General features: G+C 52.4%; 4 protein-coding genes, 1 long non-coding RNA gene and 7 other non-coding genes across 22 annotated transcripts; 6 read left to right on the top strand and 6 right to left on the bottom strand.

Annotated features, from left to right (window-relative positions):
- The first annotated feature begins 4,632 nt into the window (after positions 1 to 4,632).
- Positions 4,633 to 4,823, top strand: LOC114237114 (U2 spliceosomal RNA). The gene has a single exon (XR_009006460.1). It is a non-coding gene; the product is annotated as a U2 spliceosomal RNA (small nuclear RNA).
- Positions 4,824 to 7,199: 2,376 nt separating this feature from the next.
- Positions 7,200 to 11,735, bottom strand: LOC130705840 (uncharacterized). 6 transcript variants are annotated; one of them, XR_009006211.1, is made up of 3 exons: positions 10,350 to 11,735; positions 8,052 to 9,913; positions 7,200 to 7,927 (listed from the first exon to the last, which is right to left on the bottom strand). XR_009006211.1 is itself a non-coding variant. In XM_057535203.1 (3 exons), exon 2 carries the CDS (start codon positions 9,327 to 9,329, stop codon positions 8,322 to 8,324), a length of 1,008 nt encoding a protein of 335 aa, XP_057391186.1. In that variant the 5' UTR covers positions 9,330 to 9,913; positions 10,350 to 11,735; the 3' UTR covers positions 7,200 to 7,927; positions 8,303 to 8,321. The 6 variants fall into 6 exon arrangements, 2 of the variants coding, with proteins under 2 accessions (XP_057391186.1, XP_057391187.1); XR_009006214.1 differs by having other exon boundaries at positions 9,184 to 9,913; XR_009006212.1 differs by having other exon boundaries at positions 10,396 to 11,735.
- LOC114237118 (U2 spliceosomal RNA) lies at positions 8,732 to 8,922 on the top strand. The gene has a single exon (XR_009006458.1). It is a non-coding gene; the product is annotated as a U2 spliceosomal RNA (small nuclear RNA).
- On the bottom strand, positions 11,294 to 11,484 carry LOC114237117 (U2 spliceosomal RNA). The gene has a single exon (XR_009006457.1). It is a non-coding gene; the product is annotated as a U2 spliceosomal RNA (small nuclear RNA).
- Positions 11,736 to 18,514: 6,779 nt separating the features above from the next.
- Positions 18,515 to 23,050, top strand: LOC130705841 (uncharacterized). 5 transcript variants are annotated; one of them, XR_009006217.1, is made up of 3 exons: positions 18,515 to 19,732; positions 20,337 to 22,198; positions 22,323 to 23,050. XR_009006217.1 is itself a non-coding variant. In XM_057535207.1 (3 exons), exon 2 carries the CDS (start codon positions 20,921 to 20,923, stop codon positions 21,926 to 21,928), a length of 1,008 nt encoding a protein of 335 aa, XP_057391190.1. In that variant the 5' UTR covers positions 18,515 to 19,900; positions 20,337 to 20,920; the 3' UTR covers positions 21,929 to 21,932; positions 22,323 to 23,050. The 5 variants fall into 5 exon arrangements, 2 of the variants coding, with proteins under 2 accessions (XP_057391190.1, XP_057391189.1); XR_009006216.1 differs by having other exon boundaries at positions 18,515 to 19,854; XR_009006215.1 differs by having other exon boundaries at positions 18,515 to 19,900.
- On the top strand, positions 18,766 to 18,956 carry LOC114237119 (U2 spliceosomal RNA). The gene has a single exon (XR_003622891.2). It is a non-coding gene; the product is annotated as a U2 spliceosomal RNA (small nuclear RNA).
- Positions 21,328 to 21,518, bottom strand: LOC114237712 (U2 spliceosomal RNA). The gene has a single exon (XR_003623224.1). It is a non-coding gene; the product is annotated as a U2 spliceosomal RNA (small nuclear RNA).
- A 2,376-nt stretch (positions 23,051 to 25,426) lies between the features above and the next one.
- LOC114237713 (U2 spliceosomal RNA) lies at positions 25,427 to 25,617 on the bottom strand. The gene has a single exon (XR_003623225.1). It is a non-coding gene; the product is annotated as a U2 spliceosomal RNA (small nuclear RNA).
- A 5,910-nt stretch (positions 25,618 to 31,527) lies between these two features.
- Positions 31,528 to 31,719, bottom strand: LOC114237714 (U2 spliceosomal RNA). The gene has a single exon (XR_003623226.2). It is a non-coding gene; the product is annotated as a U2 spliceosomal RNA (small nuclear RNA).
- Positions 31,720 to 40,436: 8,717 nt separating this feature from the next.
- LOC103012978 (uncharacterized) lies at positions 40,437 to 43,709 on the top strand. Its single transcript, XR_009006331.1, has 3 exons — positions 40,437 to 40,744; positions 41,267 to 41,380; positions 42,107 to 43,709. It is a non-coding gene; the product is annotated as an uncharacterized LOC103012978 (long non-coding RNA).
- A 1,086-nt stretch (positions 43,710 to 44,795) lies between these two features.
- On the bottom strand, positions 44,796 to 52,256 carry LOC103017093 (transmembrane protein 106A). Its single transcript, XM_007180260.2, has 5 exons — positions 52,076 to 52,256; positions 46,660 to 46,913; positions 46,506 to 46,549; positions 45,943 to 45,996; positions 44,796 to 45,338 (listed from the first exon to the last, which is right to left on the bottom strand). The coding sequence occupies exons 1-5, from the start codon at positions 52,254 to 52,256 to the stop codon at positions 45,218 to 45,220; spliced, it is 654 nt and encodes a 217-aa protein (XP_007180322.1). The 3' UTR covers positions 44,796 to 45,217.
- On the top strand, positions 51,777 to 53,739 carry ARL4D (ADP ribosylation factor like GTPase 4D). 2 transcript variants are annotated; one of them, XM_007180247.3, is made up of 3 exons: positions 51,777 to 51,873; positions 52,110 to 52,202; positions 52,450 to 53,739. In XM_007180247.3, the coding sequence occupies exon 3, from the start codon at positions 52,545 to 52,547 to the stop codon at positions 53,145 to 53,147; it is 603 nt and encodes a 200-aa protein (XP_007180309.1). In that variant the 5' UTR covers positions 51,777 to 51,873; positions 52,110 to 52,202; positions 52,450 to 52,544; the 3' UTR covers positions 53,148 to 53,739. The 2 variants fall into 2 exon arrangements, with proteins under 2 accessions (XP_007180309.1, XP_007180310.1); XM_007180248.2 differs by lacking the exon at positions 52,110 to 52,202 and having other exon boundaries at positions 51,781 to 51,873.
- The last annotated feature ends 13,947 nt before the right edge of the window (positions 53,740 to 67,686 follow it).

The raw sequence follows: 67,686 nt of genomic DNA, 5'->3' as shown, positions 1-67,686 counted from the left end.
ACATTTCAGTTCTTTAAGCCACGAGCCTGTGGCATTTTGTTTTGGCAGCCCTGGCAGCCCCATCAAACTAAGACCGGAGGTCTGACTTGGTGCCTGCATCCTGCGTTTCTCACCAGCTCCTGGGCGATGTGGATGCTGCTGGTCACAGACCGCACTTTGAGCAGCAAGGGCCTAGAACCGATTACTAGAAAGTGACCCTAAAGGCTGTATATTCTCCCTGACGATGAGTACTTTCAATGTTCTCCTGTAAATCTACAACAGAGATCTGTTATTATAACCCCAAACTCTTAACAGCTCTGGCTTGTCAGAGGCACTCAGCAAATCATTGCCAGAGAGAAGAATGGATGAGCCAAGGGTTGTGCCTGACCGTTGGCTGCCTGGCCTCGGGGGGAGGCCTCTGCCCTTGGAAGACCTTTGGAAGCATCGTGGGTGAGTCAGGCAGCCTCTCTCCCCTCTGAGACTTGGGGGTGATAACGCTTCCTCAGGGTACTGTAAAGGTAAAAATGAGATTGTGACCAGGAATGTGCCATAAGCAGTGCCTGGCTCACACACAGAGGCACTAACAAACCGTCGGTGAGCAGATCTGAGCCCCACGAACGGTTTCTTGGCCTCTGGACTGGAACTCCTTGATGCAACGCTCATGTTGGCCTCCTGACCTGGAAGCTGACCAGACTGTCCCGGTCAGGGCAGCCAGCGGGCCCGGGCGGGAGGATAAGAATGGGGGGATGGGGGGATGGGGGGATGGGGGGATGGGGGGGTGGGCCGGGGGGGGGGAGATGAGGGAATTTATTTAGAGCCACTTTTTATTTTCTGTGACATGGAAAATACTTCTGTGCCTGGCCTTCACCCATTTTTTCCCTATTGAATGGTTGTTCTTTTATAATAACTTCTAGGAGCTCGTTATGTGTTAGAAAGATAAGTACTTTTTCTGTGATTGGGGTTGCAAATATTTATTCTTACTTGTTTTGTCATAAATCACCTGTAAGTGATGTGACACCCCGGGGCAGGTGCTGGGAGTAGACAGAGGCAGTCCAGAAGCCATTCCTGCCCTCAGGGCGCCTCCAACCCAGGATGGGGACTTAAGACACCGGCCCAGATGGCCAGAACACCAAGCAGGACAAGGAGGAGGCCAGTGAGAGATGAACAGATGGGTGGGGTGTTTGGACCACAGCCACCCCTTCTCAGGGAAGCCAAATGAGTTGAGCAGAAGGTGGTCTGATGCACACAGATCTGAACAGGGCTCATGGGATGGGGGGCGGGGGGGGGGGCCTGAAGAGCCTTGTCAAGCACATCACACATTGTCTCATTTGACCTTCATCCATTCGTGCAACAAATATTCACTGAGTGCCAAGTACATACGGAGCACTACCACAGGTGCTGAGGAAAGAGCAGCAAACAAAGCCTTTACCATCAAGGTGAAAAGCAGTACAGCACTCATATCTGTATATGCGTGAGTAGACCTACATACCTATGTGTCTGTGTGTCCGTATCTATGTGTATAACTATGCCACGTGACAATCATAGGTGTCAATAACGACTTGGCAGCCGGCAGAGAAATAAGACCAGGTGAAGTGGGATGTGAAACAGGAATAGCTCCGGGTGGGTAGGTGGAGATAGTTGACAGCACTGTAAAATGGAATTATTTCTGTTTTACAGGCAAGAAGTGACTTTCCCTAGAGTGTACTTATCAAGACATTCCCATGGGCTTGCATTTCCACGCGTAGCTTCACAAGTCCGCTAATCAGAGAAGCATTATCATTATCCCCAGTTAAAAAATCATGATCCCCAATTTAAAAAAAACCGAGGCCCCAGTGTTTAGTGAGATGCTTGAATGCAAATCCTGACTTTGTTTCACATTAGCTGTGTGACCTTAGGCAAGTTGCTTGGCCTCTCAGCAGCACTTCAGTCTTTAACAGCGCCGCGTGGCTTGCGGGATCCCAGTTCCCCGACCAGGGATGGAACCCGGGCCCCGCCCCCCCCCGCCCCCCTCCCGCAGTGAGAGCGCCGAGTCCTAACCACTGGGCCGCCAGGGAATTCCCTCACACACTTTAAATATTCTTAACTTTAAATATTCTTAGGCATGTTAAAAAATAAAGAGAAACGAGTGAAATTCAGTTTAATGTTTTCTTTAACTCAAGATACTTTGGCAATTCCCTGGCGGTCCAGTGGTTAGGAGTCGGGGTCGGGGGTGGGGGGTGGGGGTGGGGGGGCCGGGTTTGATTCCTGGTCGGGGTTACCGGGAGCTGCGGCGCGGCCACAAAAATAGAACAAAAAACAAAAACAGATATCTGAAATATCACTTCAACACGTAATTAATACGGAAATTACGGAGATATTTGATAGTTTTTAATACTAAGCCTTTGCAATCCCATGTGTATTTTACACTTAACAGCACATATGGATTAGGAGGAACCACCTTCCTAGCGCTCCCCAGCTGCGAGTGGCTAGTGGCTGTGACAGCTCAGGTCAACAGAATGGGGATGAGAGTGGAGGGAAACGAGTGAGGCGCTTGTCTTGGCCAAAAAACTTCAGGGAGCACCAAAAACCCAGTAATCAAAATAAATCTCTCGGGACTTCCCTGGTGGTCCGGTGGTTAAGAATCCGCCTGCCAATGCAGGGGACACGGGTTCGAGTCCTGGTCCGGGAAGATCCCACATGCCGCGGAGCAACTAGCCCGTGTGCCACAACTACTGAAGCCCACGCGCCTAGAGCCCATGCTCTGCAACAAGAGAAGCCACCGCAATGAGAAGCCCGCGCACCGCGCGAAGAGTAGCACCCGCTCGCCGCAACTAGACAAAGCCAGCACACAGCAATGAAGACCCAACACAGCCAAAAATAAATAAATAAATAATCAAAATAAATTAATTATTAAAAAATAAATAAATAAATAAATAAATCTCTCGATTATCTTAGAATCCAGGTAAGATGAATTGTATCAAAATAGTACTTATCTTGATTGCTGAAGAGCGTTTCGGGGCGGCACTCCCTTAAATGTCCCCCCACCTCCCCGCCCCGAAGGCTAGTTTCTCACTGGCCTCACCTAGTCTTGGCCCCGGATAATAATACTAATACCCACCCCGTGGAGTTATGGGGAGAATCAAATGAGTTAATACACACGGAGCGCTCGGCAGAGGGGCGGGCTCTGGGAAGGGCTCAGGCAGCCCCCGCCATCAGGCTTTCCCTGCGGCAGGGTGAAACGACCCACTGGGTTTCAGTCCTACATCAGTGATACCTTCTAGCTCTTCTGAGATCCAGTGAAAGAAATAGAAACTCCCCAACTAAAGTGAAGCTCTGTTAGGAAGGGGGATGGAAAAGGTTTACGCTGCCTGGGCAGCCTGCAGCCTTTGCCACAGAGAAGCGTTGCCGCTGCGAAACTTTATCCCCGCTTTGCCAGAGGCCTTAATTTATTTACGGTCCTTGATGCCCAGAGCGTCCCTGGCAGTCACTCTCCTCTCTGGTGTCCTGCCACCCCAGGCCAGATCTTCCCCTCTTCAGCCCTGGATCGGGCCAGGACCCTCCTAAGTGCTTCCCCGATTCAGTCTGTTTTGTACACCTTTTGTTCACTCAACAAACGTTTCCTGTGCACCTCCTACAGGCCGGGCACTGGGCTAGTGCTGGGATACAGAGGTTAAGTGCTGACGAGGGTCGCCGCCCTCAAGGATCTCAGATTTCAGTGGCGGAGATAAAGGACTGCCCCCAACGAGTGGTGAATGGTGGACTTGAAGTCCGGGGTGGGATGAAATACAAAGGAGGGCCGCAATCATCCTGGGGTGGGGTGCGGAAGAGCCCACGAGGAAGGCTTGCTGGGGCAGCTGAAGCCCAAGCGGAGCCCAGAGGCTCTGCGTTAAGAATTAGACAGGTGAGGAGGAGGTGTAGGGAAAGGAGGTCTCAGGCAGAGGAAGCTTTCTGTAGGAAGCCCGGCATCTGGGTTCATTCGTAGAAGCACCGACGGACGCAGGCGCTTGAGTTGGAGAGAATCCCCTCCAGCTGCTCAGCCCGGCCCTCCACATCCACACACCTCCTCCCTTCCCCACTGTGGGCCATCCGCCTTCCGCCTGGCAGGGAGATGAACCCACCGGCCCTGGGAAGCCCCCCTCTAGATCTTCCGCTCCCGGGACTCAGAATGAGTCCCCCACCCGACCCTACGAAGCGGAGGCCTATTTAACACATATGCAGTCTGGGCGTTTCTAGCGAATGTGTCTTGCGACCTCGTCTTCAGGAAAACTCTCAGCCGACGGCTCCTCCCACAGCCCCCTCTAGCCGCCCACCCGGAATCCCCTACGGTTCGGTCTTTTGTGTCCGCTTGCATTGATGCCAAAGAAGAGCTCCCCCGCAGCAGCCCAGAGGATAAGGTCAGCCCGCCGGAGCCACGCCCCCCTTGGGCGAGCGGGGGCGGGGCATGCAAATCAGAAATGGCGCTTCAGCCCGAGAACGACGAAGCTGCAACAGATCCAGAATTCCTCTTCTACAATGTAGAGAATAAAAAATCTGCACGAGAGTGTGGTGTAGTGCCACCCACAGTATTGTCACCGAAGCAAAGGAAGTGAGACCTCGAGTGAGCAGTGACAGGGGTCACACTGAGTCCAATATGGATGAGAGGAGGACGGTGACAGCGATGGCAGGTGGCTGGGTATCGCTTCTCGGCCTTTTGGCTAAGATCAAGTGTAGTATCTGTTCTTATCAGTTTAATATCTGATACGTTCTCTACCCGAGAACAACATATTAAATGGATTTTTGGAGCTGGGAGTTGGAGTAGGAGCTTGCTCCGTCCACTCTGCGCATCGACTTGGTATTGCAGTGTTTCCAGGCCCGGTGCATGCCCCTCCGGGGGTAATAACTGGTGTTTAAAAAGTAAGAGTTCTGTGGTGTCTCTCGCTATACGCTGCTTTAGCGAAGCTTTTTCTCTCTGAGTGGCTCAGTACCTTTTCCTTCTCAATAGTGTTATTAAATACGTGCGACTGTTTCTCTTGGAAGCTTGCTCCTATGAGATAGCTGGTATCTGCGAAAGAAAGAGCAGTTGGTCGGCTTGAGAGACGAACCGCAAGGACAGAGAGAACTCTCTCAGCCTTTCCTACTTTTCAGCGTTGGGAGGGTTCATCGTGCTGTTTGGCAGACAGACTAACGACCAGAAGAAACTGACTGCCCTACCATGTCTCTGTGTGCTGTGGCTGTTTCCGCATTCACCGTGCCGTTTCTTTCCGTTTCTTTTCCTCTTAGTAACTGAACGTCCCTTTCTCCATTTTTCTTTCATTTCCGCCATGTTTCAAACCCTGTTCTTGGGCTAAGAATTTCTTCTCTTTTCTGCCTTTTTTCTAAGTGGAGTTTTGTGCTTTTGCTCAAACTTGGCGTGCTCCGGAGGGCATAGTTTCTGCCCCACAGCCTTCTCACGGGGCCTCTCTCCCCCATTCCTCCGTCTGTAGAAACTAGGAAAGGAGCGGAGAGGGTATCCAAGCTTCCTCTTGCTGTTCCCAGACCGTTTCCACGCCACCCTCAAGGCACAAGGAAAACAGTAACTTGAGTCTTCTGTCTTCCGTCTCTACTTTCCTCGGCTTCTTTTGGTGTCTCCAGCATTACTCCTGTCCTCATGGTTCCTGATGTCAATATCCACAGGCAGAAAAGGATCGAGCGGGAGGGCAGCTCCCGCTGAGAGCCACGAAGATCCACCCGGAATGTAGGTTTAAATGATGGGCTTTCCGGGCTTCCCTGGTGGCTCAGTGGTTAACAATCCGCCTGCCAGTGCAGGGGACACGGGTTCGAGCCCTGGTCCAGGAAGATCCCACAGGCCCCGGAGCCACTAAGCCCGTGTGCCACAACTACTGAACCTGCGTGCTGCAGCTACTGCAGCCCGCACGCCTCGAGCCCGCAACAAGAGAAGCCACCGCAATGAGAAGCCCGCGCACCGCAACGACCAGTAACCCCCGCTCGCCGCGACGAGAGCAAGCCCCCGAGCAGCAACGAAGATCCAACGCAGCCAAAAATAAATAAATAAATACATTTATATTAAAAAAAAAAAAAAAAAGTGATGGGCTTTTCACTTAGGTGTGTGGGTTGGTTGTACTGTATACAGCTGACTGACTGACAAGGAGAGGTCAGTGCCACTGAAGGAGTTTTATTACTTACAGTTCCCAAGAGAAGAGGGCACGCCACACCCTGCAGCGAGCCACATGGGGGACTCGGCCTGGCCTGCTTGGTTGGGAGGCAGGAGAGGAGAGTATATGGCCTTTATCATCCTGGGGAGGGGAGGGGAGGGGAGGGGAGGGTGGGAAGAATGGGCAGAGGCAGCAGGGTAGGCAAGTTTGAGCAAGGTTCGGATTGGACCATTAGAATAGCATTCGGTGAGCTTTGGGCTACAGGGCTGTTCTCTAGTTGTGAGGTACCGGGCCCTGGGGTGAGAGAGGGCAGGGGAAATACTAGCTGGAGTGTGAGAGTAACTAGAGGAGGCAGTTGCAGATACGGGTGTTGGAAGATTGCTTTGCACGTGAACGGCAGGCTCCCAAAGCAAGCAGGTTGCATTTCTAGGAATTAGTTAGTCCTGGGAGGGGCAGTCTCTTCCAGGCCAGCAGGCCCTCAAGATGTCAAAGCATCGTAAATTATAGAAAAATTTAAAACATGATTAATCCAGTGGATGATCATTTTATTTGAACTTTCCAGTCTTGGGATTACCTAGGGGTAGAGTGTGGAAAGGCAAAGAGGGCGCTAGTAGAAGCATTCGACATACACCTCTCCTACCAAGGCATCCCCCCCCCGCAGCACGAGATCAGATTCCAATGAACAGTATACATTGGGGTTTATTCATTCAAGAAATATGGATTGAGGGACTTACTTCCCCGGTGGCGCCGTGGTTAAGAATCCGCCTGCCAATGCAGGGGACACGGGTTCGAGCCCTGGTCCGGGAAGATCCCACATGCCACGGAGCAACTAAGCCCGTGTGCCACAACTACTGAGCCTGCGCTCTACAGCCCGCGAGCCACAACTACTGAGCCCACGTGCCACAACTACTGAAGCCCGCACGCCTAGGGCCTGTGCTCCACAACAAGAGAAGCCACTGCAATGAGAAGCCTGCGCACCGCAACAAAGAGTAGCCCCCGCTCAATGCAACTAGAGAAAGCCCGCGCACAGCAACGAAGACGCAATGCAGCCAAAAAGTAAATAAATAAATAAATTTATTTTAAAAAAGAAGAAGAAGAAGAAAACCTAGAGGAAGATTTAGGAAATTATAAGTCCTTTCGACTCAAAATCTGAAAGATATGTTTTTAATTGATACATATGATGATATAAAAACAACTTTCCATGAAACCTTGAAGCAATGGAATCATCACCTTAAGTAAAGCCAAAGCCAGATATCCAACAGGAGAAAATGGTCACCGCTTCCATTACAGACAAAGGGCCAGTCCCCTGAATGTGTAAATTGCAGATCCACGCCCTTAGGATAAAGCCCATCCGAGAATCCAGGAGGAAAAGGGCCGAAGACCCCCAACAAGGAGTTAGCTCACAGAGAGAAAATAAAGGCGTCTCTGAAACAGGAGAGGACGCTCAACCTTATTTACCCAAGATTAGAAAACTGCAAATCCAAACTACGCCGAGGTACCATTTTCACCTATGAGATCGACCCCTCCCCCTTTCCCCACCCCGCACCAAAAAAGCATTCGCAGGTTTGATGCCACGTGGGGTTGTTGGCAAGGCTGGGGAAAGAGGCGCTGCCGGGGAACGCCTGCCCTGCTCTTCCGGTCACCGTTCGTGATCTCCCGAACTTCCAGGCTCCGTTGCAGTGAGGATGGCTGGGACCGCGACGGCCCTGCACCACCGTGAGGGCACAAGGGCACGCGACCGGCCTCCGCAGAGCGCCGTGCACGGGGGCCGGGCGCGATTCGCAGGCCCTTCAGTCCGTGCACGTCGATTTGAGCAAACTCCGCGGGAGTGAATCACGCTGCGAAAACGGAGATGCTAAGTTATTGATTTGCGACGGGCAGTGTTGCATTCCAACGACTGTCACCCAGGACATCCCTTCTCAGGACGCCCCCCCCGCCCCCCCCCCCCAAGGGGACCCGAACCGTCGGGCAGAAGACGGGCGGGAGAACACCGACGCGAGCAGAGCGGCCCCGAGCAAGGAGGGGCGAGGTGGGTGTGGTGGCGGTGGCGGCGGCGGCGGCGGCTGACGAGCCGCCGTAATCGTGGCGTGTGTCGGGCACTGGCTAAGCGTGGAGGAGGCGCTCTTAGTCATTGAACGGTTGTTGAATGTGCAGTGCGTGCGTGGGGGAAGAGCAGTGGGCAAAAGCAAGTTCTTGATTTCTGGGGCTCGAACCGTGACAGCTGCTACCGTGTCAGCGCTCCCCTCGCATTCTCCGGCTGCCGCCCCTGTCTCGGGTCTGCGGCAGGACGTGCACCGGCCAGGAGGCCAGGAGGCGGGCTCCGGGTCCGGCCTGGGTTCCGGGCGCGAGGAGCCGGTCCGGAGGGGGAGGGTGGAGTCCGCCCGCGGTAGCCGCGCGTCCTCGGGCGACAGAAGGCGGAGCATGCAGATTAGAAATGGCTGTTCGGCGCGGGAATGACGGGACAATCAAGTACACAGAATTTCTCCTCACAAAGGTAGAGAACAGAAAGTCTGCACAGGTCTCTAGTGATAGCACTGTGGACGACGCAAAAGAAGTCAGACGAGGCGTGAGGATGAGGGCGCTCACCGTGGCTTGAATAGGGATGAAGGGAGGACGGCAACGGCCAGAGGCAGAAAGGTGGTATCGCTTCTCGGCCTTTTGGCTAAGATCAAGTGTAGTATCTGTTCTTATCAGTTTAATATCTGATACGTCCTCTATCCGAGGACAATATATTAAATGGATTTTTGGAGCAGGGAGTTGGAATAGGAGCTTGCTCCGTCCACTCCGCGCATCGACCTGGTATTGCAGTACTTCCAGGAACGGTGCACCCCCTTTGGGGACCAGCAAGGTGTGCAAAGGGAGAGAAGTACGTGTATTTTTAGTAGGTATGTGGGGGGGATCACGAAGCTGCTTTTTATCCCTCCAGGTGGCGCCGACCGCTGATGTTGCAGTAGGCACTACTGCTGTGTTGGTGCTAGCGCTCTCCCCGTTTGAAGAGGTGCCAGTGACTTTTCTACGTGCCCCGCCTGCAGGGAAGTGAGCGGAGTCCTTGGCCGTGCCTGCACGCGCGGAAATTCCCCGCCCCTTCGCGTACCTCGTTATGGTGACAGCTGCTGCTTCGTGGTCACTTGTTTGGCTCCGGCAGGTAAGAGACAAACACTTCCGTGCTGGAGAAGGCTCCAGCCGTATGCGGGTGGGGGGCCTCGTAACGTGGGCTCGGCCCCCGTAACTCATGCCCATATTGGCATGCGTTCCTGCCCCGTCCGCAAGGCAGGCAGGCGCCCTGAAACCACTGTGTGAAAAGCAGATACCGGCTTCCACGTCGTGATTTTTAATTTTAGCATGGGTGCAGAGGCAGGTTTTTTAATTGGTTTCCCGCTTGTGGGAGCCTGGTGCCCGGGGAAGTTCTCTGATCTAGTTTTCGTGCTTCGTTTGAGGGGAAAACGCGGGTTGGCTCCTGGAGCCTGCAATCTTGACCAGAGGTGGCAAGCCAGGCAGTGCATACTGGTTTTCTCCACTGAAGCCCAAGAGCCCTAGAGCTTCCCGAGGCAGCGGGGTGGGGAAGAGGCAGAAGGAGGCTGTAGGAGCACCTTCTCCTCTTCCCGTTGCCAGCGTGCGGTAGGCTCTGTCGACCTACGCCCGACGTAGACTGAGAGACGCGTTCCTCTTTCCTGGCAGCAGTCTATTTCTTCCTCGACGCAGGCAGTGTGGGTTCAGTACTGTTGTTTTCTTTTGTTTTCTTCGTTGTGGAGAAGACTCAGCTCCTCCGCAGGGACCTCCGTCCACTTCCTCAGCGGGGGCAGACGTACCTTCTCATCAGAGTGCTACAGGAAGAGTGGAGAAAAAAAAAAAAAAAGGAAGTGGACCTAATAAGGCGCGAGAAATACAGGCCCCCCACCCCTCCCCCCGGCCTCTCTTCTCTTGTCTTTCTCCCCTGCCGCTGTGAAGCCCGATCTCAAAACCTACACCCCAGCGCTGCCACTGCGGTGGAGCGAGCGCGCCCGCTGAGGCCGCCCGGCGCCGCGCTAGCGCTAAGCGGCAGTGAGTTCCAACTCGACCTACACGCGGGCGCAGCGTGACGCTGGGCAGGTTAATTGCCCCCTCCCACAGAGGGTGGCAGCGGGCGCTGGCGTCACTTCCTTCCTGAGTTCCCTCCCGCCGCCGCCGGTACAGCTGCAGTCTCACCGCCCCTTGCTGCCCAGCACGTGCGTGAGCTGATGCTTCCACCGCAGCGGTAGAGACCTCTGCTGTGTCACTTACCCTCCGCTCTGCCGTCCGCAAGGTAGCTTACTGGCCCCTGTCCTACCTCAGGCATCCGAGGGCTGCCCTGCGTAGCTGTGCCACGTCGTTTCACACGCCCACTGCCTCCGCGCGTCCCTGGCACTGCGGGCGCGTGGGGGAACAGGAAGACACTACTTCCTCCCTCACCCGTCTGCGACCTCGGTCCTGTCCGCCGCTTGGGTCCACGGACCTCTGCGCTGCGCCGCCGCCGCACGGGATTGTGTCGGCAGCGCGCGTGCGTGCAGTACTGCCCGGAGCGGTTAACGGACGAAGCTCTACGTAGGGGCAGCCGCTGCTTCGAGGAAGGTGGGCTGTTTCGGTGGGAGCGACTGTAACCTCGAACGAGGGGCGCGCGTGGGGCTACCGGCTAATCGCTACCTGTCAAGAAAAAAAGTAGCGCGCCAGGGCGCCTGCTTGCCTTGTGGACGGGACAGGAACGCATGCCGCTGGGCATGAGTTACGGGAGCCGAGCGCCCCCCTTACGAGGCCCCCCACCCGCATGCGGCTAGAGCCTCCGCCAGCACGGAAGCGTTTGTCCTTTAGCTGCCGGAGCCGAACAAGTGACCACGAAGCACAGCAGCTGCCACCATGAGGCGGGTACGCGAAGGGGCGGGGAGTTTCCGCGCGTGCAGGCACGGCCGAACACTCCTCCCACTTCTGTGCAAGCGCGGCACGTAGAAAATCAGTAGCACTTTCTCAACGAAGAAAACGCCCGTCCAAACGCAGCAGTAGTGCCTACTGCATCACCAATCAACGCCAGCTGAAGCAGTAGTATGTATGTAATTGTGAAACAATAAAACGTACAGTAGTTCTGAAGGAGAAAGACACATCGTAATCCTGTAGTTCCGAAAAAGAAAACAAAACACATATAGTTACAAAAAACAGACATTTTTCTTCTTTTGCACCCTTATTCCGGCCCCCAGAGGGGGTGCACCGTTCCTGGAAGTACTGCAATACCAGGTCGATGCGCGGAGTGGACGGAGCAAGCTCCTATTCCAACTCCCTGCTCCAAAAATCCATTTAATATATTGTCCTCGGATAGAGGACGTATCAGATATTAAACTGATAAGAACAGATACTACACTTGATCTTAGCCAAAAGGCCGAGAAGCGATACCGAGGTCAGCCCCTTCGCCAGCACACCCCTCTTCTCCCACGCCTTTCAGCTCACGGTGAGGAAACTCATCCTCAAACGAATGCCCGCCCTCTTGCCTAGACTTCACAGTGCCCTATTGCCACAACTTGTAACACATACCTAGTTTGTCATATCCTTTAACTTATTGGGGGCTTTTAGGCTTTCTATTCTCCCATGCCTCCCCCAGACAAACAGCCAAGCAATTTGCATGCCCCGCCCACAAGCGCGCCCGTTTCCTGCTCCCCGTGTGCGCCCTCTCGCGGTGGAACCGAAACAAGCGCGTACCCGGAAAGCTCCTTCCGCCTGCTTTCCCGGGAAACGCCCAGAGCGAGAGAGACGCACAGAGTTCTACCAGGTTTTGCTTTCCAGCATTTCTTTTTCTTCTCAACTTTTTCCCCAAACATACAGGTACGTTGAAAGATTTTTACGAGTGGACACCCACCCACCACCTAACGTCATCTTACTGTTGTACGGACGCATACGCACATGAGTTGGCTATGTTTAAGTTCTAGGGTCAAATTTTAATAACGTCGTTTCCCACAGTCCTTTATTTTCCCTTCTATCAGTTATTCACAAAAAGACTTAAATATAAGGAAAAACAAGACGAAACAAAGCAGGTCCTTCTTGTGTCAGGGCCTACTGGGTCCCGGAGAGCAAATGTGCATGTCTAGTTTTCCCTGGATACTGAGAGATAAGGGGAGCCCCATCAGCCTGGCTGTGTTTTTTGCCCCCTACGGTCAGTTCAGTGGCACAGGTGCAGCCCAGAGTGGTTAGGAGGTGGAGGTTGGCCACGTGAGCCTGACAGCGCGGGCACGGGGCGAGGCAGCCGCGGTGGGGGGGCGGGGGGAGGAATCTACGTGCGGGGGAAATTGTCTGGATGAGGGGTGGGGGTGAAGGGACGCTGAAAGGTGTGCCGACAAAACAATGAATCAATAGTCAATCTAAGAAGGAAACGGGAAATTTTCTTCGAGCCCACCTGAGGGTTATAACCGGGGAGACGGTCTTTCCGAAACCTCTGAGGACTGTTGCGAAGAGGTAATGTACTTTCCTCCCCCGCCCCACCCCCGGGCCGCGTGGCTTGCGGGATTGTGGGATCTGGGATCTTAGTTCCCCCACCAGGGATTGAACCCGGGCCCTCCGCAGTGAGAGCGCCGACTCTTACCCACTGGACCGCCGGCAAGTCCCATGTGATACTTTTTGTTTTTAATTGAAGTATAGTTGACTTACAATGTTTCAGGTGTACAGCAAAGTGATTCAGATATATTTATTTGCTTTTTATTATATGTTCTTCAGATATATAATATATATTCCTTTTCAGATATATATACACGCTGTATATATTATACAGTATCATATAGTCTTTTCAGGTTCTTTTCCATTATAGGTTATTACAAGATATTGAATATAGTTCCCTGTGTTATACAGTAGGTCCTTGTTGTTTCACTCTTTTATGTATGGTAGTGTGTATCTCTTAATACCAAATTCCAAATTTCTCCCTCTCCTCCTCACTTTCCCCTTTGGTAGCCATAAGTATATGTGATTGTAGAGAAGGGGTAAGTGCAATCAAGCACACATCTTGGTAAAAGGTTACAGCTACTCAGAAGGAACAGATATCTTAGTTAAGGGTGTTAGTGCTTTTCTAAGTATGGGAAGCATGCAAGAAACTGGGTGCATAAAATTTTCTCTTGCAAATATCTAACTCTCTGAGGTCGGGTTCTGTCAGTTTCCTCCTCATCCTGATCTCCACCCTGAATCCCTTTCAGGGTGGGTGGTAGGTCAGCAACTATAGAGACTAATGACTTGATCCTTGTAGAACTGGATGGTGGGTAATTCTTTATTTTACAGTCCCTTCCCTTTCAGTCTTAATTTCCACCAAGGCTAAGGGGGCATGTCGTAACCAAACTGTGCCACTTGCTAAGAATGCTCACTCCCAGGTCAGGTGAGGATTTCGTTGATAGGCCACTCAATGTGCTATTACTGGGCTAGGCCCTGTTAACAATAGCCAAAAGCCTCTGGACTGCCTGTCTTACTAGTCTGTTATGGTCCAGGAAACAGTTCCCGCTTGTTGCTCCTTCCCTCCTCTAGAGGTACACTATTGCAATCATTGCTCTTATAGAACTGGATATTTGATCTATCATCGCAAGTCCCCAAGTCATCGTTATTTCTGATCTCAGATGGCCGCCAGGGAAGTCCCAAAACAAGAAAAGTTTAAACAAAACTTTTTTCCTCTGCCCATTTGTGCCTCCTCCCTCCCCTCTAGTGTGCATTATGCATCTATGTTATGCATAAACAGACCTCCCCAAGGGCAGAAATACCTGCTGGACCATAAAGATCCATTTTTTTGTCCTTCTGCCACCAGCCAGATAACTCATTAGAAGATAACATTCCTTTCTCTATCATGTCAGGGGTCAGGATAACCCACCACTCACCTTGTATATGCACACATCCTTGGTGAACTTTATGTAAAATGCCAATTAATCATTTCCCTTAAAGATAACAATTGCTGCAAGGACTTCCTTGTGGGTCAGTGGTTAAGGCTCCTGCTCCCAATGCAGGGGGCCTGGGTTCAATCCCTGGTCAGGGAATTAGATCCCACATGCATGCCACAACTAAGAAGTCCACATGCTGCAACAAATATCCTGAGTGCTGCAACTAAGGTCCAGTGCAGCCAAAATAAATAAATATTCAACATTTTTTTCTTGCCTTAAAATATGAATTTTATTTCATCAGGTGGCAGGTACCAAAGGGTAGCTAAGGGAGGGACGGAGGGTGGGAGGGAGGGAGAGGGAAGGAGGAAGGTGATTGGAGAGTGTGATGCTAGGAGCAGAGGGGTTAAAGCACTTGGTAAAGACTAGATCTAGGGGGCTTCCCTGGTGGTGCTAGTGGTTAAGAATCTGCCTGTCAATTCAGGGTGCATGGGTTCGAGCCCTAGTCCGGGAAGATCCCACATGCCGCGGAGCAACTAAGCCCTTGCGCAGCAACTACTCAGCCTTTGCTCTAGAGCCTGTGAGCCACAACTACTGAAGCCCGTGAGCCTAGAGCCCGTGCTCCGCAACAACTCACTGCAACTAGAGAAAGCCCGCACACAGCAACAAAGACCCAACGCAGGCTAAAATAAAATAAAATAATTTACAAAATTTTAAAAAGACTAGATTTAGGGTTAGACCAGGGGAGTGAGTGACTGGGGTTGGGGCTAAGTCAAGAAACTGGTGGGGCTGTTGACATCACCAGGAATGATGACAGGAGTGTGCTGGAGAGAGACAGGGAGCCAGGAGCTAAAACCTGCCAGGAAGTGACCTGCAGCTGGATGGTCGACAGTAGCAAGGAGACTTGGTCGTGGGTGGTATAGCCTGGTGGTGTGAGATTCAAGGTTGGCTGTGGCAGACAGGGAAGGGGGAGGGTGCTGTGTAAGTGACAACGTGGAGCAAGGACCAGCGAAATGAGGCGTGAAGAGAGATGGCCACCGCGGAGCAGCTGGGCCCGTGAGCCACAATTGCTGAGCCTGCGCGTCTGGAGCCTGTGCCCCGCGACGGGAGGGGCCGCGATAGAGAAAGGCCCGCGCACCGCGATGAAGAGCGGTCCCCGCACCACGATGAAGAGTGGCCCCCGCTTGCCGCAGCTGGAGAGAGCCCTCGCACGAACCGAAGACCCAACACAGCCAAAAATAAATAAATAAATAAATAAATAAATAAGAAAATCCTTTAAAAAAAAAAAAAAAAAGAGAGATGGCCACCACCTGAGTAGGCTGCAGGAATGCGTGTCCTCAGGGGAAGGTTAGAGGGACAGAGAAGGAAGGTTGAGAATGGGGGGTGGGGAGAGTCAGAAAACAAGGTTTCAGAAATCCGAGGGGGATTGGAGGAGGGGTCCAAGAGAATACAGAGAGTCTTAACGGGGTAAGAGACTGCAAACATGGAAGAGACAGGTCCGGGCTTCTCGTGACCACAGGCCTAGGGACAGGGCAAGATTGCAGTGCAGTGGCGACCCTGTTGAAGGCGTCAACACCTGCTGGTCAGGCAGGCTTGAAGTGGTGAAGAGCCTGGCAGCCGCCTTGGATGGAGCCTCGGGCCTGCCATCTACTTAACAACGTTACCTGGAGATGCCGCCTCCGCAAGGCTGGATAAAACTAGTTCCAGGATTTGGAGTCGCAACACGGAGAGCGCTACTTAAAAAGCCCTCCTGCAGGTAACAATTGTTGTCCTCCGGAGATAGCAATTGGTGTGGAACAGGTCGGATGACCTGGGGAGATACTGAACTGCATCTAATGGAATTCTTGGTTTAAATACTTACTTATGACCTTATTGATGTTACTAGCTATATTACTTGTATTCTGCCTATTTTACAAGATTACTGTTTCCTGCATTACTGAACGTGTGACTGAGCCGCTGATAGAAATGAGGCAGGAGCTAGATGGGCCCCAGGCCAAACAGCTGAACTTAGTCCCCTGTGGACAGAAACTCCATAATAGCAGAAACTCCAAAACCCAGGATGATGGAGGAGGCTGGACCCTGCTCAGATAAGAGATAAAAGACCACATATTCTTCATTCTCGAAGTCAAGGAGACCTCCCCAACTACACATGTGCAGAAAGGCTCCTTGGAGGTCAAAAAGGGAGGGGGGGGTCACCTCATAGTAAGTGATGTCAACTACCCATCGGCCTCTTCGCTAGAATCCATCTTGGCCAAGAGATGCACAGGCACACAGGGGGGGACCTTGACATATACCAAATACGGACTCAGAGCCAGGCAAAGCAAGATGATTGGTCAAAGGAAACCTGGAAGAAATGCCCCATAAATGTGATTCAAACTACCACGAGGGCACGACTCTCTCTCTGAGCCACCCGTGTGTCTATCCACACATACTGTACCCTTTTCCTCCTAATAAACACTTTACTTGTTTCACTACTTTCCGTCTTTGTGGGAATTCTTTTCTGCAAAGCCAAAGGACCAGGTCCTTGTCACTGACCGCTAATCTAGTGGCTAGGATTTGGTGCTCTCACTGCCTCGACCTGACCTCAATCTCTGGCCAGGAACCAAAATCTTGCTTCGAGCTGCCACAGGCCGAGGCCATCTGAGATCAGAAATAACGATGACTTGGGGACTTGCGATGATAGATCAAATATCCAGTTCTATAAGAGCAATGATTGCAATAGTGTACCTCTAGAGGAGGGAAGGAGCAACAAGCGGGAACTGTTTCCTGGACCATAACAGACTAGTAAGACAGGCAGTCCAGAGGCTTTTGGCTATTGTTAACAGGGCCTAGCCCAGTAATAGCACATTGAGTGGCCTATCAACGAAATCCTCACCTGACCTGGGAGTGAGCATTCTTAGCAAGTGGCACAGTTTGGTTACGACATGCCCCCTTAGCCTTGGTGGAAATTAAGACTGAAAGGGAAGGGACTGTAAAATAAAGAATTACCCACCATCCAGTTCTACAAGGATCAAGTCATTAGTCTCTATAGTTGCTGACCTACCACCCACCCTGAAAGGGATTCAGGGTGGAGATCAGGATGAGGAGGAAACTGACAGAACCCGACCTCAGAGAGTTAGATATTTGCAAGAGAAAATTTTATGCACCCAGTTTCTTGCATGCTTCCCATACTTAGAAAAGCACTAACACCCTTAACTAAGATATCTGTTCCTTCTGAGTAGCTGTAACCTTTTACCAAGATGTGTGCTTGATTGCACTTACCCCTTCTCTACAATCACATATACTTATGGCTACCAAAGGGGAAAGTGAGGAGGAGAGGGAGAAATTTGGAATTTGGTATTAAGAGATACACACTACCATACATAAAAGAGTGAAACAACAAGGACCTACTGTATAACACAGGGAACTATATTCAATATCTTGTAATAACCTATAATGGAAAAGAACCTGAAAAGACTATATGATACTGTATAATATATACAGCGTGTATATATATCTGAAAAGGAATATATATTATATATCTGAAGAACATATAATAAAAAGCAAATAAATATATCTGAATCACTTTGCTGTACACCTGAAACATTGTAAGTCAACTATACTTCAATTAAAAACAAAAAGTATCACATGGGACTTGCCGGCGGTCCAGTGGGTAAGAGTCGGCGCTCTCACTGCGGAGGGCCCGGGTTCAATCCCTGGTGGGGGAACTAAGATCCCAGATCCCACAATCCCGCAAGCCACGCGGCCCGGGGGTGGGGCGGGGGAGGAAAGTACATTACCTCTTCGCAACAGTCCTCAGAGGTTTCGGAAAGACCGTCTCCCCGGTTATAACCCTCAGGTGGGCTCGAAGAAAATTTCCCGTTTCCTTCTTAGATTGACTATTGATTCATTGTTTTGTCGGCACACCTTTCAGCGTCCCTTCACCCCCACCCCTCATCCAGACAATTTCCCCCGCACGTAGATTCCTCCCCCCGCCCCCCCCACCGCGGCTGCCTCGCCCCGTGCCCGCGCTGTCAGGCTCACGTGGCCAACCTCCACCTCCTAACCACTCTGGGCTGCACCTGTGCCACTGAACTGACCGTAGGGGGCAAAAAACACAGCCAGGCTGATGGGGCTCCCCTTATCTCTCAGTATCCAGGGAAAACTAGACATGCACATTTGCTCTCCGGGACCCAGTAGGCCCTGACACAAGAAGGACCTGCTTTGTTTCGTCTTGTTTTTCCTTATATTTAAGTCTTTTTGTGAATAACTGATAGAAGGGAAAATAAAGGACTGTGGGAAACGACGTTATTAAAATTTGACCCTAGAACTTAAACATAGCCAACTCATGTGCGTATGCGTCCGTACAACAGTAAGATGACGTTAGGTGGTGGGTGGGTGTCCACTCGTAAAAATCTTTCAACGTACCTGTATGTTTGGGGAAAAAGTTGAGAAGAAAAAGAAATGCTGGAAAGCAAAACCTGGTAGAACTCTGTGCGTCTCTCTCGCTCTGGGCGTTTCCCGGGAAAGCAGGCGGAAGGAGCTTTCCGGGTACGCGCTTGTTTCGGTTCCACCGCGAGAGGGCGCACACGGGGAGCAGGAAACGGGCGCGCTTGTGGGCGGGGCATGCAAATTGCTTGGCTGTTTGTCTGGGGGAGGCATGGGAGAATAGAAAGCCTAAAAGCCCCCAATAAGTTAAAGGATATGACAAACTAGGTATGTGTTACAAGTTGTGGCAATAGGGCACTGTGAAGTCTAGGCAAGAGGGCGGGCATTCGTTTGAGGATGAGTTTCCTCACCGTGAGCTGAAAGGCGTGGGAGAAGAGGGGTGTGCTGGCGAAGGGGCTGACCTCGGTATCGCTTCTCGGCCTTTTGGCTAAGATCAAGTGTAGTATCTGTTCTTATCAGTTTAATATCTGATACGTCCTCTATCCGAGGACAATATATTAAATGGATTTTTGGAGCAGGGAGTTGGAATAGGAGCTTGCTCCGTCCACTCCGCGCATCGACCTGGTATTGCAGTACTTCCAGGAACGGTGCACCCCCTCTGGGGGCCGGAATAAGGGTGCAAAAGAAGAAAAATGTCTGTTTTTTGTAACTATATGTGTTTTGTTTTCTTTTTCGGAACTACAGGATTACGATGTGTCTTTCTCCTTCAGAACTACTGTACGTTTTATTGTTTCACAATTACATACATACTACTGCTTCAGCTGGCGTTGATTGGTGATGCAGTAGGCACTACTGCTGCGTTTGGACGGGCGTTTTCTTCGTTGAGAAAGTGCTACTGATTTTCTACGTGCCGCGCTTGCACAGAAGTGGGAGGAGTGTTCGGCCGTGCCTGCACGCGCGGAAACTCCCCGCCCCTTCGCGTACCCGCCTCATGGTGGCAGCTGCTGTGCTTCGTGGTCACTTGTTCGGCTCCGGCAGCTAAAGGACAAACGCTTCCGTGCTGGCGGAGGCTCTAGCCGCATGCGGGTGGGGGGCCTCGTAAGGGGGGCGCTCGGCTCCCGTAACTCATGCCCAGCGGCATGCGTTCCTGTCCCGTCCACAAGGCAAGCAGGCGCCCTGGCGCGCTACTTTTTTTCTTGACAGGTAGCGATTAGCCGGTAGCCCCACGCGCGCCCCTCGTTCGAGGTTACAGTCGCTCCCACCGAAACAGCCCACCTTCCTCGAAGCAGCGGCTGCCCCTACGTAGAGCTTCGTCCGTTAACCGCTCCGGGCAGTACTGCACGCACGCGCGCTGCCGACACAATCCCGTGCGGCGGCGGCGCAGCGCAGAGGTCCGTGGACCCAAGCGGCGGACAGGACCGAGGTCGCAGACGGGTGAGGGAGGAAGTAGTGTCTTCCTGTTCCCCCACGCGCCCGCAGTGCCAGGGACGCGCGGAGGCAGTGGGCGTGTGAAACGACGTGGCACAGCTACGCAGGGCAGCCCTCGGATGCCTGAGGTAGGACAGGGGCCAGTAAGCTACCTTGCGGACGGCAGAGCGGAGGGTAAGTGACACAGCAGAGGTCTCTACCGCTGCGGTGGAAGCATCAGCTCACGCACGTGCTGGGCAGCAAGGGGCGGTGAGACTGCAGCTGTACCGGCGGCGGCGGGAGGGAACTCAGGAAGGAAGTGACGCCAGCGCCCGCTGCCACCCTCTGTGGGAGGGGGCAATTAACCTGCCCAGCGTCACGCTGCGCCCGCGTGTAGGTCGAGTTGGAACTCACTGCCGCTTAGCGCTAGCGCGGCGCCGGGCGGCCTCAGCGGGCGCGCTCGCTCCACCGCAGTGGCAGCGCTGGGGTGTAGGTTTTGAGATCGGGCTTCACAGCGGCAGGGGAGAAAGACAAGAGAAGAGAGGCCGGGGGGAGGGGTGGGGGGCCTGTATTTCTCGCGCCTTATTAGGTCCACTTCCTTTTTTTTTTTTTTTCTCCACTCTTCCTGTAGCACTCTGATGAGAAGGTACGTCTGCCCCCGCTGAGGAAGTGGACGGAGGTCCCTGCGGAGGAGCTGAGTCTTCTCCACAACGAAGAAAACAAAAGAAAACAACAGTACTGAACCCACACTGCCTGCGTCGAGGAAGAAATAGACTGCTGCCAGGAAAGAGGAACGCGTCTCTCAGTCTACGTCGGGCGTAGGTCGACAGAGCCTACCGCACGCTGGCAACGGGAAGAGGAGAAGGTGCTCCTACAGCCTCCTTCTGCCTCTTCCCCACCCCGCTGCCTCGGGAAGCTCTAGGGCTCTTGGGCTTCAGTGGAGAAAACCAGTATGCACTGCCTGGCTTGCCACCTCTGGTCAAGATTGCAGGCTCCAGGAGCCAACCCGCGTTTTCCCCTCAAACGAAGCACGAAAACTAGATCAGAGAACTTCCCCGGGCACCAGGCTCCCACAAGCGGGAAACCAATTAAAAAACCTGCCTCTGCACCCATGCTAAAATTAAAAATCACGACGTGGAAGCCGGTATCTGCTTTTCACACAGTGGTTTCAGGGCGCCTGCCTGCCTTGCGGACGGGGCAGGAACGCATGCCAATATGGGCATGAGTTACGGGGGCCGAGCCCACGTTACGAGGCCCCCCACCCGCATACGGCTGGAGCCTTCTCCAGCACGGAAGTGTTTGTCTCTTACCTGCCGGAGCCAAACAAGTGACCACGAAGCAGCAGCTGTCACCATAACGAGGTACGCGAAGGGGCGGGGAATTTCCGCGCGTGCAGGCACGGCCAAGGACTCCGCTCACTTCCCTGCAGGCGGGGCACGTAGAAAAGTCACTGGCACCTCTTCAAACGGGGAGAGCGCTAGCACCAACACAGCAGTAGTGCCTACTGCAACATCAGCGGTCGGCGCCACCTGGAGGGATAAAAAGCAGCTTCGTGATCCCCCCCACATACCTACTAAAAATACACGTACTTCTCTCCCTTTGCACACCTTGCTGGTCCCCAAAGGGGGTGCACCGTTCCTGGAAGTACTGCAATACCAGGTCGATGCGCGGAGTGGACGGAGCAAGCTCCTATTCCAACTCCCTGCTCCAAAAATCCATTTAATATATTGTCCTCGGATAGAGGACGTATCAGATATTAAACTGATAAGAACAGATACTACACTTGATCTTAGCCAAAAGGCCGAGAAGCGATACCACCTTTCTGCCTCTGGCCGTTGCCGTCCTCCCTTCATCCCTATTCAAGCCACGGTGAGCGCCCTCATCCTCACGCCTCGTCTGACTTCTTTTGCGTCGTCCACAGTGCTATCACTAGAGACCTGTGCAGACTTTCTGTTCTCTACCTTTGTGAGGAGAAATTCTGTGTACTTGATTGTCCCGTCATTCCCGCGCCGAACAGCCATTTCTAATCTGCATGCTCCGCCTTCTGTCGCCCGAGGACGCGCGGCTACCGCGGGCGGACTCCACCCTCCCCCTCCGGACCGGCTCCTCGCGCCCGGAACCCAGGCCGGACCCGGAGCCCGCCTCCTGGCCTCCTGGCCGGTGCACGTCCTGCCGCAGACCCGAGACAGGGGCGGCAGCCGGAGAATGCGAGGGGAGCGCTGACACGGTAGCAGCTGTCACGGTTCGAGCCCCAGAAATCAAGAACTTGCTTTTGCCCACTGCTCTTCCCCCACGCACGCACTGCACATTCAACAACCGTTCAATGACTAAGAGCGCCTCCTCCACGCTTAGCCAGTGCCCGACACACGCCACGATTACGGCGGCTCGTCAGCCGCCGCCGCCGCCGCCACCGCCACCACACCCACCTCGCCCCTCCTTGCTCGGGGCCGCTCTGCTCGCGTCGGTGTTCTCCCGCCCGTCTTCTGCCCGACGGTTCGGGTCCCCTTGGGGGGGGGGGGCGGGGGGGGCGTCCTGAGAAGGGATGTCCTGGGTGACAGTCGTTGGAATGCAACACTGCCCGTCGCAAATCAATAACTTAGCATCTCCGTTTTCGCAGCGTGATTCACTCCCGCGGAGTTTGCTCAAATCGACGTGCACGGACTGAAGGGCCTGCGAATCGCGCCCGGCCCCCGTGCACGGCGCTCTGCGGAGGCCGGTCGCGTGCCCTTGTGCCCTCACGGTGGTGCAGGGCCGTCGCGGTCCCAGCCATCCTCACTGCAACGGAGCCTGGAAGTTCGGGAGATCACGAACGGTGACCGGAAGAGCAGGGCAGGCGTTCCCCGGCAGCGCCTCTTTCCCCAGCCTTGCCAACAACCCCACGTGGCATCAAACCTGCGAATGCTTTTTTGGTGCGGGGTGGGGAAAGGGGGAGGGGTCGATCTCATAGGTGAAAATGGTACCTCGGCGTAGTTTGGATTTGCAGTTTTCTAATCTTGGGTAAATAAGGTTGAGCGTCCTCTCCTGTTTCAGAGACGCCTTTATTTTCTCTCTGTGAGCTAACTCCTTGTTGGGGGTCTTCGGCCCTTTTCCTCCTGGATTCTCGGATGGGCTTTATCCTAAGGGCGTGGATCTGCAATTTACACATTCAGGGGACTGGCCCTTTGTCTGTAATGGAAGCGGTGACCATTTTCTCCTGTTGGATATCTGGCTTTGGCTTTACTTAAGGTGATGATTCCATTGCTTCAAGGTTTCATGGAAAGTTGTTTTTATATCATCATATGTATCAATTAAAAACATATCTTTCAGATTTTGAGTCGAAAGGACTTATAATTTCCTAAATCTTCCTCTAGGTTTTCTTCTTCTTCTTCTTTTTTAAAATAAATTTATTTATTTATTTACTTTTTGGCTGCATTGCGTCTTCGTTGCTGTGCGCGGGCTTTCTCTAGTTGCATTGAGCGGGGGCTACTCTTTGTTGCGGTGCGCAGGCTTCTCATTGCAGTGGCTTCTCTTGTTGTGGAGCACAGGCCCTAGGCGTGCGGGCTTCAGTAGTTGTGGCACGTGGGCTCAGTAGTTGTGGCTCGCGGGCTGTAGAGCGCAGGCTCAGTAGTTGTGGCACACGGGCTTAGTTGCTCCGTGGCATGTGGGATCTTCCCGGACCAGGGCTCGAACCCGTGTCCCCTGCATTGGCAGGCGGATTCTTAACCACGGCGCCACCGGGGAAGTAAGTCCCTCAATCCATATTTCTTGAATGAATAAACCCCAATGTATACTGTTCATTGGAATCTGATCTCGTGCTGCGGGGGGGGGATGCCTTGGTAGGAGAGGTGTATGTCGAATGCTTCTACTAGCGCCCTCTTTGCCTTTCCACACTCTACCCCTAGGTAATCCCAAGACTGGAAAGTTCAAATAAAATGATCATCCACTGGATTAATCATGTTTTAAATTTTTCTATAATTTACGATGCTTTGACATCTTGAGGGCCTGCTGGCCTGGAAGAGACTGCCCCTCCCAGGACTAACTAATTCCTAGAAATGCAACCTGCTTGCTTTGGGAGCCTGCCGTTCACGTGCAAAGCAATCTTCCAACACCCGTATCTGCAACTGCCTCCTCTAGTTACTCTCACACTCCAGCTAGTATTTCCCCTGCCCTCTCTCACCCCAGGGCCCGGTACCTCACAACTAGAGAACAGCCCTGTAGCCCAAAGCTCACCGAATGCTATTCTAATGGTCCAATCCGAACCTTGCTCAAACTTGCCTACCCTGCTGCCTCTGCCCATTCTTCCCACCCTCCCCTCCCCTCCCCTCCCCTCCCCAGGATGATAAAGGCCATATACTCTCCTCTCCTGCCTCCCAACCAAGCAGGCCAGGCCGAGTCCCCCATGTGGCTCGCTGCAGGGTGTGGCGTGCCCTCTTCTCTTGGGAACTGTAAGTAATAAAACTCCTTCAGTGGCACTGACCTCTCCTTGTCAGTCAGTCAGCTGTATACAGTACAACCAACCCACACACCTAAGTGAAAAGCCCATCACTTTTTTTTTTTTTTTTTAATATAAATGTATTTATTTATTTATTTTTGGCTGCGTTGGATCTTCGTTGCTGCTCGGGGGCTTGCTCTCGTCGCGGCGAGCGGGGGTTACTGGTCGTTGCGGTGCGCGGGCTTCTCATTGCGGTGGCTTCTCTTGTTGCGGGCTCGAGGCGTGCGGGCTGCAGTAGCTGCAGCACGCAGGTTCAGTAGTTGTGGCACACGGGCTTAGTGGCTCCGGGGCCTGTGGGATCTTCCTGGACCAGGGCTCGAACCCGTGTCCCCTGCACTGGCAGGCGGATTGTTAACCACTGAGCCACCAGGGAAGCCCGGAAAGCCCATCATTTAAACCTACATTCCGGGTGGATCTTCGTGGCTCTCAGCGGGAGCTGCCCTCCCGCTCGATCCTTTTCTGCCTGTGGATATTGACATCAGGAACCATGAGGACAGGAGTAATGCTGGAGACACCAAAAGAAGCCGAGGAAAGTAGAGACGGAAGACAGAAGACTCAAGTTACTGTTTTCCTTGTGCCTTGAGGGTGGCGTGGAAACGGTCTGGGAACAGCAAGAGGAAGCTTGGATACCCTCTCCGCTCCTTTCCTAGTTTCTACAGACGGAGGAATGGGGGAGAGAGGCCCCGTGAGAAGGCTGTGGGGCAGAAACTATGCCCTCCGGAGCACGCCAAGTTTGAGCAAAAGCACAAAACTCCACTTAGAAAAAAGGCAGAAAAGAGAAGAAATTCTTAGCCCAAGAACAGGGTTTGAAACATGGCGGAAATGAAAGAAAAATGGAGAAAGGGACGTTCAGTTACTAAGAGGAAAAGAAACGGAAAGAAACGGCACGGTGAATGCGGAAACAGCCACAGCACACAGAGACATGGTAGGGCAGTCAGTTTCTTCTGGTCGTTAGTCTGTCTGCCAAACAGCACGATGAACCCTCCCAACGCTGAAAAGTAGGAAAGGCTGAGAGAGTTCTCTCTGTCCTTGCGGTTCGTCTCTCAAGCCGACCAACTGCTCTTTCTTTCGCAGATACCAGCTATCTCATAGGAGCAAGCTTCCAAGAGAAACAGTCGCACGTATTTAATAACACTATTGAGAAGGAAAAGGTACTGAGCCACTCAGAGAGAAAAAGCTTCGCTAAAGCAGCGTATAGCGAGAGACACCACAGAACTCTTACTTTTTAAACACCAGTTATTACCCCCGGAGGGGCATGCACCGGGCCTGGAAACACTGCAATACCAAGTCGATGCGCAGAGTGGACGGAGCAAGCTCCTACTCCAACTCCCAGCTCCAAAAATCCATTTAATATGTTGTTCTCGGGTAGAGAACGTATCAGATATTAAACTGATAAGAACAGATACTACACTTGATCTTAGCCAAAAGGCCGAGAAGCGATACCCAGCCACCTGCCATCGCTGTCACCGTCCTCCTCTCATCCATATTGGACTCAGTGTGACCCCTGTCACTGCTCACTCGAGGTCTCACTTCCTTTGCTTCGGTGACAATACTGTGGGTGGCACTACACCACACTCTCGTGCAGATTTTTTATTCTCTACATTGTAGAAGAGGAATTCTGGATCTGTTGCAGCTTCGTCGTTCTCGGGCTGAAGCGCCATTTCTGATTTGCATGCCCCGCCCCCGCTCGCCCAAGGGGGGCGTGGCTCCGGCGGGCTGACCTTATCCTCTGGGCTGCTGCGGGGGAGCTCTTCTTTGGCATCAATGCAAGCGGACACAAAAGACCGAACCGTAGGGGATTCCGGGTGGGCGGCTAGAGGGGGCTGTGGGAGGAGCCGTCGGCTGAGAGTTTTCCTGAAGACGAGGTCGCAAGACACATTCGCTAGAAACGCCCAGACTGCATATGTGTTAAATAGGCCTCCGCTTCGTAGGGTCGGGTGGGGGACTCATTCTGAGTCCCGGGAGCGGAAGATCTAGAGGGGGGCTTCCCAGGGCCGGTGGGTTCATCTCCCTGCCAGGCGGAAGGCGGATGGCCCACAGTGGGGAAGGGAGGAGGTGTGTGGATGTGGAGGGCCGGGCTGAGCAGCTGGAGGGGATTCTCTCCAACTCAAGCGCCTGCGTCCGTCGGTGCTTCTACGAATGAACCCAGATGCCGGGCTTCCTACAGAAAGCTTCCTCTGCCTGAGACCTCCTTTCCCTACACCTCCTCCTCACCTGTCTAATTCTTAACGCAGAGCCTCTGGGCTCCGCTTGGGCTTCAGCTGCCCCAGCAAGCCTTCCTCGTGGGCTCTTCCGCACCCCACCCCAGGATGATTGCGGCCCTCCTTTGTATTTCATCCCACCCCGGACTTCAAGTCCACCATTCACCACTCGTTGGGGGCAGTCCTTTATCTCCGCCACTGAAATCTGAGATCCTTGAGGGCGGCGACCCTCGTCAGCACTTAACCTCTGTATCCCAGCACTAGCCCAGTGCCCGGCCTGTAGGAGGTGCACAGGAAACGTTTGTTGAGTGAACAAAAGGTGTACAAAACAGACTGAATCGGGGAAGCACTTAGGAGGGTCCTGGCCCGATCCAGGGCTGAAGAGGGGAAGATCTGGCCTGGGGTGGCAGGACACCAGAGAGGAGAGTGACTGCCAGGGACGCTCTGGGCATCAAGGACCGTAAATAAATTAAGGCCTCTGGCAAAGCGGGGATAAAGTTTCGCAGCGGCAACGCTTCTCTGTGGCAAAGGCTGCAGGCTGCCCAGGCAGCGTAAACCTTTTCCATCCCCCTTCCTAACAGAGCTTCACTTTAGTTGGGGAGTTTCTATTTCTTTCACTGGATCTCAGAAGAGCTAGAAGGTATCACTGATGTAGGACTGAAACCCAGTGGGTCGTTTCACCCTGCCGCAGGGAAAGCCTGATGGCGGGGGCTGCCTGAGCCCTTCCCAGAGCCCGCCCCTCTGCCGAGCGCTCCGTGTGTATTAACTCATTTGATTCTCCCCATAACTCCACGGGGTGGGTATTAGTATTATTATCCGGGGCCAAGACTAGGTGAGGCCAGTGAGAAACTAGCCTTCGGGGCGGGGAGGTGGGGGGACATTTAAGGGAGTGCCGCCCCGAAACGCTCTTCAGCAATCAAGATAAGTACTATTTTGATACAATTCATCTTACCTGGATTCTAAGATAATCGAGAGATTTATTTATTTATTTATTTATTTTTTAATAATTAATTTATTTTGATTATTTATTTATTTATTTTTGGCTGTGTTGGGTCTTCATTGCTGTGTGCTGGCTTTGTCTAGTTGCGGCGAGCGGGTGCTACTCTTCGCGCGGTGCGCGGGCTTCTCATTGCGGTGGCTTCTCTTGTTGCAGAGCATGGGCTCTAGGCGCGTGGGCTTCAGTAGTTGTGGCACACGGGCTAGTTGCTCCGCGGCATGTGGGATCTTCCCGGACCAGGACTCGAACCCGTGTCCCCTGCATTGGCAGGCGGATTCTTAACCACCGGACCACCAGGGAAGTCCCGAGAGATTTATTTTGATTACTGGGTTTTTGGTGCTCCCTGAAGTTTTTTGGCCAAGACAAGCGCCTCACTCGTTTCCCTCCACTCTCATCCCCATTCTGTTGACCTGAGCTGTCACAGCCACTAGCCACTCGCAGCTGGGGAGCGCTAGGAAGGTGGTTCCTCCTAATCCATATGTGCTGTTAAGTGTAAAATACACATGGGATTGCAAAGGCTTAGTATTAAAAACTATCAAATATCTCCGTAATTTCCGTATTAATTACGTGTTGAAGTGATATTTCAGATATCTGTTTTTGTTTTTTGTTCTATTTTTGTGGCCGCGCCGCAGCTCCCGGTAACCCCGACCAGGAATCAAACCCGGCCCCCCCACCCCCACCCCCCACCCCCGACCCCGACTCCTAACCACTGGACCGCCAGGGAATTGCCAAAGTATCTTGAGTTAAAGAAAACATTAAACTGAATTTCACTCGTTTCTCTTTATTTTTTAACATGCCTAAGAATATTTAAAGTTAAGAATATTTAAAGTGTGTGAGGGAATTCCCTGGCGGCCCAGTGGTTAGGACTCGGCGCTCTCACTGCGGGAGGGGGGCGGGGGGGGGCGGGGCCCGGGTTCCATCCCTGGTCGGGGAACTGGGATCCCGCAAGCCACGCGGCGCTGTTAAAGACTGAAGTGCTGCTGAGAGGCCAAGCAACTTGCCTAAGGTCACACAGCTAATGTGAAACAAAGTCAGGATTTGCATTCAAGCATCTCACTAAACACTGGGGCCTCGGTTTTTTTTAAATTGGGGATCATGATTTTTTAACTGGGGATAATGATAATGCTTCTCTGATTAGCGGACTTGTGAAGCTACGCGTGGAAATGCAAGCCCATGGGAATGTCTTGATAAGTACACTCTAGGGAAAGTCACTTCTTGCCTGTAAAACAGAAATAATTCCATTTTACAGTGCTGTCAACTATCTCCACCTACCCACCCGGAGCTATTCCTGTTTCACATCCCACTTCACCTGGTCTTATTTCTCTGCCGGCTGCCAAGTCGTTATTGACACCTATGATTGTCACGTGGCATAGTTATACACATAGATACGGACACACAGACACATAGGTATGTAGGTCTACTCACGCATATACAGATATGAGTGCTGTACTGCTTTTCACCTTGATGGTAAAGGCTTTGTTTGCTGCTCTTTCCTCAGCACCTGTGGTAGTGCTCCGTATGTACTTGGCACTCAGTGAATATTTGTTGCACGAATGGATGAAGGTCAAATGAGACAATGTGTGATGTGCTTGACAAGGCTCTTCAGGCCCCCCCCCCCGCCCCCCATCCCATGAGCCCTGTTCAGATCTGTGTGCATCAGACCACCTTCTGCTCAACTCATTTGGCTTCCCTGAGAAGGGGTGGCTGTGGTCCAAACACCCCACCCATCTGTTCATCTCTCACTGGCCTCCTCCTTGTCCTGCTTGGTGTTCTGGCCATCTGGGCCGGTGTCTTAAGTCCCCATCCTGGGTTGGAGGCGCCCTGAGGGCAGGAATGGCTTCTGGACTGCCTCTGTCTACTCCCAGCACCTGCCCCGGGGTGTCACATCACTTACAGGTGATTTATGACAAAACAAGTAAGAATAAATATTTGCAACCCCAATCACAGAAAAAGTACTTATCTTTCTAACACATAACGAGCTCCTAGAAGTTATTATAAAAGAACAACCATTCAATAGGGAAAAAATGGGTGAAGGCCAGGCACAGAAGTATTTTCCATGTCACAGAAAATAAAAAGTGGCTCTAAATAAATTCCCTCATCTCCCCCCCCCCGGCCCACCCCCCCATCCCCCCATCCCCCCATCCCCCCATCCCCCCATTCTTATCCTCCCGCCCGGGCCCGCTGGCTGCCCTGACCGGGACAGTCTGGTCAGCTTCCAGGTCAGGAGGCCAACATGAGCGTTGCATCAAGGAGTTCCAGTCCAGAGGCCAAGAAACCGTTCGTGGGGCTCAGATCTGCTCACCGACGGTTTGTTAGTGCCTCTGTGTGTGAGCCAGGCACTGCTTATGGCACATTCCTGGTCACAATCTCATTTTTACCTTTACAGTACCCTGAGGAAGCGTTATCACCCCCAAGTCTCAGAGGGGAGAGAGGCTGCCTGACTCACCCACGATGCTTCCAAAGGTCTTCCAAGGGCAGAGGCCTCCCCCCGAGGCCAGGCAGCCAACGGTCAGGCACAACCCTTGGCTCATCCATTCTTCTCTCTGGCAATGATTTGCTGAGTGCCTCTGACAAGCCAGAGCTGTTAAGAGTTTGGGGTTATAATAACAGATCTCTGTTGTAGATTTACAGGAGAACATTGAAAGTACTCATCGTCAGGGAGAATATACAGCCTTTAGGGTCACTTTCTAGTAATCGGTTCTAGGCCCTTGCTGCTCAAAGTGCGGTCTGTGACCAGCAGCATCCACATCGCCCAGGAGCTGGTGAGAAACGCAGGATGCAGGCACCAAGTCAGACCTCCGGTCTTAGTTTGATGGGGCTGCCAGGGCTGCCAAAACAAAATGCCACAGGCTCGTGGCTTAAAGAACTGAAATGTATTTTCTCACCGTGCTGGAGAGACTGGAAGTCCCCGATCAGGGTGCCAGCGTGGCAGGGTTCTGGGGAGATCCCTCTCTTGGCTTGCAGATGGCGCACTTCCCTCCCTCTCCTCACGTGTTGGATAGAGAGAGAAAGAACAAGCGCGCTGGTGCCCCCACTCATTGGGGAGCTAATCCCAACAAGAGGGCCCCACCCCTCCTGACCTCTTCTTAACCTCATTGGCCCCAGAGGCCTCCCCTCCCACTAGGGCTTCAAGATACGAACTTTGGGGGCACAATTCAGTCTGTGACCCCTACTGAACAAGAATCTGCATTCCAGTAAGGGCCACAGGGGAGCCCTGTGCACATTAAAGATGGAGAAGCACTGACTTTGTAAGTCACACACACTGGAAAAGAAATGGCACTGGGTGGTCAATGTGTACATATTACTCTGTATGTTTTCTGGGGAAGACTACACTGGCTTCCTGGGCCACACTAACAGCTATGAGACATAGAGGACTGTGTGTGTGCCAGTCCCTTGGCTGAGCACTTCACACATTTCATCTTACTTAATTCTCATGATAACACCAGGAGATAAGTATCTCCATCCCCTTTTACAGAAAGAGACGTTGAAGCTGACAAGAGATGAGAGCAGTGTGCCCACGGCCTTACGGGGGTCTACGCTAAGGCCAGGTCTGCAACTCCTCTCCCACGTCAGTGATGGCGGTAAAGCGGTCCCCCGACCAGCAACATTCTCAGCCCCTGAGAACGTGTTAGAAAGACACATTCGTGGGCCTCAGAGCCCGAGACGCACTGAATCACAAACAAACTCCGGATACGGGATCTCAGCACTCGGTCTCATTTACGGTTGGCGTTGTGTCTGCACGGCTGTGCGCCGGTTTTTTCTGGGCACAGGCCACTCTTTCTCCTTCACCGTGGTGAACGAAAAAAAGAGCCAAACCACGCAGAGACAAAGCAGAGAGCACAGTCAGCTGCAGTTCGTTGGGCTTCCTCTCCAAACAAGAAAGCAGCCGCGCCCAACGCTGCCCAGTGGGGAAGTCGTGGAAAAGTTTCCAGTAAGAGTGTTTTCTCTCTCTAGAACGCGAACACCCGTAACCTATGCACTTCGATCTGCCAGAACGAATCCAACCGAAAGAACTGCGGAAACACTACTGAGAAACTAAAAAGCAAAAAAGACACTTCAACTCTCCAAACGTGGAAAATTTACTAACCAACCGGGCGACGAACAAGAAACAGAAACACGGATCTTCCTTTGTGAGTTCGAGATACTTCCCCCAGAGGGGTGCACCAGTCCTGGAAACACTGCAATACCAGGTCGATGCGTAGAGTGGACGGAGCAAGCTCCTACTCCAACTCCTAGGCTTCAAAAATCCGTTTAATACGTTGTTCTCAGATAGAGAACGTATCAGATATTAAACTGATAAGAACAGATACTACACTTGATCTTAGCCAAAAGGCCGAGAAGCGATACCCAGCCACCTGCCCTCACTGTCACCGTCTTCCTCTCATCCATATTGGACTCAGTGTGACCCCTGTCACTGCTCACTCGAGGTCTCACTTCCTTTGCTTCAGTGACAGTACTGTGGGTGGCACCACACCACACTCTCGTGAAGAGTTTCTATTCTCTACATCGTGGAAGAGGAATTCTGTACCTGCGGCAGCTTCGTCGTCCTCGGGCTGAAGCGCCATTTTCAATTTGCATGCCCCGCCCTTTCCGCGCGGGTAGGTGGAGCCGCGCGGGTTGATCGGCCCAGTCCCCGGCACCGCCTCTGCGCGCATGAGCGGAGGCTGGGCTGGGGCGGACCTCTTCTTTGGCACCAGCTCTCGCGTAAAGACAGAATTCAGGGGAATTGGGGTTGGGAGAATAGAGGAGGGCGTCTGTGGAATTGATGTGCAGCAGACTGGTCCGAGTACGAAAAACGTCATCTGGTCTTCACTGTGAAGACAATAGGGTCCCACGGGCTGGCTCTGTCCAGGCCGAAGACCCAGTCGAAGGCTGGGAGTCCAGGAGTGCCTGTCCGGTGTCGCCTGGCAGGGGCTGCAGAGAGAACTTGGGACCCGAGATCGCGCCCTGCGAGCACTGCTGCCCTGGTTGTCAGGACCCCCGCCCTGCCCCCGCTGCAGGCCACTAGGGCAAGCTCCTTCACCTCCAGAGCCTTAATTCCCCAGCTGAGAAGTGGAAACCTTAGTGCCTACCGTGTGGGGCTGAGGGAGTATAAAGGGAGCTAATGAGGCGACCTTGGTTTGGTAGTCTAGAATGTGGGCCCTAGGGTCCAACGAGGTTCCAGTGAAGGCGTCATGGCCGTGACACTGAAACAACTGAGCAACTGTATTGCCTGTAACAACACAATAGGGAACATTTATTGTTTGGGCCGGGCTTTGCGCTAAGTGCTTTCCTTATATCAGACTTTCAAAGTTTACCTACAGACGGAGCGGTTGACACAGAGAGGGTGAGCAACTTTGCCCCAGACTACACAGCTAGTTAGCGGAAGAGGTCGGATCCATCCATGAAGAGCACGGGACCTAGAAGAGGGCACCAAAAGAAAGAGAAGTTGTTCTTGTGTGTCCCGCCCGCTATGAGAGTAAGTGTTGCTGAGCCTGACACACAGGTCTGTCTGAAGAGAGACAGGAACGAGCTGTCTGGTGCAGCGGTTAAGAGCAGACACTGGGAACACCTCGTCTCTAACCCCTCTCTACCTGTTAATGATCATGTGACCTGGCGCGTGACTTGGCCTCCCCGCCTAACCGTGTGTCTTCCGTGTAGCCACATTACCCGTAAATTGGCGATAAGGAGATGAGAAATTATTAGACATAATCTTAAGAATTACGAGACATGCCTGGAATATGGTATTCCTGTAAGTACCAAACATAAGGGAAAATATCGCAGGCAAGTCACTTCTCTGTAGCTTACCCTCTTCATCTAGAAAATGAGAACATTAACATATAGTCCTGTGCTTACTCTTTCCTCATTCACCTGGCTTTATTTTACTCCATAGCACATATCACCTGACATCTTATACATGTATTTGTTTATTGCCTTCTAGCCTAATAGCATGTAAGCTCCAGAGCAGGGAACTTGGTCCGTTTTGTCCACATTTATCTCCTCAGTGTTTAGAATAGGGCCTGACATATACTAGACACATGAACACATGAATTTGATATTTCATTTCTTTTTTTTTTTTTTTAACTTCATACCATATTTTCTTTATTTATTTATTTTTGGCCGTGTTGGGTCTTCGTTTCTGTGCGAGGGCTCTCTCCAGTTGCGGCGAGCGGGGGCCACTCTTCATCGCGGTGCGCGGGCCTCTCACTATCGCGGCCTCTCTTGTTGCGGAGCACAGGCTCCAGACGCGCAGGCTCGGTAGTTGTGGCTCACGGACCCAGTTGCTCCGCGGCATGTGGGATCTTCCCAGACCAGGGCTCGAACCCGTGTCCCCTGCATTGGCAGGCAGACTCTCAACCACTGCGCCACCAGGGAAGCCCAACACATGAATTTGGTTGAACACATGAATGTGTAAATATTCAATAACGCAATTTGTCCATACAGAAAGAGATTAGCAGACCTCCTGGCTTGTGGTAATTATTACGACCCTCACTGTGTTTCACTACATTTCTGCTTGCTTCCATGTTCATCAGGTCATCCTGTGCTCACCAATTTAGCTTCCTAGGTATTTTGATCTTTAGAATGAGGGACCTGGGATCGCAGACACGCCTGTTGTGTCATTGCAAAGGAGTATCTCCCTTTGTCAATTAACGACTTAGCATTCTAATTCACGCACCAGCTTCCTGTGAGTTTGGTTAACGTGAGTCAGTGCCCCTCAGCCAGCTCACATCCATGTGTACAGACCAAAGTGCCCATAAAAGTTCAGGCAACACCAGGACGTGGCTGGCTGGTGAGCCTTTGTCCAAGTGTCCTACAATCTCACTATGGACCCAGTTATCATTGCTGCCAGGGAGTTGGAAAGGATAAGCCAGAGACAGAGACTGGAAGAGCACAGATAGCCTTCTCAACCAGTGCCTGTTTCCCACAGCCTTGCCCAACCATCATGTTATCTAACTTTTGCATAATATCCAATGTTATCTCTTACTATGAGCAAGGTTGTACCGCTTTTCATGTGCTTGAGATCCATTATTATTTTCTGTGAACTGCACGTTCCTATCCCCTGCCCGCCGTCTTTTGAACTGTTGATCTTTTTGTGTTTCCTTCTCTAACCTACTTCACATTTGTCCTAGTATTTGAGTTCAGGTATACATCTGACTTGATTTTGTCTGGATGGCTACCCAGTTGTCCCAATATCATATATGAAATAGTCCATCTTCTCATCAGTTTCAGATGCCAACTTTATCATATTAAAAAGTGTGTGTAAAAAAAAAAAAAAAAGTGTGTGTATACACACACACACACACATATATACATATATATATACACATACATATATATATATATGTATGTGTATATATATATGTATATATATATATTGGACTTCTCTTTTTTTTTTTTTTTTTTTAAGGATTTTCTTATTTATTTATTTATTTATTTATTTATTTATTTTTGGCTGTGTTGGGTCTTCGGTTCGTGCGAGGGCTTTCTCCAGTTGCGGCAAGCGGGGGCCACTCTTCATCGCGGTGCGGGGACCGCTCTTCATCGCGGTGCGCGGGCCTTTCTCTATCGCGGCCCCTCCCGTCGCGGGGCACAGGCTCCAGGCGCGCAGGCTCAGCAATTGTGGCTCACGGGCCCAGCTGCTCCGTGGCATGTGGGATCTTCCCAGACCAGGGCTCGAACCCGTGTCCCCTGCATTAGCAGGCAGACTCTCAACCACTGCGCCACCAGGGAAGCCCTGGACTTCTCTTTTTTTAAAAAAATCTTCTGATATCCTGTTTTTAAGAGTCTTGATTCAACTGATTCTCTGGTATCACCCCTTAACTCTGTGCCTGTCACTGTGTGGGTCCTGGGATCACACAGGTGAACATGACCTTGTCCCCGTGGTCAGCAAGGGGCATCTGCCGTGTTCTTCCATTCCTCTCCTCTGGCTGCCACTCAACCACATCCACGGCTCTTTGCTGCCGGGGAAGCCTTGCACACTCAGATAAGGTCTGCCCGCGCCAAGGCTGCCAACTCCAAGTGCTTCTACGTGTTCCATCCCTGGGCATCAGAGGTCTGCCGGGTGCCCTGCCGGCTGGGGAGGACAGCCTCTTCAAGTCCAGGCCTCACTGTATCTGTTTTTCCTGGCCCTGCAGCAGCCCTGCCCTCACCTCAAGTTTTACCCTGACCTCTTGGACAGCTCCCTCAGGTTCTTTTCCTCACTTGTCAGCTTTCCCTAGTTGGAGAGACAGGGAGGGAGACACCATTTTGTTTTCTCTGACCTCCTCTCCCTTCTCTCTGACCCCGCCCTCTCGCCCTCAATTCTCCCTTCTCCCGCCTTCTCCTTTTTCCCAGCCACAAAGCAAAAGCTTTCGCTTTTATGACTAGCAACAGAACTGGATCAGTCTGTCTGACTTTGCAGTCGGAAAGGGAGATCGTTTTCCCCAGCAACGTGATCAGGGGTGTGCGTGGACCAGCAGACCGTCGGCTCCTCGCCCCCCCCCCTGCCCCCACCCCGAACGTGCCCGGGGTCCTGGCGCTACAACAGAAGAGTCTGTGTGCTGGCGAGCAAGTTTCCTGTCCAGCTAGACTGGATCCATCAAACTCAGTTAGACTCAACCAAGAACTGGGCTTTTCAAAACTTGCCTGCCATTACGGAGGCCAGCAAATCCCCCACATTTTCTTTTTGGTCTTTCAACAGCCCCCAACAGAAGGCGTCACACTCCATAGTGATGCCTGATTTTGTCCATTCCAAGATGCCCATCTTTTTCGCACCTTTACATCTCAGAAACCAGGATGCGTCTTACATTCGAGGCCCGGAGGAGAAAGCACTGTCGCTGTTTCCATCGCAGCACGTCTTTCTTGGTTTCTTTTCGTCCTGTCTTTCTTAGGGCTAGGTAAAATAACGGTACCTCTCACAAAAGATGGCATCTTAAATTCGTGAACTACTACAATAATAAAAGCCTCTGTTTATTGAACCCGACGTGTGACATGGATTATTTCCTTCCATCATCACAACACCTCTAGGATGGAGGTATTATTACCCCTACCCTGCAGGGGAGGAAACTGATCAGAGTGGCAGAGCCGCTAGATCCTATTCGCACGCCTGATCAATAATGCAGCCGGTATTTCATAAGGTCTACCCGGCCCACGCTGCTTCTAACTCTACTCGCTGTTCTTTCCACAACAAAAGATTCTGGGTCTTGTATAATAACAAGCTCTATTAAAAATGCAATGTGCAAGTGGCTACAATCAGTTAACAGCACGGGAAGTTCCCTGAGGGCTGATATGAGTTAAAATCCAAATTGACAGGGGGTGGAGTGGGCTACGGAGTAGAATCTAGAGCTGGAAGGAGTTCTGAGGTCAGAGGCGGGGTTGGGAGAGGCAGCGTGCACAGGGAAGGCATGAGAGGGGCTCAGAAAGGGAGATGAGAATGGGGAGGGCGCAGTCTTGGCAGATTTGCCCTGAAAAATCCCTCCTCTCGCGCAGGAGGACTGGCTCGGAGGGTTGGAAACAGTTCCCCAGATTCAGCCCAGCCCACCTCCCCCACCCTGAGGGTCTCCACAGCTGAGCCCTGTTCTTTCTAAGGTAGGAGGACAGTAAGAGGGAAATCGAGGGAGGGAGAGATACCAACAGGAACCCGCTTCCCCTTTTGCCCATTTAATGACTGAGACAGTCAAGTGCCTTTCCCTTTCTCTTTCTCTTAAAATGGGAACTTTCCACCTAAATATTTGCAGAATTCGTTTAGAGGAAGATAAATGTGCTGTGAAAATAAATGTCCAGTGACAAGCCTCCATTTCTTTTTTTGTATCTGGAGACCCTTGCGTATCTGTTGTTGCAAATGACATCCCTGGGTGCCAGGACGACGAGAAGGGAGTAGCACCTCTTTGAAAAGGGAAGAAAGAGATCCAGCAAGGCTCAGGTCCCACTGGCCCCTCAGCAGAGCTGGGGCACCCCTAGCAGCTGGCCACAGCCAGATGCCCACTGTGACGGCGGGCACTTCCCAAGCATCCTATAGTGTCTTCCAACAACCTTCAGAGGAAAGGCTCAGAGACGCTGAGTGACCTGCCCAAGTTCCCCCAGGTAGTCGGTGACACAGGCAGGATTGAACCTGAGTCTGTTTGACTCCAGGGCCCTTAGATGACTCCACTAGACCGGCTGCCTGAATCGACAGACTCTCTGCTTGAGGTTCAAACTCTCTGTTTGAACCGGTTTTCAGGTTCAAGGGCTGCACCCTGCACCCTCCCTCCACCATCAACAGTGTTTGAGGCTGAGGCTGGGTTGAAGCCCCTTCTTCACCTATACCCTTCCCTCGCTTCCAGTAGGACTCAGCCTCTGCTGTTTCTAGAAAAATTTATATCTTTGGGGAAAGACCAACAGTCTACCCAGTCCCTGCCCCCAGAAGCCCTCCTGGGCTTCAGGAAACGACCCCCTCCCCTGGCCACTCCACCTCCTGGACACCCAAGGAGTTCAAAATGAGTCCCCCCAGAATGTGCCACTTCGGCCTGGGGTTATTTGAGTTGAAGGCAATGGAGGCCCCCAAAGACACAGGAAGAGCTTTTTACCTCCCCCTCAACTGCCTAAAAGAATTTAGATAGGGGGCCTGGCTCACAGAGAGTTATTATCAGAGACAACTTTTATCTGAGAGACCCGTCTGCATAGCAGGGCAAACATCCCGTTACCAAACGTCTGCCCTTCTTTCTGTCCGGTGACTCACCCTTCTCTGCTTTGAAGCCCTAGGCCCTTATCGCATTCCTTAGCTCGGGACGGCACATAAGCCTCCGCTGCCCTTGGGTCTCCTATCCTTATGGGATCCCTGAACATATGTAATTATACTTGTTCTTCTCCTATTAGTCCGTCTGATGTCAATTTGGTCATTAGACCAGCCAAAGAACCTAGAAGGCTAGAGGATGAATTTTTCCTTCCCAACAGGATGCAAATCAGGTAGGATAATAAATAATACCAACCTGTAGCTGAGCAATTTTATATTTCATTTCACATACTTCTCATCCATTGACCCATGTGGTCCTGTGTGAACCCACCCCCCCCCCCCACCCGTGAGGAAGGTAACAGAAGGCTACCCTTCTGGTTTTCCAGGCAAGGAAACTGAGGCCCAGAGAGGTAAGCTGAGTCCAGGGTCAGAGGAAGAGAGAGAGGGTAGGCTTGAGCCCAGCATATTAAATCCCCAGAACCAGGGTACTTTCTAATAAGCCACTCTGCCTTCACAGAGCTCAGACCCCCGTGAGAGCTGGCTGGATCTCGCATTTTCTCTTTCTTTTTTTCTTTCGTGGCCGCACCACGCGGCACGCGGGCTCTTAGTTCCCCAACCGGGGATCGAACCTGTGCCCCCTGCAGTGGAAGCGCGGAGTCCTAACCACTGGACCACCAGGGAAGTCCCTGTATGTTCTTGAGTCAGCACAGCGGGGGAGACGGAGGACTGAGGGAGGAGGGAAGGGAGGGGTCAGCAGAGGGCCGGATGAGGAGGCTGGAATCCTGGGAAGGGCAGGAGAAAGAAACCAGAGAGAAAAGCCAGACCACTTGGGAATTGTCCCCGGGGTCCACAGAAACTCAAGGCTGAGGTGGAAAGGTGTCTTCTACCTGCCCAGGGCCCTGGAGAGAAAGGTACTTTACAGATGCTCTCTAGGAGGCTTGGGAAGAACACCGCCCTCCTTCCCAAGGCAGGCGGGGGTTGGGTGGGGTGGGGGGTGGGGGGGCTGCCCAGTTGCCCCGGTAGTGGCCTCATTGTGAGGTGGTTCTGGTCACAGGCCAGGGGGTTGAGGTGGGAGGAGACGGAAGTGGTGGGGGCAGTGGCAGCCTCCTGGGCTCTGCCTGCCCCCAGCCCCTGCCTGGGGCCTTCTGTCACCGCCACCACCATGGGCAGTGCGTACCACTGGGAGGCCCGTCGCCGGCAGATGGCTTTGGACCGGAGGAGGTGGCTGATGGCCCGGCAGCAGCAGCAGCAGCAAGAGCAGGTGCATGAGAGGGGCCCCGTTCACCAGGGTCCTTCCGGGGACACGGAGGGGACGGGGAGGGAAGACGGACCCCAAGCAAGCCGTCTATTACCTGGTGAATGTTGTTTTGCTTGGGCTGGAGGAAAGCAAGGTCCTTCGATGTCTTGGATGGACCGTGTGTGTGTGTGTGTGTGTGTGTGTGTGTGTGTGTATTGGGGTGACTCAGCTTTGCTGTTGTACTAGGCTGAGGCCTCATGTGGGATTGAGGGGTCAGGCTCGGGAGGTTTTACAGCTGCGCTGTCCAATAGGGTGGCCACCAGCCTGTGTGCTATATAGCCCTTGAGACGTGGCTAGTGAGACCGACGAACTGAATTTTAAATGTTACATACACTTAATTTATTTAAATATACTCTTTAAAACAAATCTTCATTTTACGTACTGGAACATTTTTAAGTATGTTCGGAACAACGTGGATATGTGAATCTACTTTTTCGACTGTAAATTATCTGAACTCTAAATATAGATCAAATATTTTAAACCAAAACGTAGTGTCTAAATCAAGATGTGCCGTTGAGTATAAAATGCCCTCTGGGTTTTGAAGACTTGATACAAAAACAAAGACTATAAACTATCTCATTAATATTTTCATATTGGTTTTACGTTTTGGCTGTATTGGGTTGACCAAAATATATTATTACACTTAGTTGCACCTATTTCTTCTTACTTTGGTATGCGGCTAACAGCGCATTTCAAATTATATATGGCCCTCGTTATATTTCCATTGGACAGTGCTGTTTCAAAGCATGGGCAAGAGAGTATTCTTTACCCTCTGGCACTGCAAACGGTTTTCAGTGCGCGCGCAGCTCCCAAGCTAGGAGGTAGGTGGCCAGAGGCCGCTGTTTCCCGGGCAGGGGCTGTGCCGGGGGACACTGTTGCTATAGAAACGGTCCTTGGGTGTGGGTGGGTGAGGGGAGAGAGCTCAGGCTCCAGCCCCCAGCCTCCAACTCCAGGGAACAGAGACCCTCCAGCCACCTCCACCTCTGGATTCCCTTGCCTTGCTCCCCTCAGTGTCTCTGGCAGGGGGCGTGGGGTGACTGGGTAGGGAGGGAGGAGGATGCCACTTGCGGGCCGCTTCTTGACAGGAACTGAAGAAACTCCAAGAAGAGGAACGGCAATCTGAAAAAAAACCCCAGCCATCTCGGGAGTCGCCGCAGGAGTCGCAGCCACCGCCGGCGCCAGCACAGTCGCCACCCGCGCAGCCGCAGCCGCAGCCGCAGCCGCAGCCGCAGCCTCCGCAGGTACCCGAGCGGCCGCCGCCGCCGCCGCCGCCTCAGCCAAAGCCACAAAATGCCCAAGACCCTCTTACTCAGCGCACCTCCCGGTACATTCTCCAGGATTGCCAAAGGCCAGGACCCCACAAGGACCGATTCCAAGGAGGGGTGATGAACCCTCAAGGTCCAGGTAAGTGAGATGCCCGGGAGCGAGCGGGAGACAGTGAGGAGAGAGCCCCTGGCTATAGCCCACAATCCACATCTGTCACCCCACCCTTTGACCCTCCCCGGCACCCTTCACCTTTACTTGGGGGGGGGGGGTCACTCTCTGAGCGGATTTACACCAAGCGAGAGCTGCAGAGAAACCCGCTGACTTCCGCAGAGGGTGGCTCAGAAGTTGTCAGTCCCTTCTCCAGGGTGAGGGTGACAGACGGGGTCGGGGCGGCCAGAGGGTGGGATAGGAGGTGTGGGCTTAGCAACGGATATCCTGAGCCCTGGGGAAGCGGGGGGGGGGGGGGGGGGGGCGGGGGTCTGGAACAGGGAAGCACCGGTCGGCTTCCTAGTGCAGAATTCTCAGTGGGGGCTGGGACTTTGCCTTGCCCCAGCTAGGGGCCTTGGCCTGCCCCCAGACACGTGGTAAAGAGTCCAGCTGTGGCACGTGCCATCCTCAGGAACTGCCAGATGAGTAACGTGTGCTTCGTTTCATCATCAGGTTTCAGGAAATCTAGCCCAGATACACACACCAAGTACCCACGACTCACGGTGAGACGGCCTCAGAGTGTGAAAGGCAGCTAGAGCCTGGCTGCGTGTCTGAGCGTGCTTGCGTGTAAGTGCGGGTGGAGTCTAGAAAGGCTTCCTTGGCAGGAATCGGGAGAGGGGACTGAAGTTATTCAGTCACTTCTGGACGGCCCGTTCCTCCCTTCCACGCCCCCATAAAAATGTCTCTGTAGGCCCTGTTGCTCAGCACTCAGTATAAGTGAAGGAGCTGACGATCTAGTTGGTAAGACAGGACAGGTGCCAGAGAAGCAAAATCAAGGGGCCGTTTGAAATGCTGATGGGGGTAGAGCCAGCTGGAGCGGGAGGACGGTAAGACGTGAAGTCAGAGGTGGTGGTCTCCGTCAGGGGGTCTCCGATCACCACTCTCTGGGAGCACGACTCAGATCTCTGAGCCTCAGCTGCCCCACCCGTAAAATGAGACTGATAATACCGCCTCCTCAACAGAGGTGGCACGAGGGCTGAATTAAAAGGGAAAGCATCCAAAGCACTTAGCTTACAGCCTGGCTCACTGGGGACCGTCAAACCCAGGAAGACTCTTTTTTGAGAGTCTTGAGAATTACATAAAACAGGGTAAGCTTTGGAAAGAAGCTTTTCTTTCCTGACTCGGGTGCACAGGATGGGAGAACCTGATCCTGGCCCTTTAAGAGGAGGCCGGGGCTGCTACATTTCACTTCCATTACTCTGGCTTCAGAGGGCCTAAGACAATGTTCTGAAACCAGCAGGCCCGGGAGCTGCTAACTAACCCGTTTTGCCTCCTGTCTCTCCCTCTTCTCAGTCAACGAATTACATCCAGCAGTGGTGATTCAGAGACAGACCCCCCCCCCCCAAGACCCCACTGGCCATCAGCAAACATCAGATGAGCAGCCCCACCTTCTTACCTCCCAGCAACATCTCCACTTCAAAAGCCAACCCCTCCTGATCCACTCTGGCGGGGGAGGCTAGCTGGGAATAACACGTGATCTCTTCCCGGAAAGAATCAAGACCCTGGCTGGGCTCCCTGAGACCGAGATGAGGGGGAGGGGGCAGGAAGACCCACGAAGAGGATGGAGACGGTGCGAGAAGAAAGTGGAGGGCGATTCCATGCTTCTCCAGGCAAAGCCAATGGGAGAACTTGGCCTTGGGCGCCCCCCCCCGGGTCTACAGCTCCACCACTGGCCCTTATTTAGCAGCGAGAGGCCTGCTGGGGGCTCAGGTTTATGACTCTCACTGGAGCCACCAGCCCGTCCTCCTGGCCGACGCTTATTGAGATGCATCTGGGGAAGCGGGGGTTGCATCACACCAGAGCGGACCTGGGACCTGGGGCAGCATCAGGAAGAAGTGGCAGGCAGGGGCCTCCCCCAAGTCCGGTGTCACGCCTGGTCCACCGTGGGCACTCTGCTGTTGAACGGACGATGGTTGGAAGGGATGGAGAGAAAGAACTCAGAGGAAAGGAGGACTGCAGCCTCAGGCACAGGACACCGGACCTTGGGAAGAGGGGGACTCGCCCCCGCAAATCCACAGGCCTCTTCCTCCCTGGGTCTCAGCCTTTCCATGTAGCAGAGACAACCGAGAGGCTCTGGAGGCCCCAGGCATCCCCCTCACCACTTCCTGAAACTGACACCTGGGGTCCCCCAGCCCCGCTCCCTCTTCCACTCTTGACTGGTCAGGGGGGAGCCTGGGTCCTTTCACTGCTGCAGCATCGCCTTTGGGTGAGACTGAAGGCGCCTCTCAGCGCAGCGTTTCCTGAGAGGAGCAGTTGGGGGAGGCCGAAGGAGCGGGGGCGCACAGAACGGGAGCGTGAACGTTGGGAGGGACTCCGAGATACACAACGAGGGAAAGGGAGAGGGCGAGCTCCCCGGGAGCAGTCTCCCAGAAGGCACGGAGGCAGGGCGTGTTCCCGAGGGGCTCAGGGACCGGGGAAGAGACCCTGAGGCCCACTCGGATATTAAGAAACAGGCTGTGAGATGGGGAGCGTCCACCAGCTCCCTTCCCACTCACAGGAGCCTTTTATTTTCCTTTCTTAAACATCGTTAAGCACCGTTTATTGACTGCAATATAAGTCCATTACATTTGGCGAACTCCACCCAGCGTGAGCTCCAGCCTGGCCCTCGCGGACTTCCGTGCTCTTACCAGCGCCACCTCGACGCCAGTTACCCAGGCGTGGAAGCGCGCAGACAGCACCAACTCCTTCCTTCCCCTCATCCCCCCGGCCGGCTCCTCACCCGGTTCTGGCCCCACGTCCCCTTCTCCGGTCCTTCCTACTGCAAACTCAGCTTTCCCTGCTACTCAAGCTCACCTCTCTGCCTGTCTGAGTGATGGAAACCGTAACCGCCTTTAGTGAGCAAACACAATTCCTGCTCGCCTAAAGAACCCGGGGGTGGGGGTGGGGGGTGGGGTTGCCTGGGGCTTCGCGTCGTCCGAGTGACAGCAAAGAGGGGACAGCCTAGACCAGTCCCGACGGATACGCAGATACGCAGCTCCGGACTGTCAGTGCCCGAAGGAGAGCACAGGCCTCTGGGAGCAGAGGGTGCCCTGGGGCTAGGCTGGGGGTGCAGCGGAACCCAGCAGTTCGGCTTCACCTCTGCAGGTTTCCAGCGGGAGAGCAGCTGCACCCACCGTTTGACCTGCCTGTGTCCACTCACATGGGCTCAGGCTTGTGGCCTCCTTCGAGAAAAACCTTTTAAAATGACTCTGGCTTTGTCTCTGTTTTTCCTGTGCAGGCCCAGGGGGTGCCCGGTGCCTCCCTTCCTTCCCCTCCCCTCCTACTTTGCTTCCTGCTATGAAGAGAATAATAAAACTGCCTTCTGGAGAGGAGAAGCTTTAGCTGCAGAACACCTCTGACTTCCTGGGGACCCAGACAGTCTTGAACCAGGAAGGCTGCAGAGCCAAAGGGCCTTGGCCAATCTTGCTGTCAGATGGGTGGGTGGGTGGGGGACAAGTTACCAGGCGAGAAGCAGGCCATCACCATCACTCTGTCACACGACCAAAGCAGGGCGGCCTAGGAGAGCACCTACGGTTCCCTAAAAGGCCCTGGGGACAACACTGGCCGTCCCCCACGTCACTTTCTCATTACCAGGTGGAGAACTTGGAAAGGATCCATGTATTAAAAGCCAGACAAGGGCTTCCTTGGTGGCGCAGTGGTTGAGAATCTGCCTGCTAATGCAGGGGACACGGGTTCGAGCCCTGGTCTGGGAAGATCCCACATGCCAAGGAGCAACTAGGCCCATGAGCCACAATTACTGAGCCTGCGCGTCTGGAGCCTGTGCTCCGCAACAAGAGAGGCCGCGATAGTGAGAGGCCCGCGCACCGCGATGAAGAGTGGCCCCCGCTTGCCTCAACTGGAGAAAGCCCTAGCACAGAAACGAAGACCCAACATAGCAATCAATCAGCTAATCAATAAATAAATCTTTAAAAAAAAAAAAAAGAAAAAAAAAATTACAAAAAGTCTTGAAAATGTTTATAAAAAAAAAAAAAAAAAAAAAAGCCAGACAAAACGAAAGCTTTCTCCACATTCAGGCAGGAGGAAGGGCTTCCCTGGACGAGCTGGGCAACCAAGGTGCTCAGCACAGAAAGTGTGGGGGCCCCTCCATGCCTCTGAGGCAGCTCTGAGGAAATGTCAGGTCAGACTTTCCTCAGGACCAAGGGGAATATCTGGTGCTGGCCTCGAGAAGAACCAGGCTTCCGTTCCTGTGGAAATCAGAGAGGGTGTGAGGCTGTGTGTGTGTGTGTGTGTGTATGAAGTTAACGTCCACAGAAAGCTTCCTCTGCTGGGGGTGAACAGGGGGAGGGTATGATAAAGCAGGGCTTTTCCTCTGGCAAAGTCACTCTCGTCCCGTTGGGTGCCACGGAGTGGTGGGAGATACAGACCAGGCCGGCAGGTGCCCGGAGCTCGACGACAGCAGACAGGTCACGGCGGGCGAGGGACCAGCAAGTGGGGCTTGGATGTGTTTCCCCGGCAGTCCACATATTCGTAGCTCTGGAAGACCAGCTGCTCTGAATGGCTCAGGTAGGAACAGGTCAGGGTGCCCCTGGAGAGGAAACAGGGCTTTTTTTTTTTTTTCTTTCCAAAAAACAAAACAAACCAGTTTTATTTTGAAGATTACAGAACTTGAGCCTTGACCCCACCCAGCTTCCAATTCCACCCATCTAAGGATCTGCAGTTGGGGTAGGAGTGAGACAAGGAAGTAGGGAGGGGAGGGGAGAGACCTGGCGGCGGCAGTAAGATGGCGGCTGAAGTGCTCATGCCACCCGAGGTCTGGGCTTCACCGTCTTTACTCCTCCACACCACAAGGGTCTGGGAGGAAGAGGAAAGCCCCGGCCCTGCTCTGCTCTCTGGGGAGGGCTGGCTTCCTCAGACCAAACCCGGCCCTTCCTGCTGCTCCCCACTCCGCCGCCGAAGCACCTGGGACAGCTGCCCCCCACCCCCACCCCCCACCCCCACCCCCGCCCAGGGTTCCGGGCAGATCTGTGGCTGTCACGTCAGTAGCTCACAAGCAAGGTGGGCCTCAGGGGAGGGGCTGGACCTGCTACGGCCAAGAACCGACACAGACTCACGGGATTCGCTGCGATGACTCTCCTCCCACGGGGGGGCAGAAGTGGGAGAGGGGTACCAGGGCTCCAAGCCCTACTTACTGGATGTGCAGAAGCACGTGGTGGACTTTGATTTTCAGCCAGGTACAGATCTTGCTGAGAGAGACAGAGAGAGAGAGAGAACCCGGGCCCACGTTTCACACACTGAGCAGCCTGTCAGACAGCTCGGAGGAGACCTGCAGTCCCAGCCCCCCTTGCCTCCTCTCCAGCAGGGGCCCCACAGGCCACCCCCACCCCTTCCCTCTCCCTCTGCCCAAGGTGAGCGTGTCGCCCCTGCTGCAATATCACTCCTCCAGCCCCCACTGGTTTGGCCCAGGCACGGGCTGGCCTCTCCCTTAGTAGGAAACGGGTGAGTCGGGCTGAAGAGCCCGAGGTCATATATCGTAAGCATTAACCAGATTCTAGCCTGGCTTTCATTCCAGTCCAGGTCCGAACAGGCAGAGGCTGGGGACCCTGAATGCCTGTACGTTGCAGTCTTGGCCACAAGAGTGCGGGCCACCTGCTGACTGCAGGGCTGGCTAAGCAATCAGAACGTCTGGTGGGAATTCAAACCGGGTTCCCAGCCGGGAAAGAGGCTGAGGGAGAAGGGATCAAGGGCTACTCACTATGTGTTCTCGTCCCATATCCTGTTGGCCACCGTATACAACATCTGTCAACCAAACGGGTGTAGGGTTAGCCCCGACTCCAGCCACCCCATTCCTCCCGCCACCCGCGTCCACACACAGCCGTGGGCAGGGCTGGCCAGCAAGAGGGAGTCACCTGCTCACTGGCCAAAGGGCCGATGCGGAGGAGAAGGCGGTTGGAGACCTGCCCCACCACGAGGGACAGGTGCAGAACCTCAATGGTCAGCTGGGTCACAGCGACGGGGTAGTAGTTGTTATTGGAGACGCTCAAGATATTCTGGGGAGGGAGACAGGGAAAGGAAGGGGCTAGGGTAGCACCGTCCTTGGCAAGAAGGAGTCCAACGGTTTCAAAACCCCGCAGCCTGATTGAGCCCCACCCCCAACATGGGCCTCAGCCGCTCGGGCCCCAGGGCCAGGAGCCCCTCCGCGGGGCTCCTAATGGCGAGGGGTCACCTTTAACTGAGACAGTAAGCTTAAGACGTTAAGACATTAAGACATTAAGCTAAGACGTTCAGCTTAAGACATTAAGACATCAAAATCCAGTCTCGCCCTGCAAGGCTCTCTCTCTTCAGTCCTGCCCACCCAGGGAGTCTCAGGCACACCACCCCGACTGCGCCCAGGGACACCTGTCCCAGTGTGGATCTGTCTCCTGAGACACCAAAACATGGCTGTGACTGCCTCTTCATGAATTTCTCTGCCCTGCCGCCTCCTCCTGCCTCAGCAATCCTGGCATCAGCTTTTAGGCCCTCAGTAAAGGCATGGGAAATATGACTGAAATTAGATTTTCTGCTCAAATAATGTTCATTTACGCCTGATCTCACCTCCACACACACACACACACACACACACACACACACACACACACACAACTTGAAAAGAGGACTTCCCTGGCGGCGCAGTGGTTAAGAATCCGTCAATGCAGGGGACACGGGTTCGAGCCCTGGTCCGGGAAGATCCCATATGCCGCAGAGCAACTAAGCCCGTGCGCCACAACTACTGAAGCCTTCGCGCCTAGAGCCCATGCGCTGCAACATGAGAAGCCACCACAATGAGAAGCCCGCGCACTGCAACAAAGAGTAGCTCCCGCTCGCTCGCTGCAACTAGAGAAAGCCCACGTGCAGCAACGAAGACCCAACACAGCCAAAAATAAATAATAAATACATTTACAAAACTCGAGGAGAGTGGATCTTCCATTCCCAACCTCAAACTGTAGGAAAGGTCCTGTCTGAAAGGAAGACTGCAGGGGAATTCCCTGGTGGTCAGTGGTTCGGACTCAGCGCTCTCACTGCCGATGGCGAGGGTTCAATCCCTGGTGGGGGAACTAAGATCCCACAAGCCGTGAATCGTGGCCAGAAAAAAAAAAACCTCCAGAAGGAGGCAAAGGAGTGAAGTGTACAACTTCACTCCTCCACTTTTCTTCAGGACGCAGGCAGTGACAGACACGTCCACCAGAGGGCAGCATCTGCCACTTTCCAGCCCTTGCCTTGGCCCTGGGTGGTTTTGGGTGAGTTGACTCTGAAAGGGCCCCTGGCATGGGAAAAGGGTACCTAAAGGCCCCTTTCCCACATTTTTTCTTTTCACACTCATTCTAAGTAGTAGGCTGTGTTTCCTCCATTTGATTCTTGAGGAAGCAAAGCTGGGATTTGAAATACGGGTCTTTGTGATTCCCAGGCCGAAGCCGTTCCTGGGCATCCACTCCCCCAGCCCATCCCTACTCCTGCAGACTCCTCTCCTCCCTTCATTTGTGCACTCAGACAGGTACTTGGTTGGGATGCTGTGGAGACAAGGATGTCCTCAGCTGCTTTCTAGGTGAGCTCCATCCATCCTGTACCCTCCCCTACTCTAGAGCATGGGCTGTCCTGGGGAAAGGGACTTGGAATCATCTAAGTCCCTAGTTACATGCTGAGGAAACTGAGGCTCCCGGGGGAAAGTGGCTTTTCCAAGCCAGTCTACTTGGGAGGACAGGACTCATGATGACTCTCAGCCCAGGGTTTCAGCCCACCAGGCCTTGAGGGGGGGCTCTCTCTCCAGTGTCATCTGTCCCATGGCCTCTGTTTTTCTCCTCCAAGAAATTCCTCTTCCCCAATAAAGGCTGAGGGTTGAGTACTGCCCAGACCTTGCCTAGAAGTGCAGGGTTTTACAGGCATCTCTGCCAACCCCCAAGGACCCCAGACCAGGAAACTCCCAGCTAAGGCTGGATGCTTGGTTCCCATACTCAGGGAACCCCCTTGAGTACATTTAATCATTCCATCATGCAGTCATGAATCATGCAAGATTTCCTGATTGCCTACTTTGTGGCAGGCACGGTGCTGGGCACTGCAGAGCTGTGGATGAGAAGAACCAGCTCCTGGGCTCAGCATTTAGTCTGGTGGGGAGATAGCTCTGAGGAAAAATAATCATTCAGCAGCTGCAATCTGACCCAGGTCAGGGAGCCAATGGGAGGAAGCAGGTAGGTCCCAGCTAGTTTATCCTTCTGTCTGGAATGCTTACTTGACTCTTTGCCACTTAAACCTTGGCTTTAATGTCACAATGGAAAGGCCTTCATGAGCATTCTCCCTCCCCCAGGTAAAGCAGCTCTCTCCCCAGTCACTCTCTAGCACATTTCCGTGTTTTATTTTCCTTGATGGCATGTATCACCATCTGACATTAACCTCTTTAGCCATTCCCTGTCTCTCCCCACTCCTCATTATAATGTCCACTCCACAAGGGCAGGTCCTAAGCCATTTCACTCAGGCCTTCAACCTAGCAGGCACTCCATAAATGAATGCTCAAAGCAAGAATGTTCCAGTGTTCTCCGTAGGGAATCCTCCAATGCACTAGGTCCTGGGCTGTGATCTTGTGGAGAGAAAGGGCTGCAGAAGTGAGGCTGCCAGGAAACAAAATGGTCATTAATGGAGGAAGGCTCCCTGGGCCCCAGGCTGGGTGTGGAGGTGGGGTTCCCATTTAAAGGAGACTGGATTGGGGTAGGCCCACAGCCTGGTGCTGCCCTGACAAACTGGGCCCCTTCCTTCACCCTCACCTTGTCCCACCTCCTCCTTCCCATCTGTTCATCAACACCTTTCCTGGCAAAGGCAAAAAATGAAGGGTGGGGAGATTGCCAGTTTCATCTCCCTTATCAGGTGATCAAGTGACAATTTCCCTCTTGGGTGTGAGGCCCAGGAGATGTAGGAGAAATGTTAAAGAAATTTCAAAGACCGTGGAAGAAACACATAACAATGTGCGTCTGTTTTCAGTTTCCATGTGTTCTCCGTTTCTCTGTGTTTTCGGTTTCACAGCCATTGTAGCATGTGATCAAAGCCAAGTTTGGCCAATTTCTAGCTGGGTGACCTTGGACAAGTTACTTACCCTTTCTGGCTTTGGTGTCTTCTTTTTGGAATAACTATACTTACTACATGGTTTGAGTTGTGTATTAAAAAAAGGAAAAGTGTTGGGAATTCCCTGGCAGTCCAGTGGTTAGGACTCTGTGCTTTTACTGCAAGCGCGTGGGTTCTGTCCCTGGTCATAGAACTAATATCTCGCAAGCCGCGAGGCACAGCCAAAAATAAAAATTAAAAAAAAAAAAAAAAAGAAGGAAAAGTATGCAAAGTCCCTTGACCACAGCTTAGCATGCATTGGCCACTCAATGAGCTAGTGGTTCCCAACCTCTAGGCTTGCTCTGACATCCCCTCTCCTAACTCAGTTCCACCCTTGTGCCTTAGCTCCTGCTGCATTCTGCCACCCCCCAACATGGGGTGTAACGAACTAATTACCTAAGGTTTTGATCTCTTCAGGGATTTGGGGAAGCTCCCTGCATTGCTGGGGAAAACCAGGTGGCTGGTTTTGTTGCGGGGAGGGGACGAGGAGGGTGCAAGGCAGGCTGGTGCTAAACAGATGGGAAGCTAGTGGGCAGGAAGGGCTAGACCCTCCTGTCTGGCAATGGCTTCCTCCCCTACCCCCCCTCCTCTTTACAATTCCCCTCATAGACAGCCTTTTAAAAAGGTAACACTGAATTATATAATAAATGCAAGCATCCAGCTTCCTTGTAAAAATGGAAAGAGTAGAGTTAACATTTCATTCTCCTTTGAACCCCTTCCCCACCTTCAGTTTTACCTTCCTCCCTGCAGGTAATCACTGTTACCCTTTGGTCACACTGCCCGTTTGTGACATCTCCTCCTCTTCAGTGCTGCCCAGACTGTATCAGGCTGTAATGACTGGGGAGATGCCACTCAGTCCTGTCCACCTCCCAACCAATCCTATGCAGGACTGACTAACTTCTGGAAACCTTTCCAGAAGCTTCTAGTTGACATGTTCTCTCCCTCCTCTGAAGTCCTATAAGTGCTTATCTCACGATTTACAAAGTCCCACTGTTCCCTGTCAGTGGCTAGTCTTGTCTCTCTCACTAGAGTAGAAGCTGTTGGAGGCCAGGCCCCGTGGTCTGCTCATCCTCTATGTCTCCACAGTCTCTTTGGCTCATGCAGAGCAGACAGTATTAATGAGGTCAGTAAACACCCTGTGAAGTGAAGGATTCTGTCTTTATCGATTTGAACAAGGGAGGCCCTCGGGGGTCTGCTGCTGGCGGGTGCTCTGACCAACAACGGGGGGGGGGACTTCTGCTGAGAATCGCCCTGACGGGAGAGATTGGATAGGTAAGTGGTGAGGGGCCAAGGCACTGGATTCAGACGCATCCTTGCTCAGCCACTTACTAGTTATATGTGACCCTAGACAAGTCATTGAGCCCTTCAGAGCTTTCTTCACCTATATAATGCAGACGACACCAGTCCCTACCTCACGGGCTGTTACGAAGATCAATAGGGGTAATGGCTTTAGGCTGTTTTACGGGGTTCCATGTTCACACAGGTTAAAACATTGAATTAGGAAGGATAAAGGAGGAAGACTTGTCAGCACCTCTCGAGTGGACCCGGCGAAGGGAGCGTATACGTGGGGTGGATATCTCTGCCTGGGTGAGGGGGATGTGGTGGTATTGAGAGTATTACGCTCTTCACCTCTCCTCCCTGGTCAAACGCTGCCACGCGTGTTCCTTTTGCCCCTCCCACCTTCCATCCCGGATTTATCCCGAGTTTAATTCCAAATATTAGATTATGGTAGAAAAGATCAAATAAAACGGTCACCAATTGATCAGACGTCCATCACAGTGTGGCCCGGGTTCCAGTCCGCTGATCTCCACGCCCCGCCCCGCCCCGCCCCGCCTCGCTGCCGCGGGGCCGCTGATTGGCCCGCGCCACGTGACGTCACACGTGGGTTTTAAGGCAGAGTGCCCCGGGCCGCCCCGCAGTGCCAGCGGGCTGGAGGCCGGCGAGGAGCCTCGCGGGGCTGGCCCGGAGGGGAGCGGGGAGAGCGCGGCTGTCGGAAGGTAAAGGGGCTGTTCAGGCCAAGCCGAGGCGATCCGGGTGCGGGGCCTGGGGAGCTGGAGTCGGCGATCGCAGGAAGGCGGGCAGTGGAGTGTCGCGGGGCAGTGGGGAGGGGGTCTCTGTGTAAGGAGGGGTGTGTCAACCGCCTAGGGATGTGGAAGGCGGGTGGGAGTGGGCCGCACTCTCTGGTCTCAGCGCCCGTACCCTGATTCTTAATTTGGGCCCTCTGCCCCCCCAGGTGCACGTTTCCCCGAGGATTCTCTCCTGGGGAACGGGTCGCGGTGCCTGCTACCTCGCCACAAGCGCGGAAGCTGACTGTCCGGCGATCGAGGTCTCTCCCCCCAACCTCAGTGTCCCGGGACCTGGGGGTTTCTCTAGGTCTCATCGCCCTTGTCAGGGCCCGCAGGGAGGGGGGAGAGCCTCTGTTATACCTGCAGCTGCTTTAAAAAAAAAAAAAAAAAAAAAAAGGGAATTAAAAAAATGAGCAGCTGATTTAGGAAATGATCAAGAAGTTGCAAATTTCATGTTTATTATTAAACATCTCCTCCTCTTTTCTCCCATGACCTTTCCCTGTTCAGATAACCCAGCTGTGGTCTCCAGAGCCTGCAGTTTCAAGGCCTCCTCCCTGCCTCTCCTGTGAGCCCCAGGACCTGCACCTTAGCCAGAGTTCATCATGGGGAACCACTTGACAGAGATGGCGCCCACCGCCTCCTTCTTGCCTCACTTCCAGGCCCTGCACGTTGTGGTCATTGGGCTGGACTCGGCTGGAAAGACCTCCCTTCTTTACCGCCTCAAGTTCAAAGAGTTTGTCCAGAGCGTCCCCACCAAAGGCTTCAACACCGAGAAGATCCGGGTGCCCCTGGGGGGGTCCCGTGGCATCACCTTCCAAGTGTGGGACGTGGGGGGGCAGGAGAAGCTTCGACCACTGTGGCGCTCCTACACACGCCGGACAGACGGGCTGGTGTTTGTGGTGGATGCTGCTGAGGCTGAGCGGCTGGAGGAGGCCAAGGTGGAGCTACACCGGATCAGCCGGGCCTCGGACAACCAGGGCGTGCCTGTCCTGGTGCTGGCCAACAAGCAGGATCAGCCTGGGGCACTGAGCGCAGCCGAGGTGGAGAAGAGGCTGGCAGTCCGTGAGCTGGCTGCGGCCCCACTCACCCACGTGCAGGGCTGCAGTGCTGTGGACGGGCTGGGCCTGCAGCCAGGCCTGGAGCGCCTGTATGAGATGATCCTCAAGAGAAAGAAGGCTGCCCGGACAGGCAAGAAGAGACGGTGACCTGAGGCTGCCCGCTCCTCACCAGTAGGGGTCTGCACACTTGGACAGCCAAGTGGAGGCTGTGGCCCCTCACTTAGCCCCAGGGTGCAAGGACCTGTTCACCTCAATGAAGGACCAAGGAGGACACCGGGGGTCCTGTTTTGGGGCAGCACTGGGGTGGGCGATGGGAGATGGGATGTCTTCTCACATCTCTCCCTCATCCTCACTTCTGGAGAAGTGGAGGCTGCAGGACTGTGGAGGCTTAAATGTAAACTGACTCTACCTCGACCCTGTTTCCTGTTTTTCTTCTCTGGCTTTTTGATTAGATGTGTTTGGGGGTGAAGGAGAGTTTCTTGGAGGATGCATTTGGAATAAAGGAGAACTAGCTCTTGCCCCTCCCCCCAACTGAGGGGTCTCCCCCCGGTTGCTTTTCTAGGGGTGCCAGTCGTAATAGTCAATATTTTTCTCTTTGTATGAAAGTGCCAAGAACTCCTCCCCACCTTTGTAGACTCACAACCATTTTTATAAGCCACGTGTGTCCTCTGTATTATTATTAACTATTTTTTAGCATTTGCCTATAAGTTATTAAAGACTGATGACGTTGTAGCTCTAACCTTGGTCTGGCATTTTCCTCTCCTTACCTAGCCTCAGGGTTAGTCCAAGATTTCTATATGGGCAGGCAGGGGTGGGGAGGAGGGACTTATCTTGAAGCTGAATTTGCAAAGCAAGCACTTTTCTAAAAAATTAGATTGTGTGTTTATGGGCTGGTGGGGATTATAGAGAGTTGAAATAACCCCATGCTATTGCCTGATCTCTGCCAGGGTTTTTTGGGTCCCTTCTTTCTTCCACTTTCCTCCCCTCCCCTCCTCCTCTGGCTCTGACTTGCCCCCGATCCCAGCTGGTCCTTGCAGATTTAACTTCAAGTTTTGCTGGTGTGAGCTGCTCCTAGGTCCTTGCCCTTGGGGACACCTCTTAGGTCTATGTAGGTAGGTCTGCCCCGTCTGCAACACTCAGGTGGTTAGTCTGATTTCCTCTCCCAACCCCAATACACAACTTGGGGGATGTGGAGAGAATGGAAAGTAATTTCCTCCTGGCCTTAAGCCACCTCTGTGTGCTCAGTCCTGCTGACTGCAGCTCACTGGCAGCAGTGGCAGTGATGGGTGCTGGGGAGGCCTGAGCTGGATTGAACCAGCCAGGCACCTGTGACTAAGCCATGAGTCGTCCAGCTCTGAGAATGGTAGCTATTCCCAAGAGAGGGGAAGTCTAGTAGCTGTTTGAGCCTGGTGTGAGTGAGGACGGCTGGATATCCACGTAGACCACCAATGTTAGCATTGATCGTAAGAATAAAATGCTAGTGTCGTGAGAGCCTGAATACCCCTGTCCAGACTTTCAGGGCCACGCCTACCTCACCAGCATGAGGGCCAGCTGTGTCTGAGGACAATTAGATCTTCCTAATCTGAGTGGGAGTCGTAAGCAAAAACCAAGCACAAATCTTTCCAGCCCCCCCAGTCCCATGCCCACCCTTTGTGCAAACATGGGATCCCCAGAGCATTTTCAGAGTCCCTGCTCCAGAATCAGATGAAAGGACCTGGGGAGGGAGGGGAGGTGCTGGCAACCGCATCCTGGGGGAGCCTTCCTAAGGAACTCGTTTCTTCCTAGCCAGCTGGCAGAAGCTGAGTTTGCTGAGTCTGGGCCAGGTCAGATTGGCTAACACCCATGCACGCCCCTTCTCCCGGCCCTCAAGGTGGCTGGCAGGACAGGGGTGGATGTGCATCCATCCGGAAGGGTGCCCAAGTCTGCGTCAGGGCTGGGGCGTGCTCGACAGAGCTGCTGGGCTGGTTCTGCTGGGGACACGTGCTACCTGGCCGCCCTCTACCCACACCTGTGACTCAGCTCTCCCAGTCCTCAGGGTAGAGTCCTCTTCTGCAGCCCAGGAACAGGCTGGGGAGGACCTGGCTGGAAGGACCCTAGGTCTTGCTGGGAGATCTTTCTTCCCCATTCCACCCCAGTTTTGCTCTTTTGTCTCAAAATCTCCAAGGACACGTTCTCTCCATTTTTGGTCACCTGGGGGGACTGAGGTCTCTGGATTTGGGGGACTATGTATGCAGAGGTGCTCCCGCATCCCTAGCAGAGAGGCATTCATGGTGCCAGCTCTATGGTTCTGCAATCAGCCTCCCTCCCTATCTTATTAGAACTGTTTTCTGCTCCCCTCTTCTCCCCCAACCCCTCTCCAGCCCTGGGTGGGGGCCATGGTCCACAGGAGACCTGTGAATGTCCTGGCTCGTGCCCTGACCCCCTGGGGGGTGGAGGAAGGGGCGTGCTGGCGGCAAGTGAGATGGAGAAGCCAGTTGCTCTGAAGGGTTGCGGGGAGAGGGGAGCACGGGGGCATTCTGATTAGAAAGCTACATTCTGGCTGGGTAAGGGTCCGGAGCTTTGTAATAATCCTCCTGCCTTAGTCCATCAAAGGGATGGAGGGCTGGGAGGGAGGGGACCACCTCAGGGGTTCTGCGTGTTGAACTCTGGGCCAGTTGCTTGGGACGGGGGTGGGATCAGGATTGCAGGTAGGCTGTAGTTTCTTTGTCTCAGCTTCTTTATTTAGGAGAATTTCTTTGAGACCCTGAGGTGGGTGCTGAGGAAGAAGAGGCTCCTTAGGGCTGAGGGTGTCTAGGGGCTAAGAGTGGGGGCAGGGGCTGGTTGCCTGTGAGGTGAAGTTGAAGGAAACCAGTGGTCCCGGAGTTGGGGCTCCCTTCTGAGCTGCACCCCCCAGTCACCCCCACCCAGCCACCGCCCCCCACACCCCCCTCCCCGCCCCAGCCACCTCTTCTTCTTGCACAGGTTGGATGGTAAAATCCAGATGGAGTGCACTTTTCCTGGGTGCCCTGTGCTTCCCCAAAGCGCTCATGAGGGCAAAGATGGCAGTGGTCCCTCACCTTCCCACGCCCCCTCCTCCAGTCCTCCCATGCTGCATGTGCTCAAGGAGGAGAAAAAGTAGCAAAAAGGGAGGAAAGAAGTCCCTAAGGGGGCAGCGACTTGCCCGAGGACACGGCTACTTAGTGGTGCGTCCAGATCCTTCCTCCCAGGCCAGCTCTTTGGACTCTCTTGGGCAGACAACAGGAGGTTGGAGACAGGGAGCAAGTCCAGGACCTCAGAGCTCTGACCTCCCCCTCCTTCCCTCCCTCCCTGCCTTGATTAGATTAGGGACCAGCTTTCCACTCCCCCACTCCCCTTCCTGAGGCGCGCGGGGGCTTTATCTTCAAAGCCCAGCAGAGCTCTGGCCTCAAATCTGGCCAGAAGTCCCCACCCTCCTTTCACACTGACCATGTGTCATACCAAGTCTTTCTGGAGATGGACACCTCCACCAGGGCCTGGGAAGCACTGAGTTCCACTGAAGCGCTAGGAGCACACAGGACAGCCTGTTCTCCAACATGGGCATTTTCTGAACGGAGGCCAGTGGGCGGGGAGGGAGCAAAGGCAGTAAGGAAAGCCCAGGCCAGCACAGGGCTGTAAGGAATGGGCAGTCTGTAGCCACACGTCATTTCCAAGGCCAAGGCCATCTGCAGGACCACGGCTGGGGGGTTTGTGGGTGGGTGTCATGGAACCTCTTCCTCTGGCTAAGACAGAGCAGGGTGTTTGTTCTTCCCTCCTTCCTTTAAAAATTGTTTTTAAAAACAGTTCCCCCCTTCCTCACTTGATTATAAAAGTAATAGGTCTTTGTTGTAAAAGAAACTTAGAAACTTAGAAAATGGAGAGCCCTATAGTCTAAACTTCAGAGCTAGCTAAACATTGTGAACAGGTTTTTACATATAATCTTTCAGATATTTTTTCTCTGCATATATTAAAAAAAGTATATATATATGTATATATATATATGAATGACACATGGGGTTATCTCAGGCATATCGTGTACAGTTTTGCTTTTCTCATTTATATCTTGGGCATAATTCAATGTCAGGACATATGGATTTTCTCATTCTTTTTGATGACTACATGAGATTCCATTGTATGAATGGACCCTCATTTATTAATTAAATCCACAGCATGTCCCCAGCAATGAACTTCCTTGTACATATTTCTTTGTACACTGGGGGGAGATTTCCTGTAATATGATTCCTAGAAGTGTAATTGTTGTGTCAAAGGGTACACTTATTTTTAATTTTTCTAGATAGTGCCGAAGTGTGTGTGTGTGTGTGTGTGTGTGTGTGTGTGTGTGTGTGTATAGAGAGTGGGTTTGGGTGTGTGTGCTGCGGGGAATTTAATTCAGCCTCCTCATCCTCCATCCTCAGGTTCCAAGGCCTCTTCAAGCCGAAGGGTGTGTGTGTGGGTCGGGTGCGGGAGTAGACATCACAGGGCTCCTGCTTTATGTCAGGTAAGAAAAAAAATCACCAGAGATACGGTAGAGGATTTTCAGGCCTGGGGATTGAGCCCCACCCGGGGCTGCCTGGTTGATGGCGGAGGTGGGCAGATGGTGAGGACTCCCTAAGCACCCAGCTTCTCACAGATGGCAGGAGGAGTGGGCGAAACAGCTCCTGAAATAAATCCCCGGGACTTGGCTCAGGGAGGGAGTGCGGCTGAGATTAGGAGCGTAGGCTGTGAAGGGAACGTGGAGAACAGATCTGAGCCTGAAGGAGGGCGGCTGGGGACCTGGACCTCCCCCACTCCCCTAGTGGGGCCCCCCACCAGCCACTAGAGCTCATGGACTCCTGGAACAGGAAGCAGAAGTGTGAAGTATCATATCCCTCGGCCACTCTGGGTTGTTTGGGGCTCCATCTCTGTTGAGTTCATTCAGGCCTCTGGGCTAATCCTGGGTCTATGCTCCGCCTGGGTGGATCGGGATGGTGGGGAGTGAGGTAGGCAGGAGAGTGTATCTCTTTAGTACCTCCCATCCCCGCCTATTAAATCTGGTGGAGATTGGTGGAGGAGGGTGCGGCTGACAGCTGGCTTTTAAAGATTGCTGAAAGTAAGGTTTTGCGATTTTGATTGTGTTTGTTTTTGTAAGATCACTCACTGCTTTCCATTCCAGATGCTGACTCTTCTCCTTCGGGAGAGAGAAGGCAGAAGTGCTTGCTCATTCCCTGGAACGCTCCCAGTCTATAATGGGGGAGGAACAGAGCCACCACTCTGGCCAGGCAGCACCGCAGAAAGTAACCTCAGAGTAAGACGTGGCCCTGCCACCAACTTCTGTGACCTTGACCAAGCCCTTCCTTGTCCCCTGGCCTCAGTTTACCCATCTGTAAAGTGAGGGGGTTGAGTACACAATATCAGATCTTTTCTGGTTCACTTTCCATGGTCCTCAGTACAAGGTGGGTGTGGGGAACTCCTTAATGATCTTTCTCCCTTCATCTTACCACTCTCTGAAATTACCTTGTTTTGTTTTCAAGTTTGTTTACTGTCTGCATTCATTTCCACGTTGTACAGGACAGCCTTCATCCATTTTGCACACCACTCTATCCCCAGGGCAGTGGTGGGCACACAGTAGGTGATCATCTCATATCTATGGAATGTAGGGTGTCCACTCAAGGATTGGAGGGTTGGGGTGTCACCGCAGTGAAGAAGTGGTTTTAGTCTATAAATGCTGACAGCACTCAGGAAAGAAACTATCAAATAGGGTTGGAGAGTTTACCTGGGAAGGCTTCCTGGAGGAGGTGCGGAAAAGAAGCAGATTAAGGAACTGGAATTAAGTATTCTGATTAACTAGGGACTTGGAGGACCATGGGCTTGGAAGTATTTTCTTGGCCCTACCTATGGCTCAGGAGGAAAGATCTGAGGTTGAGGTTTAATAGACACAGCTTCCTTCCTCCCTTCCCAGTAATTAGTTGCCTGGCCTGGGTTGCTCCCTGGAGTCTGTTCACCCCTCCCCTCTCCCAGCTCCTCCCAAGGTCACCCCAGGATGGTCAAACTGTATCTAGATTCCCATTCTCTGCCTCCCACCCCAGAGGAGCTGAGTGTAGAGCAGGTGTTGGGGAAGGGACTCCCAAGGTCTGGACTTGTGTTATCCCATCTGGCAGCCACCAGCCACACGTGGCCACTGAACCAGAGAAATGTAACCGAACTGAACTGGGACATGCCGTAAGTGTGAAATACACAACAGATTTTGAAGTCTTAGTATGAAAAAAGAATGTAAACATCTCATGAATACTTTTTAATATAGATGTGTTGAATTTTTGGATATATTGAGTTAAATAAAATGCTTCATTAAAATTAGTTTCATCTGCTTCATTTTACCTTTAAAAAATGTGGTTACCAGAAATTCTAAAATTACATTTGCTGTTCGCATTCTATTTCTATTGACAATGCAGGTCCAGATATTCGGGGGAAGGAGCATTAGGGGTAAAAGAACAGGAGAGCCATTGTTCTTCCTTTCTGCCGAAATCAGAAGAGAAACAGACCAAACTGCGGCAATCTGGAAGAAAGAGGGGAGATTATAGAAGGGTCTTCTTGACAGGGAGGACTGAACAGTGTGAAAGACCTGCTCACCTCCTTCCTGGAAAGCTTTCAGGATAGGCCAAGACTTTGCATATCTCAAGGTATTATTTATTTATTTACTTTTTTGGCCTCGGACATGTGGGGATCTTAGCTCCCCGACCAGGGATTGAACCCAGGCCCCCTGCAGTGGAAGCGAGGAGTCCTAACCACGGGACCACCATGGGAGTCTCTCAGATTATCTTAAAACACCTTATCAAACTATGATTCTCACTGATCCAAACCTGATTACTTTGCAGATGATTTTGTAGCTTCACTTAGGGTGTTTTCACTCTATAAACATCTCTTTAACTGTCTATTTCACGATAAGCCCAATTACCTGGAGTCCACAGAAAATTCCTATCCTGATTTTACTCAATAGTTTCTGACCTTTCATCATACTGCTGAGATAGTAGCAACAGTGTTGACAGACTGAAGTTTCATCATCTTGCCCTCCCCTGCTGCCTTCCTCTGCCTAACCCTCTCCCAACCCCCAAAAGGTGTTGGAGCAGAAAGAGAGCTCAGGCAGGAGACATTGAAGGGGAAGATGCCAGCTGGGGGTCTGGATAATCCACCAGCTAGATTATCTGCTCCTGAGTTTGCACAAACATAAGCAGGTGGTCTATACGCAGACGGCATGTACTGGGATGAGCCATGGGGATCAGGTTAACATTGCATGTGTGTGTGTGTGTGTGTGTGTGTACACGGGGGAGGGCAGTTCTACAATAAAAACCCCCACCCACTTATCTCCCACCCAGAGCATTAATTCAATCAGTCATGTATTCTTTCAATTAATCCCCTATAATATCATAAGATTTAGCCTTATTGGGCACTGACACACCATCCTAGGTGCTGGAGCTAAAGGTGTAACCTGTGCACAAAAGTGTTCTAGATGCGGTTTCCTCGATGCAGAGCCTGAGACAGGGATTCAGGGGCACGTGGTTTATTGAGGGCAAAGTCTCAGGAGAAGGGAAGGGAGGGAAGCAGGATGGAGTAGGGGAGGGGCTAAGCAAGGATGCCCTCTCACAGCTGGAGTCTAATTTGGGCTTCACCCTGTAGGAAAGCTCTGGATGGAGACTGGGACCACAGAAAGGAGCCCCCTGAGGTAGGTACCCCCACCCCCATACCCCATCAGTCAGCTGATTGGCTGCTGGTTGCTCAAGTCTCCAGAGAAGGGGCCACTGGGAGCCTTTGGAGTCATTGGAGCCAACACTCACAGCCAGCAGAGGGGCCTGGGCGGGGCATCAAGGGCACCACTCAGGGTGTAGACCGAGAGACGAAAAAGTCACTGACCTGGGCAGGCCAGCGTCCTGACTGCTGTCCTTGTTTGGCAATCCAGTCCTCTTTCTACTCTCACTCTGGGTCTCAACCTCAGCCCTTAACTGCCCTTGTCCCACCTTGTTTCCCCCTCCATCTGTTTCTTGGTCCCTTCCTACCCCCACTGTCCTTGGTTCCTGCCTTTGATCTGCCCTCTCTCTTCTGAAACTCAGGATGAAATGCTGAGTTTCTTTGAGAGTCTCCAGGAAGCTGGGGTACTGGGTCACCCCTGTTGACCTCTTCCCTTGCCAATGGGTCACTTGAGCCCCCGTTCCCCTGGACAGAAAGCTTTGGGGTCCCAGGGGACATTTGACTCAAATCACTTCTGTTGTGTGCCTTCTTTACTGGGTGTATCCATCCCTGACTCCTCTTGTGGAGCAAGGACAGTTCAGGAGAAATTCATTCTCAAGGCTTGACTCCTACTTAAACATCACAGGATACATTCTCTGGAAGGGAAGTGCGGGATCTGGGCTGGCTTCATTAGAAACTTCAGCACTGGAAAGAAACCTCCTTTCCTTGACCCCTCCCAAATTCAAACAGGGACTGGGAGAAAGGAAGAGAAGATTGTTTCTGGCCAGAGGCTGGGGGATGGATGGACTGACCTCTGAAATTTCCTTTTCTCTGGCACAGCCCTGTTTGTAGAGATGCCAGAATTCTGGTTCAAAAAGCAGGGGAGAGAGGGAACTTCCCTGATGGCTCAGTGGTTAAGACTCTGTACTCCCAATGCAGGGGGCTCCGGTTCAACCCCTGGTTACGGAACTAGATCCCACATGCATGCCACAACTAAGAGTTCACATGCCACAACTAAAGAGCCGGTGAGCCGCAACTAAGGAGCCCACCTGCTGCAACTAAGAGCCGGTGCAGCCAAACAAACAAATAAATAAAAAAAAAAAAAAAAAAAAAAAAGCCAGGGAAAGAGTACTCTCTGAGGGCATTTGGTTGTTCTTTCATACCCCAGATCACACAGAGGGATCCAGTGTCATGCCCTCCACATCCTCCTGTCCCTAGCATGTGGATTTCCTGTGGTATGTGTCTCTCTCTGACACACACACACACACCTTGCTGAAACCAGGATTGCTGGTTCCAGGGAGGGGAGTGAGGAAGCAGCTGTGGACAGGCGTGCGTGGTCACATGTTTCTCCCTCTGGGAGGTGACACTTCCACTACACCTCCACTGGTTTCATCTGAACCTCACCCTAACCTGGGCCCTGTGTCGTCAAGGAGGGCAGGAGGGATGGAGGAGTTGAGCTGGCCCTCTGGCAACAAGGAAAGCATTCTTAACAGGCCCTTGAACTGTCAGCAAATCAATTCTCCCCAGGACCACATCTGGAGGAAACTCAGCTTAAAGAACAGCAGCAGGTGGGACTTCCCTGGTGGCTCAGTGGTTAAGACTCCACGCTCCCAAAGCAGGGGGCCCAGGTTCGATCCCTGGTTGGGGAACTAGATCCCACATGCATGCCGCAACTAAGAGTTCGCATGCCACAACTAAGGAGCCTGCCTGCCACAACTAAGACCCGACGCAACCAAATAAATAAATAAAATAATATTAAAAAAAGAAAAAGAGTCTACCTGCCAATGCAGGGGACACGGGTTCGATCCCTGGTCCGGGAAGATCCCACATGCCACAGAGCATCTAAGCCTGTGAGCCACAACTACTGAGCCCACGTGTTGCAACTACTGAAGCCCACGCGCCTAGAGCCTGTGCTCCACAACAAGAGAAGCCACTGCAATGAGAAGCCCACTCACCGCAACAAAGAGTAGCCCCTGCTCACTGCAACTAGAGAAAAGGCCCCCACGCAGCAACGAAGACCCAACGCTGCCATTAAAAAAAAAAAAAAAGAACAGCAGTGGGAATCGGGCCTAGATTGCTGGGTGAACTTCAGTGATGGTTGATAGAAGCACCCCGGAGAAGTTTGGGGGAACATCCATCCTTCCTGATGTATTGGTTGAAGGCAGGGTGTAGCGCCAGGATAAAGTGTGCGGTCTGGATCAGGGAAAATGATCCTGGCATTCCAAAGCATTTGGCTCCTCTGAATCAGAGGAAGGGACTGTCTGACCGGACGAGTCGCCCCCATTAGGCTGGGGCTGAGGCTGTAATTGCGGTAATTCGTTGATGAATGCAATTTGCAGCTGGCTTCTCTCCCTGTGACAGGCCTCAATTAGAGCTGCTAGAGGGAGCCGAGGTGGGAGGAGGAGCTGGGATGTTGTTTCTCCCGGTCCCCTTTCAGCTCGCGGCCCCACCTCGAAGAAACAAGAAGGGATTCTTTAGGCTGATTCATTGTCCCCCAACTCCTGAACTTACCCCCTGAGATGTAATTTCAGAACAAGTGGTACTGGGTGGAGAGGGAGAAAGGTATAAAATGAAGGATGCCTTCCTGCAGGCTGGTTTGGAATGCTATGGATTTTAAAACTCAATGTTAATTTAGTTTAGTATTTTCTCATTTATTTTAGAGCCTCTAAAAGTCCTATAGGAAGGAAGATTTTTGAGCCAAAATACTTATACCTGTCTTATAGTCCCCTGTGCATCTCATCAGACAAAGGGAAAAAATACGAGGCAGAATGATGGAAAGAAGTGAGAGAGAAAAATCAACTCCCCCCCACCAAAAAGTATATATATTTTGGCCATGCTGTGACGCTTACAGGATCTCAGTTCCCTGACCAGGAATTGAACCCGGGCCACGGCAGTGAAAGCCCAGAATCCTAACCACTAGGCCACCAGGGAACTCCCATATAGATACATAATTTTAATTTCAAAAGACTGTAGGGACACTAGAGACCATTTAGTCCAATGGTTTTCAGACCGTTTTAAAAAGTAGTTGCAATGTTTCTTCCAACAAAATCTAACAGAGAAACTCAATGTGCAAAAAAGTCGTGACTGATCCAGTGAGAGTGAAAGTGGGGGCTCTGAGCCCCCTGGACTGTCCTCTGCCCTGAGTCCTGCTTTCCCTACTTCCTGACTCTGTGACCTCCCTATGGTATCTGTAAGGGTCACCCTTCAATTAGGGTGAGCAACTCATCCTGGATCTGTCCTGTTTTAGCATCAAAAGTCCCAAATCCCAAGAAATCTCTCAAACTGGGGCAAACTGAGACAGCTTGTTACTCTACATTCAGTGGAGCATAGTTAGAAAACCACATTACAACCCTTTTGATATAATGATAAATATACTGAGGCCAAGAGAAGTGACATGGTTTGAAGTCCCGTGGTTAGATTCCCCATGACCAGGTGTAGCCTATATATTGGGGTGTAAGTCTTGCCCCTCTGCCCTGTATCCCTGTGAGAGGTAAAACTGTGCACCTCCAAATTTTTCTCCTCCTTCAAGATCCTTTCTTATGAAGCCTTCCCTGATTCCTCTAGAAAGAGTTATGTCTTCTAATTCTTCTTTTAGAACATTTCTAAGATTGAGTCATTTTTAATCTTGGGTCTTTTCCCGCATTTGGATTGGAAGATTCTTGGTTCCAGGTCTCATTTATTTTCATATCCCTCAGTACCTAGTGCAGTGTCTGGAATACAGCAGGCATTCAAAAGATGTTTTTAGATAGATAGATGGATGGGTGGACAGACAGATAGATTTGGAGGATAGATGGATGGGAAGATGGATAGATGGAATGGATGGGTGGATAGAAAGGTGGATAGATAGAAGGCTGGGTGCCATGTTGAAGGACTTGGGATGGAACAATTGGTCAGTTTCTAGGCAAGTTCCTCTTGTCTCAACTTCCCTAATATGGCCATTTTGCTTGAATTTGACTTTTGGATTATCTAACAAACCCATATTCGGATGCAAGGACTGAAGCAGCTTCCCAACCCAATTAGAAGGCATTTAAAATTGATCATTTTTGGATTATTTGTGTCATTGCTTTCCTCTATGGAAAGTTATGATTTAACTACACAAATACAATATTTGATGAAAATACCTCCAATAGGCAGCCGATGGCTGTGACGAATACTGTCTGAAAATAAAACAGTTTAAAAATATCAGCAGAGGGAGAGTGTAGGAGGCAGGGAAAGAGGGTGAGCAGCTGGTGAATATAGCGAGCAAGATGATCAAGACTCAAGGACTGGAATCTGAAGGGAGGAATGTGTGTGAGGTGCACATTAGAAGAATTTCCCAATTCTCAGGATCCCGAGACAATAGGATTAAAAAAAGAGAGAGACAATAGGACAGAAAGTTTTGAAAGAAAGAGGGGAATGATGTTGATCGTGTTTGGAAGCAAAACATTAGGCTAAATGATTATTCTTGATTATTGACCTACTATTCATTCAGCTGCAATTTACTGAGCATCCGTTCTGACCCACGTGTCAGGCCAAGCAGTTTCACTTACCTTATCTCAGCCCGTTTTGCCTGGGGGCAGGACGACAGAGTCTACACATTCTCAGATGTGCAAATTCTTCTCAGCGATCACATCCACACACATGGTTTTAACCACAGCAGCTACGCTGCCTCCCAAGTGTTCATCTCTAGCCCCACACCTTACCTCCACCCCGATGCTGAATATCTCCCCCAGATGTCTGCAAGAGACATCGTGTTAAACTCAAGAGACTCTGTGTTGAACTCGTCTGTTTCCAGTCCAAACTTTCTCCTCCGCCCAGATTCCCCATCTCTATTCAAGGCCTCCTCATCTGATTCACTCAACACCCAAGTCAGGACCTGGGCCTCGTCCTCTTCTCCCTTCCCCCACCCTCAACTCCCCATGCTGGTCACCGCGTCCAATAAGTCTACTTCCTAAATACCTCTCAGATATGTGTCTTCCTCTTCCTCCCCTCAGAACTGCCCTAAATTCAGGTCCTCACCTTTTTTTTTTTTTTTTCAATTCCATGACTTACTTTACTAAATGAGTAGGAAATAGAAAAATTAAGACACAGATATTTGAGTGTTTTTTTTACATTTTATTTTGATTATTTTTTATTGGAGTATAGTTGCTTTACAATGTGTTAGTTTCTTTTTTTTTAAACGTCGCTTTTTAAAAAAAATAAATAAATAAATTAATTTTTGGCTGCGTTGGGTCTTCGTTGCTGCGCGCGGGTTTTCCCTAGTTGCGGCGAGCCGGGGCTACTCTTCATTGCGGTGCGTAGGCTTCTCATTGCGGTGCTTCTCTTGTTGCTGAGCACGGGCTCTAGACGTGGGGGCTTCAGTAGTTGTGGCACACGGGCTTAGCTGCTCCGCGGCATGTGGGATCTTCCTGGTCGAGGGATCTAACCTGTGTCCCCCTGCATTGGCAGGCGGATTCTTAATCACTGAGCCTCCAGAGAAGTCCCTGTTGTGTTAGTTTCTACTGCACGGGTCCTCACCATTTCTCACTGGATTATGACTGTAGCTTCCTTAGTGGTCTCTCACTTTCCCATCTTGCACCCTGGGAACCTCTTCCCCACTTGGTTACTAGACTCATTTTTCTAAAATGCAAATCTGATCAGTCACCTCCTCCTCTTAAACCTTTTGATGAAAGCCCAGCTGTCTTTAAAACAACATCCAAACTCCTTAGCATCTGTGACAAAGGCTTTCCTACTTTGACCACTCCTCTGCTTCGCTCCTCACTCAGCTGCACCAGATCATGGCCCGTGCCAGCAGGGTTCTCTCTGTGCCACCCCCAGACCTTTGCACAGGCTGTTCCTGCTGCCTAGGAATGCCTCTCCTTCCACGTTCACTGATCTAATTCCTCCTCATTCTTCTCGACTCAGTGTGTTGGGTGTGGCCTCCTCCAGGCTGACTCTCTGACTACCTCTTCACTCCTGAGTCCGGGTGAGGTGCCTCTCCTCTGACCTCTTATTGTGTCCTGTGCTTGTCTCTTCCTTTCCTCTGATGGCACTGTAGCACTGTTGCCTGTTTACTTGTCTGTCTCTCCCACTCCAGTGTGACATTTCCCAGGACAGGTATTGCTGTCTTTCACAACTGCATTCCTGTGCAGAGTGTGCTGCTTGGCACGTAGTGTGCCCAGTAAATGTTTGTCGAATGAATGTATGACCTCTTGTCCTTCATCATGGGTGAGACTTTGATCTCATCCTCCCTCTTGGGGAGGCCAATTCGGGACAGTTTAAGATAGGGCTCCGGATGTGCTGTAGGAATCAGTACATTTCTCTCTCTCCCCTCCCCCGTCTCACTCAGATTTTGCCAGTGGCCACACCCTTGGCACAGATGCAGGCAGCTCGGTCTGCAGAACGTCAGCTGGCAGCGAACAGCCCTTCCCTTTCTCCCTGGCTCTGTCTTCGCTCAGCACAAATCATTTTTCCTTTTTGGGTGTTCAGAGCTCTGATAGCAGAGGGCTGGGTGGGAGGGTGGCAGCAGCGGGCCGTCTGCAGGGAGGTGGAAAAGGGGTGTGTGTGTGGGAGAGCCAAGGCGTGGGTGGAAGTGTGCTATGTGCGCCCTTTTGAGGGAGAAAGAAAATTTAGCTCTTTGGGGCTGTCTGGGGTAGAGCAGCTGGGATGTACTTGTCCTCTTTTGTTCTCTGAAAGTTGAGATTGCCCTGTTGATATTTAGCCTCCTAAATATTGGTGGACTCAGGACTTCCCAGGTGGTCCAGTGGTTAAGACACTGCGCTTCCACTGCAGGGGGCATGAAAACTAAAATCCTGCATGCTGCGCGGTGCGGCCAAACAAACAAACAAACAAACAGATCTAAAAAAGAAAAGAGGATCTGCCACATACCTCATTCATTCACTCATTACCTGGGTGATGCCAGGTGCTTGGGGACACAGAGATGAACAAGGCTCGGTGCTCACAGTCCAAAGGGAGTGAGTATGTAAGTAGATATAACACAGAAGCCAGTGTGGTCTGGGGTGGCTGCCAGAGCAAG

This window comes from Balaenoptera acutorostrata, chromosome 20, assembly GCF_949987535.1.
Source record: "Balaenoptera acutorostrata chromosome 20, mBalAcu1.1, whole genome shotgun sequence".
Lineage (NCBI taxonomy): Eukaryota > Metazoa > Chordata > Mammalia > Artiodactyla > Balaenopteridae > Balaenoptera > Balaenoptera acutorostrata.
This window is presented reverse-complemented; position numbering and strand designations above follow the sequence as displayed.

Coding starts and splice junctions, on each gene's coding strand:
- LOC130705840 (XM_057535203.1), bottom strand. CDS start 9,329: ATGGGCATGAGTTACGGGGGCCGAGCCCACGTTACGAGGCCCCCCACC.
- LOC130705841 (XM_057535207.1), top strand. CDS start 20,921: ATGGGCATGAGTTACGGGGGCCGAGCCCACGTTACGAGGCCCCCCACC.
- LOC103017093 (XM_007180260.2), bottom strand. CDS start 52,256: ATGAGACCTAGAGAAACCCCCAGGTCCCGGGACACTGAGGTTGGGGGG. Junction 46,550..46,659: donor GCCCTTTGGCCAGTGAGCAG/GTGACTCCCTCT, acceptor TTTGGTTGACAG/ATGTTGTATACGGTGGCCAA. Junction 45,339..45,942: donor CACGTGCTTCTGCACATCCA/GTAAGTAGGGCT, acceptor TTTCCTCTCCAG/GGGCACCCTGACCTGTTCCT.
- ARL4D (XM_007180247.3), top strand. CDS start 52,545: ATGGGGAACCACTTGACAGAGATGGCGCCCACCGCCTCCTTCTTGCCT.